The sequence below is a fragment of the Pinus tabuliformis genome, chromosome 1_1, assembly GCF_031772625.1.
Source record: "Pinus tabuliformis cultivar Carrire ecotype Pingquan chromosome 1_1, CPIR1, whole genome shotgun sequence".
Taxonomy (NCBI): Eukaryota; Viridiplantae; Streptophyta; class Pinopsida; order Pinales; family Pinaceae; genus Pinus; species Pinus tabuliformis.
In genome coordinates, this window is record NC_142297.1 from 544,095,778 (window position 1) to 544,167,866 (window position 72,089).

The following is a 72,089-nucleotide window of genomic DNA, read 5'->3' on the forward strand; positions in this document are numbered from 1 at the left end:
AGAATGGCATGGACCCATGTTCTGTGAATGTATTGATCTGGAACTGCATCCATTGGTCTTTCAGGAAAAGTGCATAGCATTTGGATGGCAGTCTACATTGAAATGCCTCCATGGAGAGGCTTGCCATTGTGGCCAATTGAGTCTCCTTCTCTTGTAATTTCTTCCTCAACCATTTGGTTTTTGCCTGCAACTGTGCTCTCATGGTGTATTCTTTATTCCTCAACTCACTCAATTCCTTGCCCATTTTTCTAATTTTTCCTTCCATAAGGCCCACATCTTCCACTTTCTTAGATTTGGCAATATGCATCCACCTATGTGTCCTTCCTCTCTCTACTTCAAGCTCAAAGAAGAGAGGGACTGCAAATTTCTGTGGGATCACTCTGCCTCCTTCAATGAACTTGTAATAGGAGCTCAAATTGGGTTGTGGACTAGGCTCTTGAAGTTCTGGAAAATATTTCTCAAATGTTCTTGGAGAATCTGCCCCCTCCTGTACCTGTTGTGTTGCCTCTATGCCTTCTTTCTGCCCCTTTTTCTCTTCCTGTAGCATTTTCTGCCTTTCTTATAGCATTGCCCGTGTTTCCTGTAGCGGGAATTTTATGTGACAGGTGCCTTGGGATGCTTAGAGGAGGTTTCCCTAGTGACAGGCTTCCTTACATAAGTTATGGGAGTCTTTGAGATGGCTCCAAGAGGTGTGGCTTCCTCAACCTTCCTTTCAATATGTTCCATCTCTTCTCCCTTGTTGAGTGATTCTTCAATCAGAATAGTGGTCTTTGTTGGTGTTTGAGGTTTCACTTGTCTAATCCTACTGTTTTTCCTTGTTTTGAAATACAGGGGATTTTGCCTCTGCCTTTTCTTCTTGGATTTGATGGGTGTGCTCAAGGCATCCAGGGCAGCAATTGCCTCCTTTTCAGTGGGTTCAGGAGACAACCTTTTCTTCTCTAGAGACATCTCCCCTTCTTCTTCCTTTTGTTCTTCCTCCACCTCTTCCTTTTTCTGTGGTTCTTCCTCTGTTTTCTTTGCCTCTTCCTTTCCTCCATCTTCTACTTTTGCCTCTTCTTTTTCTGATTCTTCCTCTTCTTCTCCTTCCTCTTCTTCTCCTTCCTCTTCTCCTCCTTCTTCTTTGACACTTGATGTTGGGTTCTCACCAAGTGAAAAGACTTGGGTCTCAAGGAAGGCTTCTCTGTCCATATCTTTGAATGTGGACCAGAGGACAGGAACTCTTGACTTACTCAAAGCATCCTCCACTATTAGCTTTATGAGACCATGGTGTGCTAATTGTTGTTGCTTTCCCTCTTTCACCTTTTGGCTCATGTCCATGATGGACTGTAGGAGAAAATAAGGCACATTGATTCTTTGGTCTATGGGCAATCTAGCTCGAAATCTCAGTTCATGGAGCAATCTGAACTAGTACCCATAGAATACACTCAGTCTTCCTTCACAAGATATGAACATAAGGATGTGATAGGCTCCCTCATCCCAGGGAAAGGGAAGGCTCTCCATTCTGACTCCATTTTTGTCTTCAATTGTTTTCTCATCATTGGTGAAGAAATTCTTCTTAGCAAGGGCACTACTAGACTTGTCTTGTTTTCTCCATTGTACCCCTAGGGTAAGGGTTGCCACCTTGCTAATCAGCTCAGGAGTGATGGTAATGGATAATCCCCTCACTATAGTGGTAGCACTTTCTCTTGCTTGATGGTTTAGGGCCATGGAAAACTCATAAGTGATCTCATCATTATATCCTTTTAACATCTCAAAGAAACCTAACCAATGATGCCTCCTGACGATGTCTACTACAGGGGAATGAAGGTGAATAATCCTTGTATCTGTATTCTCCTTCTTATTGAATCCCCCCCCCCCGCCACCCATCTTCTTCTTTGTTTTTAACTAAGTGTAGGAGGTTCCTTTTGGGACAACTTATATATGATTTCAGAGCAACTGAGAGGTAGAACTCTAGTCTATGACTGTAATTACTAAGACTCTTTATAGCCACAAATATTTTTACTTTTATAGCCCCAAAACTCTTTTTAATTCACATGATGATTGTAATTCATAAGGGAGTTCAGAGTGCACGAGTATGCAAATCATGGATAGAGAGAGAGAGAGAGAGACCACTTACTTCTTACTATAATGCTCGGTATACTGACAATTGAGGACCAAATCGACCCTAGGCCCTGTTCTTGCACCCTTGTAGGATTCCTGTAGCAGTTCTTGTGCCTCATGTAGCTTCATGTAGCTTCATGTAGCCTCTTGCACTCCATGTAGTTGTTTCCTATAGTTGCCTCCTATAGGATTGACAAAGTAGAGTTTGACTCTCTCGATAGCTTCCCAAGCCTGTCCCTACCTTCTTAATTTTGAAATGAGTAAAAAATGTAGGAAATTTTGGGTTTTATGCTATTTGTGGTCAAGGCTCAGAGCATTGTGTTGGTTGTCAATAGTACGAGTTTTCCTCATTTGGACCATTAGCCCACCTTGGGTGATCATTCTCATGTTCTTCATAATCATCACGCACTCCCTCCTAACTGATTTTGACCTCCCTCTTAACGGATTTCGATTGATGTGACACTTTTACATGGCATGTTGACTGATAGATTACTTTTTGTTCACGAGCTGAGGGTGGCAAAGTTAACTAACCACCTCTATCTTATGAAAAAAACGTTTCCTCGACATGTACACATTTTTCATTATTTCATACCTAAGGAGGAGCTTAGAAGTTACCGTACTTGGGCCTACCTGGTGCTTGATCAGTGCATGTTGGAGTGCTGGACTTCTGTGCTGCTGCTCAGGAAAGCACTTCCTTGTCTTTTTCCTGTGTACATTCTTTTTGCTCTTGTATAGTTGATTGTTTGTTGTTGCTCACGTGTGCAAGTGGTTAACTAATATCTCAAGTGTTGTTGTTGTTGTTTTGGATTCCTTCTTGGAAGAGAAAGTTACCCATGGATGATGGTATCATCTCCTCAATCCTGATGGCAAGAAAAACTAGGTTTCATGTTTATGGTATAGTGGCACAGGCTACTACAGGAGATCCTGTAGCAGCCCCTTTTTCTTCCTTTTCAAGGGTCTTTTTTATATTGGAGTGTTGGGAAGTAGTATAGGGGTTGGAGGATGATGGCAAAGGATCATGGGTGAGGATGGGTATGGTGGAAATGGAGGACATGTCCTCTGTCATTTTTTTAATTTTTGGATTTTTTTCTCTCTTGTTCGAATGAGACAGAGCTTAAGGTTGGTATGGGGAGATGGTGATTTTTTGAATCAGGGATGCATGGATTATGGGTGAGTGGTTGGATCAAGTGAATAGGCCCTAACCAACATAGGACAGGCCATGCATGATGTTTTCCTATCAAATTCCTTCCCCAGTAGAATTCCAGGACATCCTGCAGTGCTACAGGATCTTCTTGTAGCAATTACAGGACATCTTGTAGCAAACCAGAGAGTGCCTAAAAATGGGTTTTTGAGCCCCAAGGATGGATGAGAGTGGTAGGGACCTGGTAGAAATGTCTGTTATGGAGTGGATGGATGTAGAAATGGAATGGAATTTTAGCATGGTTCCCTTGAAGCTTTGCATTTTCCACTGCCTTCAAAACTTACAAAATCACGGAATTTATTAATGGACAAGTTGCTTCCCCTGTAGCTTTGCATTTTCCACTGTCTTCAAAACTTACAAAATCATAAAATTTATTAATGGGCAGGTTTTAGTCCCTTGTCATGGTATTCTCTTTTTTCTTTTTGATTTTTTTTTCTTCTTCTCTTTTTTGAGGGACACACATGCTGCCTCAGAAGAGGTTTTCAACCTGTCTCTCTTCCTTGGGTGCCTTAAGGGAGGTTTTCACCCAGGGATCTTTTATTTTTTTCTTTCTTCTTTTTTGTCACTCTTGGGCTACCTCGGGGAGGTTTTCAACCCAAGAGTTGGCCTGAGATGCCTCATGGAAGTTTTCATCTAGGCCTCTCTCTTTTTTTTTCTTTTTTTTCTTTTTTATTCCACAAACAAATACAATATTTAAGAATGGTGTGACTTGGAAGTTGGGAAACTTCCAATCACATTCACTTCCTTGCTAATGGTGTTGATGAACTCTTCCCTGGACAGAGGTTTTTTGTAAGCCTTCAATCTATATCCATTGGCAAGCAAGGGGATACCTTTCATTAATGGTCCATTGTCATGGCACTTCTCTATCAGGTATGGGCCTAACCACCTTGTCATCAATTTACCTTTGAAGTCCTAGACCCTAGACTCATATAGCAGATCCCAATCCCCTTCTTGAAAAACCTTGTCCTTAATGTTCTTTTCATGCCAAACCTTTCTCTATACTTGGATAACTTCAGTGTGTAGGAGGGACTGCATTCTGAATTCATCCAAACCATTCAGCTAGAGAAGCCTCTCATGATGTGCCTTTGTAACATCCAAATCTAGTTGTGTTTCCATCCTCAAGGTATTGTAAGCAAACTCAATGGAGAGCAGAGCCTTCTTTCCATAGACCAAGTCATAAGGAGTGAAACCAGTAGTTGTCTTCCAAGTTGTATTATAAACCCAAGTTTCCTCCACTAATTTGTCTGCCCAATCATTTCTGTTGTTGCTCACAACCTTGGTGAGGATGCCTTCTAATGCTCTATTGGTGACCTCTACTTTTCCATTGGCCTAAGGATGATAGGCAGTAGATTTTTTGTGCTTTATCCCATGTTGCCTTAACAAATTTTCGATCAGATGTGATGTGAATTGAGCTCCTTGATCAGTGACTATCTCTCTGGGGTACCCAAATTTGTAAAACACATTTTCCCTCAAGAACTCAACCACTTTCTCCTATGTTGCTACCTTGACAACCTTGGTCTGAGCCCACTTTATCAAATAATCAGTGCATACAATTATGTACTTTTTCTGCCTTGATGGTGGATCAATTGGTCCAATGAAACCCATGCCCCACTTGTCAAATGGCTCTAGATCCACCTAAGATTGCAAGGGAATTTCATCATTAGGAGTAGGTTTCCCCATCCTTTTACATAGATCACATCAAATGGTGTATCTTCTGGCATCTTGGTGAAGGGTGGTCCAGTAGTAGCCATCTTGTAGAACCTTGAAAGTTGTCCTCTTGGCAACAAAGTGACCTCCACAAGGCCCATTATGGTAGGATGAGAGGATGTCAAAGACTTCCTTTTCCCTAACACATCTCCTCAAAATTTGATTTGGTCCCAGTTTGAAGAGATTGCCCCCAATCCAAGTGAAAGGGGCATTCTTCCTCACAATTATGCTCTTCTCCCTCAGTGACATATTTGGAGGGAATTTTTTAGCAACTAGGTAATTGGTATGTTAGCAAGCCATCGAGAGAGAATTGAAATAGAAAATAGGTGTTCATCTAGCAACAAACATCCCTTCTTCACCTATCTTGTCAATGATAGTTAGATCAAATTGTTGCAATAGAAGCAACCATATAATAATTCTAGCATTCACATCAGGTTTGTTCATTAAGTACTTTATAGCAACATGGTCAATATGCACAAAGGTTTGATAACTAGTGATGTAGTGTCAGAATTTGTTCAAGGAATGGACAACAACTAGAAGTTCCTTCTCAGTCACAGTGTAATTCAATTCAGCCTTAGACAGATTTTTGCTAATGAAGTAAATGGCATAAGGAAACTTGTCATCTATATGTCCTAGAGTTGCTCCTACATCTTTGTCAAATGCATCAGCATGGATGTGGAAAGGAAGAGCCCAATTTGGGCCTCTAAGTATGGGTGTAGTAGTCAATTTGTCCTTCAAGATTTCTAGGGCCTCTTGGCAACTATCTAACCAGCAAAATTTAGAGTCCTTGGCCAACAATCCAAACAATGGTGAGGCTACTTTGCTGAAGTCTTTGATAAACCTCCTATAATATCCATCTAAGCCCAAGAAACTCCTAACATCCCTTTGCTTTTGAGGAGTAGGGACCCTTTTTATGATGGCAATTTTATTTGGGTCCACTTGTATTCCCTCTTGAGATATTGAATTCCCTAGGACAATCCATACATTCATAAAGAATTCACACTTCTTAGGACTAAGCTAGAGGTTCATTTCAATGCACTTCCTTATGACCTTCCCTAAGTTGGAGAGAGCCTCCAGGAAGTCACACCCATAGGAAGTGAAATCATCCATGTAGATCTCTACAGATTCATGAACTAGCTTAGCAAAGATGCTCAGAACTACCCTTTGAAAAGTGGCAGGGGCATTACATAATCCAAAAGGAAGGACTCTATAAGAAAAGATACCCCAAGGGCAGGTGAATGTAGTTTTATCTTGGTCCTCTAAGCTGATCTAGATCTTATTATAACCACTGAATCCATCTAGAAAAGATAATAATTTATTCCTTACAAGACCATCTAAGACTTTATCAATGAAAGGTAAAAGGAAATGGTATTTTTAGTGGTTTTGTTCAGCTCTTTGTAATCCACACAGATCCTCCACTTTCCATTCTTCTTTGGGACCAAAACAAGAGGGGACATCCACTCACTATCTGAGATGGGGTAAATGAACCTTGCATCCAACAATTTCTACAATTCTTCCTTTACTATGTCTTTGAGGGTTGGGCTCATTCTCCTATGAGGTTGGCACGCTGGTTTTCATCCTTTCTTGATGTAGATGTGGTGAGTACACATCGAAGGATGCAATCCCTTCATTTCCTTATAGCTCCAAGCAAAGGAATCTAAGTGTTCTCTCAGCATGTTACACAACTTTTCTTCTTGGCTGGCTGAGAGAGGGGTTGATATTCAAAGTTCTAGATGGATCAAATTCTACCATTTTGACATGAGTAGGACTTGGGTCCACTAGGAATAAATCAGTCCAAGGATTACCCTTAGATTCCTTCACCAGGTCATCAAGGGGTATGGTGTCGGGGGGCTATTTCTAGAGGATTTAGTCAATGAGGTCATCTTCATCAAGTTACCCCCCTCCTATGACAATATCTAAGGTACATATTGGATGGGATGTAGCATGATACACTTCATCTTCCTCCTCCTCTTCCAACCATAGGGGCAAGTCATGCTGAAGGGATCATTGAGCAAGAGGGTACAATACCAATTGTTAGCAAATGCCCATTCGTAATGGTCATGTTCCCAGCTTTGCAGCTTATGTAAGCATCAGTAGTGGATTTCCATGGTCTTCCAAGGATGAGATGGTAGCCATTGAATTTGGTCTTGGGCTGGAGAACTAGGAATTCAGCAAGATACTCACAGGAATCAATAGAGACCATTACATCCTCAACAACTCCCTTAGAAGCCACTGTGGACCTGTCTGCAAGTTGCAGCACTATTGTGGTATTTCTCAAAGATCCTTGGAGGTTTATTTTGAGCATGGTTTCCTTATTCATCACATTTATGGCAGCCCCAAGATCAATCAAGGTGTGGGGGACAATGATGCCATCAATGTGCACATCTACCACGAGACTTCCAAGATCTAGATACTTTGGGAAAATCACTCTCCCCAACATCAGATTAGACAATTGACCAATGACATTGATGGTAGGAATGTCTTTCTTTCTCCTCCTAGGATGTTTGAAGCATTTCTCTTTTATAAGCTTATTGGAGGAGTGGGATTTTCACACACAAGCTTTTTAATTCTCCCAAAAATTTAGTCTCTTCTCAGGTGTGTTGGTTAGGATGGATCAATCTTTCAAGAAAAGGAGGTGGATTGGCTTTAGTAACACTCTTTTCATTTTCCTCTTCAAGCTCCTCAAGTGAAGATGGAGGTTGGTTATCTGATATCACTCTTCCAGACCTGAGGTTAATTTCTTGAATCTCCATCGCATAGGCAGGGTAAAATTTCTCTCCACTATAGACTTGTTATGTCTGCTTGTTGTTTGGGTTCAGATTTGGTTGAGCAGACATCTGAAGTTGCTTGGGTGGAGCGGGATGAATGATTTGGGGTTTAGATTGAGGTGGAGACAGTAAAGCAGGAGGTTGGTTGAATTGAGGCCTCCAACCTTGTGATGTGGTATTCCACTGAGGATGTGGAGAATCAAATGGCTCAAATGGTTGATTGGCAGGTTGGGGAGGATACTAAGGTACATAAGACCAAGGATAAGGTGTGGAACATGAAGGGTGAGTAGGATAACACCAAGGGGGCAAGGATGCATTCTAATTGGGATGGTAATAGGAATAGGATGCACCCTGCATGCCCTGTTGGTATGGCCTAGGCCCTTGAGGCCTCCTTTGATTGATATAACAAAGTTGTTCAACCCCACCTTCAGCCCCTTGGTAAACATATTTCAATCTAGACAAAGAAGGACACTTATCTGTGGAATGGTTTTCCTCACAGACCAAGCAGACCTCTAAAAAAATTAATGGGCATTCATTTATGGGGTGCCTTCTAGTGCATTTAGAGAAAAAGATAGCTAAGGCTCTCGTTGCTTCCTATTATTTCCTCTTCATCTGCTTGGTGTCCATTTGCATAACAAAGGTGTGTATCATTTCACTTTTAAATTCCTCCAACATGTTTCCAATTTCACTCTTAATAGATGTGGTGGAGGAAGAGGAACTAGCCAAAGCTTGACTAGTCATGCCCTTCTTTCTAGCAGCCCTAGAATGGATTTTGAATACAGTGTTGATATCATTATAGGGTAGTTGATAAATGTCCCCTCCAAACAACATGTTTAGGGTTTCCAGTATGTCCTCCCTGATTCCTCTAAGAAGGACTAACTTGAGTGATTTAGGATCAAGGGTGCATCTGGCCCTTTTGTAACTGAGTTGGAACCTTTCCTCATAATCTTCCAGGGATTCATCAGATCCCAGGGTCATTCTAAAGATTTCCTCTTTGGTGTCCTTGGACCTACAATCATCCATGTACTTGTTGTTAAAGGATTGCTGCATTTGAGCCCATGTAGTGATGTTATCCCCAGGTAGACCCATAAACCAACGCAAGGCTACATCCTTGAGGGTGGGTGGGAACAACTTCAACTTCTGGTCATCATAGGTATAATCATAAGTTTTGTAGATGACAGCAAACTCAAACCAGAAGGTATCAGGGTCCTCTGAGGTTAAGTCATGGAAGTGAGGAAGGGAAGAGGGGCTTATATTTTTCATCCTAGTATCTCCATTAGTCTCTCTAATGGGAAAAGCAACCACATTTATGCTTTCAACCTCATTTGTATTTTCAGCCATTGTGTAAGTGTGTGGAATGGTCTCTTCTTCCTCTTCCCAAATAGGCTCTTCAAAGATCTCAGGTTGATCACCTAAGGGGTCCTCTAACTCCCCTGCAGTCAGAGAAGGAAGTTGACAGTCACCAAAGAAGAGGGAAGGTTGATTGTTTGATGGTGTGGGGGTATTTGGCAAGAATTTCCCTAAAGTATCTCTACTCCTACGAGGCATGAAAGAAAGAAATATATATATATATATATATATATATATATATATATATATATATATATATATTGAGTTTTTTCAAAACCATATGCAAGACAGAAAGGAAAGAAAGAGTAACATCTATCTAGTAAATGCAAAATAGAAAGAAAAAACATAAAATACATCTACCTAGACACCTCCCCATCAATGGTGCAAAAAAAGTGATGAGCCTCAGTAATGCACCAAGGACGCTGCAACTCCTAGAGCTACCAACTTTAATTTATCAACCTGAGGTTTCGTACAAACTTGGAGGTGACAGTGCTATATACACAGTAGATGCATCATTCTACTCATGTCAGTCTCAACTAGGTCACTTGAACATTAGGGTTCCAGACCATTCCTCTATTGAGCTAAAAGGAGTTTGACTACTGAAAGCAGGAATGTAAAGGCTAGTTTTAGTGTAGAGTAAGTAAATGATTGTCAATTCAGGAAATGAAAGCTACCAACTTGTAATGCTATGAAATGACACAAATCATCTATCTATGAAATGACACAAATCACTTGCAGAAAGGAAATTACGATAATCTTGCACTTGATCACCTAACTATCAGGGTTGCTTGAAAATAGAAGACTACTCTACCATTTCATAATTCAAACATGCATGCATTAACTATCTCATTCACACTTGCAGAATAGATAAATTTCTAGTTGCTAGATTTAGAAATAAAATGGCTAATGTTATCTGATCTTACAGGGAGGAAAGGAGTGAAAAGACTGGCCTAGGTGGAACTTATGGTCATTGGATCCAAGCTAAGGGGTTAAACTACTCCTAAACTAGTCTAGACTATCATTGCAGGTCAAAAAAGGGTCAAAACAAGCTGCTACATGATGTTGCTATAGGATGTCCTAAACTGCTACAGGATACCCTAAATAGCTATAGGAAGTTGGCTAAGAGGTTCTGGAGTGAAAGAATGGTGAGATGAAGTGTTGGAAAGGTATATGCAGTGTGAAAGGTGTGGGGAAGGCAGACATAACCTATGGCCAAACCCAGAATTCCAACAAGGTCGAATTCAACTAAGACAACTTGCTCACAGTGGCTGAAAGATAGAGATTCAGAATATGGGTTGGCATGCATCAACAGAAGGTAGAGAAGACCTAGATGGAGTTCGTTGGAGGAGACCCTTCCTACAGATCAACAACCCTACAATTACACATATTCCTCTTTTCATTTTCAAATCATTACATATCAATGTGGAAAAGATGAATTGAATTTGGAAAATCTGATATAATTATTGCTAAGAACTGGATTTATGAAAGGAACTACCTTCTAAGCTACATCGTTCCTAAGAATCAGAATAAAAACTATAAATCTTTCCAATAAATCATAAACAACTATCTAATCTAATGCTACAACTTGACTTATGCAATTGACAAGAAATAAGCTAGGGGTCACTGTCACAAACTTTTTGAAGTATTTTACTCTATTTCACTACAACAACTAATCTATCCTTTAAGCTAATGGAAGCATGAATAAACCAACAAACTCATCAATCTTTTAAGTTAAAAAGAGACATGAATAAATTGCAGAAAATAATAAACATTCTAACCGAAGAATATACATACAAGAGAAGAACTTTTTCTGCTACGGTTAGGCCCTAACCCAAGAGCTTCAGCCCTCTGAGTCAACTCAGTGCTGGATCAAAATAGAATTTCTCATTATTATTCAAAAAGTGTCAAATACATCATAACATAATATTCAAAATGTGTTGCAGCTAAAATGGCCTCTTTGGCTATCAAAATTTTGAATCCTAATGAGTCCCTTATTTTTCTTATTTATACAAAAATGGAGCTACCAACATCTCCCTAGAAAATAGGGATACTTGGCTCCCTAACTCGAATATAGGTGAGTCTAACTCTTCCTTCATTTGCGTTGGCTTGGCTACCAATGAACTAGACATGCTTGGCTGCAAGTGAACCCTAGATGATGAGATAGAGTGGGAGATCTTCCACTGATTGGAGGAGTTAAGGAGGGAGACCACCTCCTAGAATCTCTCTTTATTTTCTACTCTAAGTTCCTGCACCCAAATCAACTCAAAATTGCTCCAATTCCTGCATTTAACACACATTAGGACACATGACATAGCAACACATCTTTATTCCTCACATTAAGCATAATATAACAAAATATGTGGATAAATGTGAGAAAAGACAATTTAATAAGTTGGAGAATGGAATTGTGGCCCATATAGTTTACCTATTGATAAGCCTCGTCACTCTTATCTTTGGGTATATGTATATAAACTGGACAGCAAAATATTCTCAAATGACCAATCTGAAGTTTATATCCAATAAATGCTTCTTTAGGAGTCTTGTCTTCCAAAATTCGATGAGGACTTCTATTTTGAATGTAAATAGTTGTCATCAATGTTTCACTCTATAGAAACATAGGTAAGTCTTAATCATGCATCATTTCCTTAACATATTCTTCAATGGTTCTATTCTTTGTTAGGTCCCTATATTACTAGTGTAAACCCTTATTGTTATTAGTGCAACCTCCTTATTATATTGTTGTGCCCATGTAGTCCCCATATTGTTATTATTGTGCCCCATATAAGCCCACTATTGTTATTGTTGTGCCCTTACATTATTATTATTATTATGTCAGCTCTAATTATACTAAGACCCCTTAAACTCCTATATATAGAAGGGAAGTCTTGTCATTTGTATCATCCAAGAATTGTTCATTTGTGTAAAGTAAAAGAGGTTGTCCCCTCGAAGAGGGTGAATTATTAGAGGTTTATATTATTTTTTTCTATCTTTTCGTGAGTTGGTTTCATAACATTTGGTATCAGAGCTTTGGATTCTAGGGTTTCCCTGCTCCAAACAGGTCATCGTGGAATTTTCGCTATAACTTTTTTTCTGCGACGTTTCAAAAGCTAAACAAAAAACCCACTGGAAAAAAAATCGTTCTAAACCTCGGGTCTGAATTTCAGATCTTGTATCGCTATATTTTTGGAGATATGATCTAAGGAAGTTAGGGTTTTTGAAAGCTCCAAAATTCCATCTCAAACATGCCATCGTAGAATTTTTGCTATAATTTGTTTTCTACGAAGGTTCAGACTCTGAAATTAAAATCCATTTGAACCGAAACCATGGTGAAGCTCGGGCCCGAATTTCAGATCTTGTTTCACTATATTTTCGGAGATATAGTCCAAGACATTTAGGGTTTCTGCAGGCTCCTGAATTACATCCCAAACAGGTGACCTGGGGAAAATCATCATAACTTTCTCTCTGAGCATCAGATTGAAATTTCATAAGAATCTACATAAAGAGGACGGACTAGAATTTTCTGTGTATTGTTTTCAGGTCTGAAGGTCGAAACAGTGACACATGGCACTTCGTACAAGTTCACTCTACTGAAAAAGTATATAAGCAGGTTGTTGGAGAGGTAAATCCCCTCTACGGATAGAGGCGATCCCTACTAGCCCAGCAGGGGTCTAGCAACAATCACACAATGCTGCTACGCATGTTCCTAATTACAATTAAACAAGAGGTAAAGAGCACCTACTTGGATTCCTGCGCTGTCGTTTGACGAAGAGATGTTGCCTTCGCTCCTTCGCTTCAGCTGGTCACAATCCTCCGCGATCTCCGCGAATAGATACCTGCACACACGAAGAGAAAGCAAACGCAAGCGTAAAATCTAGTAAAAGCAACCATACATCAGTCAGAAAAGATGTAATTCACATTTAACCATTGCATAGACAAACGAGAATGGAACAATAATAGCAGTCATCTATTATTAATCAGAATAGAGAAGAGTACAACCAAATGTTCTGACGTCGGTAACCTTCTCAGGAGGGGCCAGTCAGCATGTATCTCAAGCATTCACCTTTGAGGATGATTCTCCCAAGACAAACAACTCTCTCTCTCACACAAATGTCACAAAACAACCTTCCCTAAGCAATCAATCACTTCCACACCTAGCACACCAAACCTATAGCAGCAATCTGAGCACTACAAGCTCTGTACAATCCAAGCTATTCCAAGCTAAGTCTAACTATCAAAAACTAGCTGCCCATGGTAATGGTGAGAGTTTATATAGGAGAAGGAGTCTCCTATAAGGGTGGAAGGATGAGCTTATCTTCAAGGGAAGTTGTTGCAAAGGGTCGAACAGACATGCCATAGGAGGAAATCGATATTCACAAAGCTAACAACCAAGCCTGGAGTGATCTGGAAGGCTGGTTGTTTGAACAAATTCGCCCAAACTGGATCAGCGCGGATTATGAGGATACTGCCGCGCTGTCGGCGCATCTCAATAACTGGGACAGTCATGTCAGCGCGGAAGCACACGGGAAAGGCGCGCTGTAGGCCATCGCGGAAAAGTGATGTTCTTCCGCACTGGCAGCGCATAGCATACACTACAAGGCGCCTGTCATCGCGGTTATTTTAGGAACAGACGCGCTGATGAACAAAACTTTGGAAAAATGGGTTTTTAACCAGTTCAGGGAGCAAGAACTTAGCGATTGTGAATTCTGGGCACAGCAGGGTGACTGACAGGAAGGCAGTGAGAAATTACTGTGTAACAGATGCCCCCTAAAGCATGAAGACCGAGAGAGTGGGAGGAGTGAAATGCTTTACAACACACGCCGAACTGGAACGCCACCAGGAAGGACCGAAAAACCCTGACAATCAAGTACATGCAGTCTAGGCATGGGCGCAGCCACCCAGTTAAGGAGACCAAGAGACTGATAAGGTATGGGCGCAGCCATCCATGAAGACTCAGGTATGGGCGCAGCCATCCATCAATGAGTCATGTAATGATTATCCACAAAATCGTAGCCTGGACCATAACAGACAAGGATCCAGGGTCTTGCGCTCCATCTCGACCCGAACAAAGTACAAGTCCAAGCATGTGAATACATAAGTTGAAGTCGAACATGCGTGAACATCGTCTGATTACCAGTCAATGATGAAAACTGTTAACAGACGCGAGAGGTACCACCAATAATGACAATGGTCCTCAAGCTACTATAGGTACAATCTGTGGCGTGCGAATCAATGAGCTGGAGTCGAACACCCACGGAATCATTCGATCAAAGGCCAATGATGCAAGCCTTGCATCGAACACGAAGAACCTGCCATTGAGGCATGCAGGCTCCAAGGCACCTGAAGGGAGTCTCTAAGTCACCTTCCCGAATAATGAGCTGAAGTCGACAGGAAGTGACCTTGATCGAAGGTGGGCCATAATGATTCCCACATCATCGACGCGAGACAGAGGAAAAAAAAAAAAAATTTGATTTGTGTGAGATAGCAGATGAGGTTGTATTATTGCAGAGGTCAACTTCTCTTGAACATATCGGCGGCACTGTAGCGGGTTTGGCAGTATTTGACATCAAATGAGCAGAGGGTATAGTGATGATGGCAATGGGCAGATGAGAGGTCGAATAAGATAACCCAAACCCACGGAGGCCAGTGAAAAACAAGATGAGATGGTCCCACCCAGACACGAAGCAGAAGAGTGCCATGTTCAAGAGCGACATACTGCCGACACGACTATGATTACAGTTCCATTTTCCCCACCATTTCTGGCAGGTACCCCAGTTATTTTTGGATGACAAGCTTGACGGGGATAGCATATGCTCGAAGAGTGTCATTTCGACAATATCTGATGTCATCAAGTGTTTAACGAGCCTGACAAAGGAAAAACTCGGCGTCTTTTCTTGTTTAGAGAGCCTGAAAAGACAGCAGAAAAGAAGACTCCAGGGGGGTCCTTTTTCGTACAGTTGTGTCTCTCGAGCCCGAAAAAGTGTAAAACAATGCTCGAAAGAACCGCCCGACCATTACGATCGAGGAGTACTTTTCGTAAATAGTGCTTTTGACCCAAAAAAGTAAAAAAGCGGTCGAAAACACGTCGTTTTAGAGCCGATAACGAGTTCGAAACGACAAAAACCCGGCAATCTTTTTAGTTTAAACGGTCGAAAAAAGAGCTTTAAAGGCGACCGCCTCTCATTTCTTTAACGAGTCGAGAGGGGGACTCGGCAATCTTTTCATCTTTAAACGGTCAGAAAAGAGCTGAAAGCAGACCTCCATTTTTATTCTCTTTAACGAGTCAAAAAGGGAAAAATACTCGGCAATCTTTTCACATTTTACGAGTCAGAAAAGAGCTTAAAGGCGACTCGTCCTAGAGGAACGAGTGGTATAAAGGGTAGCAACTGGTTCCGGTAATGGTGGAACTGTTCAAAACATGTAATGGTTAAGAGACTGGCTAATAAAACCACTCATCGTTGCGGTTCCTCAGGAAAGGATAAACAACCAAGTGAGAGCATATGATCGGCCAAAGAGATGGTAGCAATGGAATGAAACAACCAAGGCTCATCTAGCAGAATTCAGCGGATAAAAATGGCAATCACGAGATGTAAATCGGGTATGGGTTCATTTTTTACACAAGCTTGAACCGTGGAGAACTCTGCTCGGATTCGGTTTCATGTTTACACAAGCTTGAAACGAAAAACTATGCTTGTTATAAGTTCGCATGCCCCCAGCATAATGATGCAAATCGAGGTACATGCCCCCCAAGCTTCATTGCATTCGACAAAGTGGATGGAATGAAGGTTCACTTTCGAGATCTTGGAAAGACTCGACTGGGATTTGACGAGATTTTAATCAAAGACTCGATCTGAAAAGGGAGTTGTTTCATTTTTTTTAATGAGATTGACACAGTAAAAGAACTATCCTCATAACCCTTGTTGCATTTTTTAACGAGGTCGCCACAAGATCAAAACTATCCTCGGACACCTAGTTGCATTTTTTAAGGAGCTTGACACAAGATCAGGAACTATGCTCCACTCCTTGTTTCGTTTCTTAACGAGGTCGACACAAGATCAGAACTATCCTCGGGACTGATCCAGTTTCATTTTTTAAGGAGCTTGACACAAGAAAGGAACTATGCTCTGACCAAGCCTAGTTTCATTTTTTAGGGAGCTTGACATAGGAAAGTGAACTATGCTCCGCCTGAACTTCATCATAATGAACAGGAAGTCGGGGCTTCCAAGAGTGGCGTTCCCGGTGGGAGGTCAATATCTCGAAAGTCAGGACCCAATGCCCCCAGGACACTATGCACGACGGCGACATTGCTGGATACGGGCACGGGATGGGTGGCCACGTAGTTGATTTGCGGTGAGGCCGATGCAACTTGTGGATGAAAACCAGGAGGGAAAGACGGATGTGCGGGAGGGGCTTGTGGACGAACGAACGACAATTGATCGAATGTCACGATTCTTCCGTCGTGTGGAAAGCAGATCACACGGAAAAGTGAAGAAACAAGGGCTCCCATGGCATACACATAATCACGACCAAGGAGAAGACTGAAGTCTAAAGAACCTTGGGTAACTGAGACGTCTATATAGACAGTCTTGCCCCATAAAGTAATAGGAAACTTCGGGAGGATCCCTAATGGCTGACTCGTTCCTCCATCAAACGCGGTGAGATGCGGCGCGACAGGTACGAGCGATGGGGAACCCAAAGCTCGCCACGTAGTAACGGGCATGAGACTAACCGATGCTCCTTCGTCTAACACAGTGCCGGGCAGCGCCTTATTGCAAGCATAGGCGGTGACCCAGAAAGGCACATGGGACGGAAGGGGAGGGGCAGTCAAACGACTCCAATCAAAGGAGATGACCGAACTACTTGGTGGGGGAATCATATGGTTGCCCCCCTGCTCGGAAAGAGCCGAATCTAAATTTTCCGGAAAGGTTTCAGGAGAACCTTTATCAAGCTCAGGAGAATCCAAGGAGACGAGAAGAACATGAGAACTTTGCTCTTCCGAAACAGAGTGGTTGAGAGGAGGTGAACTCGAGTCAACACCCTTTCCGACCAACGGCGGGTCTGGAACAGGCTGGGAACAGCCGGGTTCGGGAAGAGGGGACTGGACAATAGGAGAATCTGAAGCGATCTCTTTGTGAATAGGGGCGCGATCTTCAGTTGTAGAAAGGCGTTGATAACCAGCGGGAAATGGATTCGGAGGAGCAGCAAGACTTTCCAACACAGCAGAGGCTTTATCCATGAGTGGACAAAGGTGAAGGGGATGTTTGCCTTCACAAAGTCGACAGGGGATTCGAAACTTCCCTTTCTCCTTACCATTCCCAACTGATGAGGTAGCATCGCCATGATCATTAGTGGACGATGAAGGGCGGGCCGGATCGTGAGACCATACTTCTAGTACCCTGGGAATGCCACGACAATCTCGAAGCAGATGGTCCTCCCTGCATAATCGACAAGGAAACTTAACCTTCCGCGGAGGAGCAGAAGGTGACCCGACTTCATGTGTACTAGAGTGGATAGCTGGACTTGAGGGGGGGACTGTGTGTGTAGGCTCTCCCTTAGGGGACTTCTTCTTCTTGGTCTTCCTCTTCTTCTTCTTAGCCACCTGGTTACTCACATCGAGAATTTCACCAGGCGAAGTACAAGAGGACGACGTAGAAGTAGGCGTCGAGGGGGAGAGATCCACCTTAGGATCAACATGATGTCGTTCAGGTGGAGGGACTGATGGACTAACAGCCGATACGGTAGGGACCAAAGAGGTTGAAAACAACCACACAGGCAACCCGACAGTTAACCCTGGTAGGGACAACGTCGCCATATACGGAGCACCAACATTCCCAAGAGGAGGGAATTGTCCTGGATTCCCATCAGATGGGGAACCTGGGTTAGTGAATCCCGGAAAAGTTGCCATAGCAAACGAAACCTACTCAAGCTAACGCACACGAGATCTAATCAGGTGATGTTATCGTGGCCAAATTAATTTTAAAACACAAGAACCAAACTTGACCTTTTCATGTTTCAGGAGTCGAGAAAAGGACGAAAAGATGACTCCAGTCTCCTTCGAATGTTTAATGAGCACGAAGTGACAAGACGCTCACAGGCACCTTTTCGTTTAGGGAGTCCGAAAAGGATCAAAAGTGACTGCTCTGGAATTCTAGGTAGAGGGTGTGCCAAACTTTTCGCAAAACCACAGAATACTTTTTAGGGTACGGGTGGTCAATCTTCGTGAATGCTATGTTCACTTCATTGCGAATCGTAGGGCGGCCGACTCGGCTTCCTAAGGATAAAGGATAAGAGCCTAGTGGGGTCTCCCTATATACGCGACGGTACGTGGGAGCGCAGTCCGTGTTAGACCACTATCGAGTCACAGAAGGAGGAATCACCCAACCTAATGTGAAACAACAGTGACTATGTTTAAAGACGCCGGAACACGTCTCTAACCTAGACCTCTAGATATTTGCGTTTAGTTCCAATGCGTTTTTAGATTCATTTGGTTCATTTTACAGTTGATCTTGAGATTAAGTTTCGATTTCAAGCTCTATCGTATGTTCGCTCACAATTACTTAGATGCAATCTATATGCCAAAGAATTTCGTTTTGTTCGATGAATTCTAGCTACGAGAGGGCAAGAAATTTTTTGATCAAACAAGACAAGTGCAAGCAAACAAGCAGCTTAATGCAACTAAAGCGAGGAAAGGAAACTTTTCTTTTGAAAATGCAAATCAACGAAATGTTCTTTTCCTTTTCAATTTTTTAAAGCAAAGCTACTAGTTTGATTTCTTCCAATGGCACAAAGCATCTAAATGAATTTGGAGGAACCAGAACACCAAGCAAATCACTTAATGAAAGCACACAAAGTTCCCAAAACATCCAACGAAGGCTTCCAAATCAAAAGGAAAACTAAGTTCCGCACGAGCTATGTGATCTAAGCTCGGCAAGATAAGCAAGGATTGCAAGCAAGGAGGAAGCAAATTTGAACTGATCGATCCAAACAATCGTAATCTATGCTTGGTAGTGAAGAAATCGAATCAACATAAAAAAGGTGGTTCAATAATCGACACTAAAAATCAACCAGCAACAAGCAGTGAAAAAGCCTCAAGCAAATCAATAAGAGGGTTGTGGATGAATGTTGAATAGACAAGTAACCCAAGCAAACGGTTTCTCGATGAAACTTCTAAAGGGCTAGGTCACATGGTCTAAAAACACAAGAGTCACTCGAATGAAATCAAAGAGAGAGCATCCCTTAACCAAAAAGCAATCAAAACAAGCTAATGAGGGACAAGAAACCACAGGGGATAAGAAAGATTGATGAATTCAGGAGATAAAGTTATAAAAACAACTTTTCAGGAGTCAGCGCAAGTTTTACACTAAAAACCCATGTCAGCACAAATTTTACACAGACCACCCGAGCTGTCAGCGCGACTTTTGCCCAAAAAACCGAGCTGATCTCAGAAAAACACAGTCGTCGTGGAATTAAGCTAGAAACCCAAGGTCAGCGCGGGTAGAAAGCTAGCAAGTGGCGCTGACATCGCGACTATACACGTCTTTTCCGCGCTGATCCGATTTTCCAGGATCGTCGCGACTGTTAGGCGTATTTACGCGATGAACAGGATGTTGCAAAAGGGTGAGCGCGATGTCAGCGCGACTGTTAAAATTAAATCCGCGATGGAGCTCAAAAATAGTGACAGGCAAATCAAAACTCCCAAATCAAAACAGCCAATCTTTCAATCAAACAGGGGCATCTCCCAGATCAACCCAGGAAACGCAAAAGACTGATAATTAATCCCCAATTTCAAAAAGAGAGCAATCAAATTCAAACACAAGAGTGGACACAAGAGACAAAAGGCTGATCCCCAGCGGAGTCGCCAAATTGTTGGAGAGGTAAATCCCCTCTACGGATAGAGGCGATCCCTACTAGCCCAGCAGGGGTCTAGCAACAATCACACAATGTTGCTACGCATGTTCCTAATTACAATTAAACAAGAGGTAAAGAGCACCTACTTGGATTCCTGCGCTGTCGTTTGACGAAGAGATGTTGCCTTCGCTCCTTCGCTTCAGCTGGTCACAATCCTCCGCGATCTCCGCGAATAGATACCTGCACACACGAAGAGAAAGCAAACGCAAGCGTGAAATCTAGTAAAAGCAACCATACATCAGTCAGAAAAGATGTAATTCACATTTAACCATTGCATAGACAAACGAGAATGGAACAATAATAGCAGTCATCTATTATTAATCAGAATAGAGAAGAGTACAACCAAATGTTCTGACGTCGGTAACCTTCTCAGGAGGGGCCAGTCAGCGTGTATCTCAAGCATTCACCTTTAAGGATGATTCTCCCAAGACAAACAACTCTCTCTCTCACACAAATGTCACAAAACAACCTTCCCTAAGCAATCAATCACTTCCACACCTAGCACACCAAACCTATAGCAGCAATCTGAGCACTACAAGCTCTGTACAATCCAAGCTATTCCAAGCTAAGTCTAACTATCAAAAACTAGCTGCCCATGGTAATGGTGAGAGTTTATATAGGAGAAGGAGTCTCCTATAAGGGTGGAAGGATGAGCTTATCTTCAAGGGAAGTTGTTGCAAAGGGTCGAACAGACATGCCATAGGAGGAAATCGATATTCACAAAGCTAACAACCAAGCCTGGAGTGATCTGGAAGGCTGGTTGTTTGAACAAATTCGCCCAAACTGGATCAGCGCGGATTATGAGGATACTGCCGCGCTGTCGGCGCATCTCAATAACTGGGACAGTCATGTCAGCGCGGAAGCACACGGGAAAGGCGCGCTGTAGGCCATCGCGGAAAAGTGATGTTCTTCCGCGCTGGCAGCGCACAGCATACACTACAAGGCGCCTGTCATCGCGGTTATTTTAGGAACAGACGCGCTGATGAACAAAACTTTGGAAAAATGGGTTTTTAACCAGTTCAGGGAGCAAGAACTTAGCGATTGTGAATTCTGGGCACAGCAGGGTGACTGACAGGATGGCAGTGAGAAATTACTGTGTAACACAGGTCATCTTGGGAGATTGGGCATAAGTCTTTCTTGGAGAATCCAATTTTGATAAGACTGATGGCATTGGAAAGAGGACGCAGAGGGCTACTGCAGCTCGCAATTTCAAATCTTGGAGATCCGCACTTACATAGTTACAGTGATTTCAAGATCAAGCTCCTAAAAATCAAGAAAAGGCGATATGAGGAAGTTTGATGGCAAGGATCCAGTAAATTGGATACTACAAATGGAACAATATTTTAATTTACATGATGTACAACTATTACAAAAGGTACATATTGCATCTTTATATTTAGAATCGAGTCAATTTTTATGGTATAAAGGGCTTCGTTCTAGTAAACCACTTGTCACTTGGTCAATTTTCACGGATGAAATGATAGCACATTATGAGGATACAAAGAGAAACACCTTCTTTAGCCAATTTCTAAATCTCAAACAAAAGGGTTCAATGGCAGAACACATTGAGGGCTTCCAAAAATTGAATATAAGGGTAAATGATATTCCAAAGAAGCAAATGATTGATGTCTTCATAGGGACTTTAAAGGATAACATTCAACATGAGGTTCGTCTTTGGGAACCAGATTCATTGGAGAAGGCATTCAGGTTGGCAAGAAAATTTGAAAGCGGAATTATGGAAACAAGGAATCCTACCACTCAAAAATATAAACATGGAAGTGTTTTTGCACCTAGCATTCTACAACCTACAAGGTTTACACCAAAAAAATTGGAAGAAAAAAGAGAAAAGGGCTTTGTTACATTTGTGATAGCAAATACACTAATGGTCATAAGTGTGCTGAGAAGAAATTATTTTACATAGATTTTGAAGAGAAAGAAGAAAAGGATCAAGAAACATCAAAGGAAGAGGATATACACCTGGAACCAACCCCAAAGAAAGAAGAAATGAATCAGACCATATCTTGTAAAGCATTGGCAAGAATTACCACTCCTCAAACTCTCAAGATAGAAGGACATATCAAGAATAAAAATGTTCAAGAAGTGAAGGATCACATTGAGCATCAAGAAATGAATCCGACCATATCTTGTAATGCATTGGCAGAAATTACCACTCCTCAAACTCTCAAGATAAGAGGACATATTAAGAAGAAAAAGGTTCAAGCAGTGAAATATCACATTGAGCATCAACAACAAGTTCTCTAAATTTTAAAGGATAATGCCACTTTGGTGCGGAATCGAATGAAACAACAAGTAGATCAACATCGCAGTGAAAGAAGTTTTCATGTAGGCAATTGGGTATTTTTACGATTACATCCATACAAACAAATGCCCCTCAAGCAAGCTAATTATGAGAAGGAAATGTTGGCAACACTACATGCACTTAACAAATGGCAACCTTACCTAATGGGAAGACACTTCAAGGTAAAAATGGATCATGATAGTCTTAAATACTTTTTAAAACAAATATTATCTTCAGAAGAACAAAAAAATGGGTCACAAATATGTTGGGTTATGAATTTGAAATCATCTACAAAAAAGGCAAGAAAAATGTTGTTGCAAATGCACTCTCAAGAAAGGATGTGGATGTGGAAGTATTTTTTTGTGTTATTTCTATTATCCAACCAGATTGGATAAACGAAGCAAGGGAGGAATGGAAGAATGACGAAGAAGTGTGGCCACTCATTCAAAAGTTGTAGAAGATCCCAGTTCAAATGATATTTCCAAAACTTGACGAGGAAGGAAAAATCATATTGGAACCTGAAGAAGTCATAGAAACAAGAAATCGATAGCTACGAAATCGATCAATTTCAGAGTATCTCATCAAGTGGAAGAACTTACCCGTTGAAGATTCCACATGGGAGGATAAGAATTTTATATGAAATCAACGATAACTACTCAAACATTAAGGACAACACTTTTTGAAAGAGATGGGCATGTTAGGTTCCTATACTACTACTGTAAACCATTATTGTTATTAGTGCAACCCCCTTATTATATTGTTGTGCCCATATAGTCCCCATATTGTTATTATTGTGCCCCATACAAGGCCACTATTGTTATTGTTGTGCCCTTACATTATTATTGTTATGTTGGCTTTGATTATATTATGACCCCTTAGACTCCTATATATAGAAAGGAGGTCTTGCCATTTGTATCATCCAAGAATTGTTCATTTGTGTAATTTAAAGGAGGTTGCCCCCTCGAAGAGGTTGAAATCTAGGGCGTTTATCTTTCTTTTCTATCTTTTTGTGAGTTGGTTTCATAACATTCTTTCTTTCAGCAACTCCATTTTTTTGTGGATTATAAGGAACTATCAACTCCCTCTTAATCTCAACTTCTTTACAAAAGGAAATGAGCTCCTTGGAAGTATATTCACCTCCATTCTTAGATCTAAGGATCTTGATTTTCTTTCCCTTCAAGTTTTCCACTTCAGCCTTAAAATTCTTGAAATGTGTCAAAGACTTCATCATTTGTCTTCATGAAGTAAATCCAAGTCTTGCAAGAGAAGTCATCAATAAAGGTTAGATATTATAAGGAGCTTCCAAGGGATTTCACTAGCATTGGACCACATGCATCAGAATGGACTAGATCCAAAATTTTGTTATTTGGAAAGGGCTTCTTGACATTCTTCCCAAGCGCACATCCTTTTACAAACTTCTTCATGTTCTACCTACAAATATGTAACACTTGAAACCATTTGTTTTAAAGCAGGCAAAGCTATATGGTGAAGGTGTACATATCTTCTATGCCAAAGTTCCCATGGATGATGTCATTATGTACTAATTCTTGAGCAATTTTTTTCAAGAGTATGTACAATCGTCCTTCTGTTAATTTTGGCAACTAGGGAGAAATTCCCTAGCCCACATTTGGTTTCAATTGGTTGGAGGGAAAAATATTTATTTGAAAATTGTATAGGTCAGCTTCAAATAGGTTCATGTCAGCATCCTCCAAGGGTCATGACCCTTCGTCAACAATAAATATCTATAAATACCCAATTGGGTTTGTCACAAAAAGAGAAATCCGTATGGAATTTTGGTTCTAAGATCCTCGACTATCTTTCTCTCTGTAATTTTTGCAAGGGTTTCGCATCTCTCCATGGCTCAGGGTTTCACATCTCTCTTTGGCACAGGCACTCGTATCTCCTATTGACACAAGACTCTGGGATGACTGTAATGTCATGTGATATTGTTCCCTTTGTATATTTTTGATCTCGCTCCTTGTGCAGCAAGGCTTTGATCTGCAACAAGACTATGATCTTGCTCTTCTACAAATCTATGATTTCGCTCTTCCACAGGACTATGACTCACATTTTGTTTCACTATAAGCTTTCTAATTGACATACATAGCTTTTCTCTTATGATCATGCTCTCTATTTCACTGCAGTGTCATATGGCTTTGTTCCTATAATAAATTTGACCTTGTCACTCTGGTTTGGTCTCATTATGTTTGTTAGGATCTTGCTCTGGACTTCTGTCACTCATGCTAGAGGACTCTATACTCTCAGTTTCACATCTTTGTTCTATGATCACAGTCTCGCATCTTTGTTCTATGATCTCACACAGTGTTATGCTCCTCTACAATCTTATTGGCATTAATACACAGTGTTATGGTTAGTCTCACATCAGTGACATATGTATGTGAGTCTCGGCTTAGTTTTTAGGCACAATGGTCTCGACACAACTGTGTAGTACGATCTTGACACAACTATGTATGTTATGGTCCCACTCCAACTATTGTATATATATGAACAAAGTCTCAAACAACAATATATGTATGGCATCACAGTTCATCGATATGAGGCATTGTTGATATCAGTTGTATGTATGACATAATAAGGCATCGATTCAAAGTTCTAGTATTACATTAATTCACATCACAATCTCTACATAGGATCTATGCAATACAACTGGCAGAAATACTCACAATTTTATTTGGCATTATCTTCATAAAGTTATATATATGGCATCCTATGCATCTCAGTATTGGTATGGCATCTCTACTCTATAATTATGGCATCTTTGCGCTTGGTATTGATAATCAGATCAAATGTATAGCTTCTCCGTGACCTATGTATGGCTCCTTCAGTGTGTGTGTGTGTAATTGGTAAGGCCTTGTATGCAAAGCAATATTAGCAGGATGTATGGCATCATTGTAGTTCAGAGCAGTGGTGACTCTATTGATAGTATGACAAGTTAGTGATGATAGTTTTGTGTGTTCACAAATAGAGTTGTGAACAAGACATGTATAGGCCCTAGGTAGCCTAATGATATTTGTACCTTGTACCTCTCTGCTGAAATTTCAATGACAATCTAATAAAAGAAAAGGAATTTGGATGGGTTTTGCCCTCGTCTCTGACCAAAATCTTAGTGTCCTTTGTGCATGCTTTTCTTATATTGTTCCTTCATGTTTTGTTTCAATGTTGAAGTTATTGTTCTTTCTATATAATTGTTGATAATGTTAAAGGGGTGAATGTCATAAAAATGATGAAATGCAATTATCTAAAGCAAAGAACAATGTAGCCCTAATAAAAATTAACACCTTCACAAACTCCAATTACTCTAGCAGAATCTATACACAAGATCCCTTATGCCATACAAGAACTTTTCCATCAACAAATGCTGCTTTATCTCCCTTATCTTCCAAGCGCAAAATGGAAACCAAATTCTTTTTCAAACCTAGTACATATAGGATGTTACTAAGATGAACATTTTCACTTGATTCCAGCAAAATGGATGTTTTCCCAATGCCTTTGACTGCATAATTCTTGTTGTCTACATGCTCTACTTTTTTAGATGATCTTCTTTCCATTAAACTTGTGAGGTTGTCACGATCTCCCATTATTGATAATCATATCAGATGTATGGCTTCTTTGTGACCTATGTATTGCTCCTTCAGCATATATATATATATATATATATATATATATGGCCTCGTATGCAAGGTAGTATTAGCAAGATGTATGGCATCATTGTAGTTCAGAGCAGTGGTGGATCTACTGATAGTATGACAAGTTAGTGATGACAATGTTGTGTGTTCACAAATAGAGTTGTGAACAACCATGTATAGGCCCTAGCTAGCTTGATGATATTTGTACCTTGTACCACTATGTTGAAATTTCAATGACAACCTAATAAAAGAAGAAGAATTTGGATGGGATTTTCCCCTGTGAGGTTTTGCCCTGGTCCCTGACCAAAATCTCGATGCCCTTTGTGCATGCTTTTCTTCTATTGTTCCTTCATGTTTTGTTGCAATGTTGAAGTTATTGTTCTTTCTATATAATTGCTAATAATTTAAAGGGGTGAATGTCATAAAAATGATGAAATGCAATTATCTAAAGCAAAAAACAATGTAGCCCTAAGAAAAATTAACACCTTCACAAACTCCAATTACTCTAGACGAATCTATACAATATCCCTTATGCCATACAAGAACTTTGCCATCAACAAATGCTACTATATCTCCCTTATCTTCCAAGCGCAAAATGGAAACCAAATTCTTTTTCAAACCTAGTACATATAGGATGTTTCTAAGATTAACGTTTTCACTTGAATTCTAGCTCAATGGATGTTTTCCTAATGCCTTTGACTGCATAATTGTTGTTGTCTCCAAGCGCTACTTTTTTAGATGATCTTCTTTCCATTAAACTTGTGAGGTTGTCACGATCCCCCACCATGTGTCTTGAGGCACCACTATCTACTAGCCACAAACCATTATTATCTGCAATAGAACCTACGAAAGCAGAAAAGTAAAAGAAATATTTGGTACCTGAATCTTCAGCCTTAGGTTTTTTTGGTAGTTCATTAATGTCTATTGTAGTAGCATGTTGTTTTCCTTTTCTCTTTTTATCATTCGATCTTTTAGGACAATTGCTTCTATAGTGACCTAATTTTTTCTAATGATAACATTGAACCTTTGACATATTACTCTTCCCTTGAGGAACATGTATTTTACCTTCAAGTCTTCTTTGGCATTCAAATTTCTTTTTTCCACCAACCTTCTTGAAACGCGTTGTATATGCTTGAGAGACACCTTCTCCAAATCTCTCAATCTTTCCTTTTGACATGAGCCTAGATTATTCTTGAGTACAAGCAGTCCATAGTTCTTCAAACTGTGGAACTTATTTCTTGACATATATACCTGATGCAAATGAGTCCCACGAATTCAATAGACCATTAAGTGCTATAGTCACTAGTTCTTTTTTAGAAATAACCTGTTCAATTGCTTGAATTTGATCTCTTAATCGAGAAATTCTCATGAAATATGAGGCTATGGTGTCATTTATTGTCATTCTAACATCATGAAGTTCATTCTTCAAACCCATTGCTTGATCAGTGTTATTCACAGTATATAATCCAATTAGGGCATCATACATTTTCTTTGAATATTTAAGACTTGCAACATAAGGAATCAAATGATCTTTGATAGAGCCTACAATGATGCTCATAGTTGTGATGTCATCATTCTCATATTTCCTTTTTTGTTCAGTATCTGAATATTCAATGACCTCGCCTTTCACAATACCTAAGAGATCATTCTTTTCAAGAATGAGATCAATCATTGTCTTTCAAACCCTGAAATTTGTAGCTCCTTCAAATGTGTTCTCAGACTTCATGAAGGAACCCATCATCATAGATAAGCAAATAGATTGTAGATATAGGTCTTCTTCAAAAGTGATCTTTTATCAAAAATTGCTTCAAGAGTGATCCCAATGTTCCTTTCATCGCCAAAGTTCTAATTCCATGTTTATTTTTCAAGCGCAATAAATACAGGCACAAATTTCTCAAATGCTAATAATTACTTCTAATAATATAGATCTTCTTTTAGTAACTCCAATTTATCATTAAGAAATTACACTTCATAAATTCAACTATAAAAGCATAAGGACAGTAGAGATCATAATGCACAAAGAGGAACACAAGATTTACCCTAGGAAAACCCTAGAAACCTTTTCCTTAGAGAAATTCTTCAGTTCAACAAGAGATACATCTAATGTTGCTAGTCAACTATGGGGTCAAATAGACCAACAAGCTATGGTCAAACCTAGTCAAGCAGTCTTCTAGTCAAGTCAAGTTATGTCAAACTTCTTCCCTTCAAACTTTGACCCTCTTTAATCTGCCTAGGATGAATTTTGGCCTCCCAAAATATGCCTAGAAACTCAACTTGTCTAGAAACTCAGCCTGCCCAGAAACTCACGTGTACGAAGTCAAGATTGAGAGAGATAGATGCTAGAAATTAATTTTTCTTTCTTGTCCTTCTTCGTCCTTCTTATCCTTCACTTGGATGCCTATAAATTTTTTTGTCTTGTGTGATGTCGAATGATGCCTTAAGGAGGAGGTCGAATGCTCTTTATATAGAGATCTACTTAACTGAATGAGTGTGTTGTTATTTTTGTAGCATCAGATAGGTGTTTTAGTCTCAACTTTGGTCAGAGAGGCTAAGAAACACAAGATCTCCAAAACCCAAAAAAGGTTTTGGGAGAAAACACCCAAAAACAACGCAATTAAACTAATTGATCAATAATTAAAAAATGCCTAAGTCTAACTTAGAAAAAACGATTAATTAAAGGGAATTAATTGAGATAAGTGAGAATGCTCTAAAAACTCACATGATTGAATCTGAGATGATCTGAGTCGTTGATAGAGATCTAATCATGGTCATTGGTTCACCAACGAGAGATTATAAGAGCATGATGTTGGGATGGAGACAGACACATCGAGTGGGTGAATGGTTTAGGCAAATCGAATTTCCCAGAGTGCAAAGATTCAGTCGGGAAGAGAATTTGAGCCAGAAGATCAGTAGCAGAGGCAGAGGAGCAAAAGTAGTATTTTCAGTGGAGGTTTCCAATGTCAAAAGACTCTGCGAGAGGATGTCGAGTTATTCCATAGGAAGTTGCACAGGGACTACGCAAGCAACCTCAAAGGGCAATTCGATTTGGCTGGGGAGGAGGTTGATTTAGTAGTCGGAGGTCGGGATAATTTTTCTGAGGGCTAGAGAATCACTTCCAGCGACAACAGGCAAGCATGGCATCTTGATCAGAGGCAGATTTAGGCATTGCGAGTTACAAGTTGTGCAACATTTGCGCAAGGGTCTTGGATAGCTAGCTCAAGTGGTCAGGTTGTTGTCAGATTGCTTGTGGAGAAGGGAAAAAATGCCTAAATAAACTTGTCAATGATTTCTTTGGAGAGGATTGGTCGTTTGGCATCCAAATCGTACTCAATTTTTTTGTTGTTGAAGAACAATAATAAAACTCTCATATGTTGCACTGGTTTTCCCACATTGGGTTTTGCGAGAGACATTTGTCCAAAAATAATGGTGTCATTTTTATTGTGTGTGTGCTTTATTTTCTCAATTCTTGTTTTATTTTCCGCAGTATTTTATTGTGGAGAAATTATGTGTGATTTATTCATTATTTTGTCGTAACAAAATAAACTACATAATTAATCAATTAGAAGAATAAATTCTAGTTGCTACAAATCAAGGAATTTTTACATGTGTCTCTTCATTGGGTCCAACTTGAATTGAGAAAGGGCCGACTTAGACTAATTTGAAGCAAAAAATTCAAAATTCAAATTTCAAATTTCAAAATTCTAACATGTCTTATAATAATTCTTTCAAGGGCTAATGAATAAAAATGACATGAAAAACATGTCTAATAATTACAATATACAATTCAAAGGCTAAAAATATAAATTATGAGGGCCAACCATAACTACAAAATTCAACCACTCTAAAGATTGTTGGGAGATAAAGAGGATTCAGCTACCTCTGTCCACAATGTGAATCGAAAAGATGAAATGCAACTCATCATTGTCTGACTCCCAAGGCATAAGCACGATACTCTGGCCAAAATAGTTGCATCGATCTCGAAGCAAAGGTGAAGCTTTGCAATGAAGTGTTGTAATCTAGCCAAAATGGCTGCATCGATCTTGAAGCAATGGTGAACCTTTGCAATGAAGTGGAAATATATCTGTCCCCAATGTGAATCGAAGAGATGAAATGCAACTCATGATTGTCTAACTCCCAAGGCAGAAGCACTATACTCTGGCCAAAATAGTTGCATCGATCTTGAAGCAAAGGTGAAGCTTTGCAATGAAGTGTTGTAATCTAGCCAAAATGGCTGCATCGATCTTGAAGCAATGGTGAAGCTTTGCAATGAAGTGGAAATATGTCTAAAATTTTTCCAAAAGGCTATGGAATAAAATTGGATTCTACCTTCCTTTACACTCTTATAGAATCCATTTAGCAAAACTCTCATGTTATAAAGGGTGTATTTATTTGAGCAAAATCACTCAAGACTTGTACATGGCTTCACCTACACTCTCATGCTATAAAGGGTGTATTTATTTCATCAAAATCACTTAAGACTTGTACTTGTACATGGCTTCACCTATACTTATTGGGAGGGTTTTTGAAACCAGGTCTCCACATTAATAGAGACCAATCACCACTCTGTTTATGCAACACCACACTCCTGTGTGAGTAACTTCACCTAAATTTGCAAAACTGCCATGGCGAAAAAAAGTAAATAATATTAGAGATTAAGGAGGGGTCGTAGAATCAGAAAGGATCATGATCCTTCTCTTGAACCGTTCAAAGTTGAAGGGATGTATAACAAATACCCTTAATAAAATATTACTTAAGCCTTTCAATTTTGATCACTGCTTTTGCTTTTGATGACAAATTTTTTCACACGTTATACCCACCTATTTGACAAGTTCTGTTTGTTCTCCCCATCCTCAGATATTGCAGAATAACATTAAATGCATAAATCGATCCCTCCAGTAGTATTCAAATAAACAGGGGCATCCAATTAATCCTTACGGTCCTTGTTTCTCACCCACAGCGTAGAATCTGGTATTCCAGGATAGAAAGACATCAACTATAAGCTGCATGAATAGAGCTCAACCAATCTATAATCCAAATCCAAAAAACAATTACAGTACAATACGGAATATTCCAAAGGGCAACATTATACACATTCAAGCCAACTACCTACCATTTTGGAGCTATTGATGTGCATATCAGATTTGATTTTGCAGAAATAACAGAAATATTAGAAACATGCCATCCTGATGCTGCCTAGCTTATGATGTTATGTAATATTAATTGACCAGTGGAATTAATTGTTAGAATCAGGATTGCTGTTAAATCAAAACCCACAGATCATAGTTAGGATTCACAAGAGGCGGTTAGTCCATGTCGTGAAATATATGGGGAACATTGAACCCAATGTCCAACAATCTCCCAGCACGAGGCAGATGAGTTTCAAATACCGCTTGTTGGAATCACGATTGCCGTTAGACCAAAACCTGCAGGCATTAGTCTCCACTACAGTCGCCAGAGTTAAAATCCACATAAGAGGTGGTTAGTCCAGGTCACAAAACACACAGAGAAAGCTGAACCCAATGTCCAACCGTAATAAAATTTAAAGTTTACAGTAATGAGTTGCAAATACATCTGTACAAGAACTGTAAAAGAAATAAAAAATACATGGAAAGTGCCAAAACTTACCAAACCTGAGTGAGACCAAAAGAAAATTGGGTGACGGTTCAAAGGACAGGGAAGAAGCCCAGGACCAACAAAGTTGTCAGCGGTCAGCTCTTGTAATATCCAAGGATTAGAAATGTGCAGTAAGATTCCCGCCGTCCACTGCAGTCTGTCCTGTAGTCTAAGCTGCCTTACCGCCCTAGTATTGGAGTTTCTTTGTTATGTCTTCTTCGATTTGAAACTGGCTGGAAGCAAGTGGTCTATGACACGTGATTCTAGTATTCTGTGCCATTTCAAGCCATGACTCTCCCAATTTTGTGCAGCGACACATCAAGTTAGCCAGTGGAATGCAATTCATTCTATGTTTCTGATGGACTCCATCATGACCAATTGTATGCTTCTGGCTCATCACATTTAGCCTCACCAATAATCCCATAAGAACAATGTCCATCCTTGAAAGGTTGGAAATGTTTCGCATTTCTAAGGATAGTTTCTCATCTAAAGATAATGGAAATGAACAGTAGCAGTGGGAATCAATGTTACACAAGCATACTAGTACCTTGGGTACACGTTCCAGACAAGGACAACGCTTTGTGGACGTGGGGTACTTCCCAGCCATACTGGAAAACATACCCATCCCTTAATCTCACATCCCAAATGCTCACGTGTACTCCTTGATGTGAGAGACATCCGTGTGTACCCTGCCCTCGAGACTAACATGCACCCAGGAAAAAATAAGAAAATTTAACCTAAGCTTGCCCGTCCTTTCCTAATGGGTTCAATCAACCCTCCTACCATCTATCAAACGATTCATATTCGTCATACTATTTAGTATTTAGTGATGTTTGGTGTTGTGGTTTAGTTGGGTGTTTGTTTTATGGTTTTTATTATCGTAGCTATATTAGAAAATGAATATGATTATGGAAAAAATATGTAACAAAAAGTTCCAATACGGAACTAACTATATATTTTATAGAGACTAAGATGTGCATTTTTTCTAAATTTTAGAATGAATTTCAACCTGGACCACATAATAAAACAGGAAAAATATTTCATTCCTTAAAATTTGACAATTCAGTGTGTATTTATAGGTTTTTTCTTTTGAAGTTTTTAATAATATTTTTAGGTTCTTATTTTTTAATGAGTAACCAGGTATCAAAGACATGAAGTATATTAGCAAAGAGTCAAAAATATATTGACCATGTTGTATTTGTAATGTATGGAAAACATTTTAGTTTAATTGTTTTATATTTAGTTTTTTTTTATATTTTGTAGTTAATTTTGCTGAAAATTCAATAGAGATTTGTTTGATCGTAAGTCAATTTTACTGAATATTTAGTAGGGATTTGTTTGAATTGTTTAATATGTACAATCCAAATCCTGTAAAGGTTTTTCAGAGTCTTAAAACCATTTATGCATTTAAAAAATATAATGTAAACAATGAAAATTACATCTCACAAAGAATTGTATCATCAAATTCCAGCAAAAAAAAACAGAACATAAAACAGATATGCTGTGACCTGTCAAAAATACACTAGAAATTTGTGGCCACTACATCTGAGTATTGCTACCATGGTTTTCATTGTTCAAACTTCAATGTCCATGGTTTTCATTGTTCAAACTTCAATGTCCAATCATGATATTTAGTTTAACATTGAAATTTTAATGATTAGTATATTCTTATATATTTGGGGCAGGATACATAGTGTTCAAAATCCCCGCCGAACCCTGGTGTACCCTGAAATTTGGGGGAAGTCTCCAACCATACTGGTAATGCGTCCCAATGTCCTTGTATCCCCGTGTACTGGCAACTTGGCCTAACAAAGGTGGTAATCACCACATGCTTGCATTTCTTATAACCCGAACAACTACTCCAGAGCATGTGTTGAGAAACCCAAATGCAATTTCCAGGTTCTGTAGTCGAAATCTCTTGCACATGGATATGGATCTTTGGCGAAAAGACCAAAGTGGTGTTTTCAGCAAAATGTCCACTGTCATTAGTTTTGTTGTCATCTCAACAGCTGCAGACTAGACTTTGGTGTTTTCAGCAAAATGTTCACTGTCATTAGTTTTGTTGTCATCTCAATAGCTGCATTCTAGACTTGCTACGGTGTAGGAAAGATTCATTCCTGAAGTGGCAACGACTTATTACTGCAAATCAGTCACTGCATTTTTTCGTCCGGCGCATAGCCTGCCACCTTCATCTGCAGAGACAATATCTCTGATGCTGCATAAATTTCATCCCTCTGTGCTTACGATTCATCTCCTACAAAGAAAGTATATACCTGTTTATTCACTTCAATCCAACTACACCCAGGCCTCTTTTTCACCTTTCTGACTTTCATCATCTTCCACACGTTTTCACTGTCATCCCATTTACCAGCTGCCGAATATATGTTTGAAAGCGCCACATAAGGTGTGTTATTTTTATGATCCAACTCAAAAAGTTGTTTGGCGGCATGCTCTCCCAGCTCTATATTGTTATGGATGGCGCAAGCACCTAGCAAACAACCCCAAACACTAGCATCAGGATTGATTGGCATTCTGTTAATGAAATCATGTGCCTCATCAAGGCGGCCAGCACGGCCAAAAAGATCAACCATGCTGCTATAGTGCTCCATCGTAGGTGTGATGTGATAAAATTTACTCATGGAACCAAAGTATCTCAAACCCCTGTCCACAAGACCGGCATGGCGGCAAGCGGACAAAACAGCAACAAATGTCACATGGTTTGGATTCACATCACTGTGTTGCATCTGTTCAAAGAGCACAATGGCTTTCTTTCCACAGCCATGCATAGCATATCCTGCAATCATTGCATTCCATGAGACCACATCTCGTTGAGGCAGGTTGTCAAACACATCACGTGCATTCTCTATGCTCCCACATTTTGCATACATATCTATGAGGGCGTTCGCCACAAAGACATGGGACTCGAGTCCACTCCTGACTATTTCTTCATGTATCTCAATGCCCTGCTCAAGAGCTGCCAAATCACCACATGCTGGGAGAACACTTGCAAAAGCATTCGAATCTGGCTTAATGCCTTCCACTTGCATTTCCCGGAAAAACCTCAGTGATTCCTCCCCAAACCCATTCTGTGCATATCCTGCAATCATTGCAGTCCATGAGACCAAGTCTTTCTTGGGCATCTTCAGAAAGAGTTCCAGGGCCTCATCAATTTGTCCAAGCTGTGAATATCCTGAAATCATAGATGTCCATGACACAGTGTTCCGGTGACACATTTTGTCAAACACATCCCTTGCCTTGTCAATTTTCCCACACTTCGCATACAAATCCACAAGCGCGCTCTCGACAACCACATCACTTTGTATTCCACTCCTAATTATCGCATCATGGATCTCTATCCCCTCTTCCAATGCTTCTAAATTAGCACACCCCTGCAGCACACTGGCAAATGTCCGCAAGTTCGGTTTCACACCCTCAGGCCTCATTCGCCGATACAACTTCAGGGCATCCTCAGCCTGCCCGTTCTGGGTATACCCTGCAATCATCGCCGTCCAGGATACCACACTTCTTTCCGGCATCCTTTCAAACAGATCTAGGGCTTCACTCAAATGGCCATTCTGTGCATATCCACCAATCATGACATTCCATGAGACCACGTCTCGTTGAGGCATTTTATCAAACAGCTCGCGTGCATTCTCAACAAACCCACATTTACCATACATATCTATTAGCCCATTACCCACAAAGACATCGGTTTCAAACCCACCTCTGATAACTTCTTCATGAACATCCATGAGAGTCTTCAAGTCCTTACATGCAGAAAGAATGCCCGAAAATGTGAACTGATTGGGCTGGATTCCTGTTCTCTGCATTTCATAAAACAGTGTCAGTGCCTGATCACAGAGCCCATTCTTCGCATAGGCTGCAATCATAACAGTAAATACAACTACATTCTGTTTGGACATCTGGTCTAAAACCCTGCGAGCATCTGTCAAATTCCCGCATTTCGCATACATGCTCACAAGCTTGTTATTCCCCTGGGACTTAATCCCGGCTTGAATCATGTGGGAATGAATGAGTTTGCCTTCTGCAAGGGATTTTCTGTTCAGGCAATCCTTCAGAGCCTCTTTCAATCTGCCCTGCTGGCAGAGAGTTGTCACCGATGGTTTGTGGGTGTTGCGGTGTGTTCTGAGGGTACTATATTTCATGTGTATATTCTTATGGTGGAGCATTTTACCCTTCAGCTGGGATACCCTTTTTTTCTTTACTCCAAGATACCTTGATGATTGCGCCATTTACATTTCTCTTCCTTCTTCTGCTACTCCGCTCGTAGTTTAACATGGTATGCTCTGTGTACATATTATTCTCAAATTCCCGCATTTCGCATACATGCTCACAAGCTTGTTATTCCCCTGGGACTTAATCCCGGCTTGAATCATGTGGGGATGAATGAGTTTGACTTCTGCAAGGGATTTTCTGTTCAGGCAATCCTTCAGAGCCTCTTTCAATCTGCCCTGCTGGCAGAGAGTTGTCACCGATAGTTTGTGGGTGTTGCGGTCTGTTCTGAGAGTGCTATATTTCATATGTATATTCTTATGGTAGAGCTATGGTTCCAGCTGGGATACCCTTTTTTTCTTTACTCCAAGATACCTTGGTGACTGCGCCATTTACATTTCTCTTCCTTCTTCTGCTACTCCGCTCGTAGTTTAACATGTTGTGCTCTGTGTACATATTGTTCTCAGCGTGCAAAGGCCAAAAGCCCTCTATTATTTTGTGACTAGTGCATTAGAGTACCACAGTTAAAAGGTTAGTGACAGACAGGGAAGCTGGAGACCACATTTAGCTCTCCGGAGATCAATTATAATCGGTGGTTGTCAAACGGTCATTTGTTAAGTTCATTAGGTTTTGAATTTAGTAAACTGAATATACTTCATTCATAATAAGTATCAAAACACTACAAACATTTCATTTAGTTAAAAAAAATTTGGGAGAGAATTAAGATTTTATTGCTTCAAAAATTCATTAACAAAAATAGCATTGTTCATGTAATGTCTTGTCTCAATATCTTTTTAAGGAAACTAGATTTGTTAATTGTTAATTAGAATTCTGGTAATACAAAATAAAAACATTTGATGTTGAGAAAATACTAACAATTACCATATATTGGACTATATAAATAAAGAAAACCATTGCTAGGAGACATAGCATAACATTAAAACTCTGAAGAAGTAACTAGGGCTAGGTCTTAAGCGTATGTACTAGTTGGAGCAAGAGGTTTTAGGCCACAATGAAGATGATTTTCAAGATGAGCTAGCAAGGCATCCAAACTAGCAAGACAAGAGCGCTAATAACATTACACCCGCTTGATTTTGTTCATTGGAAGAGATTATCTTATTGTGGTCTTAATGCTTCTCCTTCAAGACTTTGCCCATAAATGTTTTCATCTGCCAATGAAGGGTGATGGAGTTCATACACTCGCTCCATCTTCCCCAAGTATGACCAAGGTTAGGAACCCAATTGGCTACCTCGACTTGGATTTCTAAATCAAAATAAGCATGTTTTTCATTGGCGGTTAGGGCTTCAAGTTGGCGAGTTTCCTCACAAATTTCAAGGGGAGTGGCAAAATGGAAGATGGCGTCCTAGATTTGAGCTTGGGCATGTGGCTTGCCCTAAGGGCCTCTACCCCCAACCCCTTGGCGGACTGCACATTCTATGTTGGGGCATATTGCACCAAAATAGAAGTATCCAAGCATGATGGCTTAGCCACAACAACCAAAGACTCAAAGGAATGAGACTAAAAAAAAAACTAGGGGACTCTAAGATCCCAAGGCAAATAAGGCCAACAACCAAAGGGGGACAAATGAAAATGAATGGCAAATAAAAGACTCCTAACATGGTCTAATGCTCGTCGAAAGGCAACATAATTTAGGTTGCTTCCCAACCCAGTTGAGTTCAAAAAAAAAAGCAAACAAATACCCACCAGCTAGACTTAAAACTATAGAATGCAATTATTGAACCAAAAGAGTAGAACCATACCCGGAATTGACCAGTCCTCCAAGTCTAGATCGAAGGGGTCATGAGTGTTGGAGAAAGGTTAATGGCATAGGCTCCTGTAGCAATCAGCACCAGTGTTGATGTCAGAGTCCCGGAATTTGTGACCCCTACATGCCCAAATCATATCTCCAAACCGTTTTTCAACTGGCAGTCTCGACGTCAAGATCCTTCACACCCAAAATTCAAGTCACCTTGCATGCAGGCATAGGTCAATTCATTTCTAGAGCTAAAGGCCAACGTCCAAGCCAAATAGAAATCGCATCAACTATGCCATATCTTTGCAAATTTTATGTCCAACGTAAACCTTCCTCTGTCAGACACCCAAGGGAAGTGTCCCACCCATAATAGGGGAGAAACCCAAACATACCAAAAAAGTCGGAGAGCAAGTTCTCTCCTCTCAAAGTGGTTGAGCGTAGTAAGGACTGGCATAATAATGAAGATTAGTGTGTGTAGTTCGCATGTGTGTTGCATGGGGAGGGTTGGCCATGCTGCCCCTTACCCTCTTAAAGGTTATGGGGGGTGTGGGCTCCCCCTCCCAACCTCTAACATTCCATTTTCTAGCACCTCAATCGGAAGTTCATCTTGCTCAAATTTAAAAGAAAAATAACAAAGTTATAACTTTATTCTAAATTAATGTTATTACTATTATTAAATAATAATAAAATAATATATAAGTTAATGTATATTCATTTTAAAAAGCATGGGACAAGATTCTTTACCATAGAGATTTACCCCCATTTTACTAAATTGATTCTTAATGTGTAAATAGGCTTTGCCACAATACCATGAGTCAATGTCATGGTTTATCAATACCACATGCCCAAAAAACCATAACTCACTTCATATGATACTTGTTCATATGATATTTTTTTAATTAATCAATTTAGTTAAATTGGCATAGATCCATCTTAACTTAGGATCTACCAAGTGCCTAGAGGGATCAAATATTTCAAGATGCGGACCTTTTTTTGAGTGCAAAACTAAAGGAAAGGTTTGAACCTCAATAGATTTGATTTCTCACAGTTCTTGGTAGATCAGGAGTTAAGATAGATCTACATTGGTTTTGAACAACACACTAATAAAAATTGTAACTATAAGAAATTTTTAATTTTCGCTTTTTTATATAATATATAGAAATATTTTTTTATTAATTCTCTCCCTCTCTCCACACACACACACATTAAATTTTTTTGTGTACTTTGAATTAGAAAGAACTCTAGTAAATAACTCAGATAAATAACATATTTACCATCAGTTAGTTCCCGCCATAATTTAAAAAAACTTTTGCATAAAAAATGGATAAGAATAAGATGTAAATATATATATTTTAGATCTTAGACTTTTGTGATCCATATTGATAATAAGTGATTAATCTGAAAGACAAACTTATTATATATATATTTACGAGGAGTTACTTCCCATCGTTATTTATGTTTTCCTTAGTACTTATGTAGGAGTAGAACTATAAATGTGAGAGCATGATTTCCAACTTGAGTGGCATGGACTAGGTGCCCTACAACACTTTTTAATGGAATAAGAACTATCTCTCTCTCATATTAAAATATTTTATTCAACATTCCCATTTAAAAAAAAAAAAAAAACATTTTAGTTATTATTATGATGATGATGATGATTAATGTCCACCGAGCCCTGAGGTCTATAGGACCTTAAGAAAGAAGAGATAAATTGAGTTTTTTTATATTTTATTTCCATGATCGAAGAGGAAGGAAAGAAGTGTTGATCACTATAGTTTTGTTGACTGAACAAGTCAAGAAGGTTGGTAGTGTGGCATATGTTTAGAAAATGGGAATGGATGTGCATAAGAGCCAAGCAATCCAAGAAAGAGAAAAAAAAAAAAAAAAAAATCATCTTCAACCCTCTTAGTATCGCACAATTGACAGATTCTTTCATCCCATGGTGTTTTTGGGATATATCAACACTTAGTTTCACTTTGAAGCTCATGGGAGTTAGTCCTTATATTTGCAATGTGCATCTTCTTCTTAGCACTGGTCAAGGCAGAGAGATAATTTTGGTTACCGAGAGTGGGGTTGATCACCTCCTTATAATACCTTAGCTTCTTTTCCCCTTTAGCTCCTTATCATCCCACAATTTGGCCTTAAATTTGGAAGTAATAGTATTTTTAATATTATCTTTATTCTCCAAGATGATCTCCTCCTTTAACCCCCAATAGTCGAGCCAAGACTAGGCATCCTTGTGCCAACCACACTTGAGCCAGAGGTGGGGGTTTTGGCTAGAGTTAGAAGCAATTTTGGGGAACCTCTTGGTTTCCATGTTGTAAAGTTTCTTCTTATACATCAAATAGTGAAACATAGTCATGTTTTCAATGGGGGAAAGGCTAGCTTCAGTCAAAAGGATAGGATAGGGAGTATTACTTTTAATCTTGAGGTTGTAGGTTATAAATTGCTTTTAGATTAGCTTGATCTTCCTCCACAATACAACAACCCCAAACCTCACATCCATACAGAATGGAATAAATAACACATCTTCCTCCCAATGGAAAGTGAATATATAAGAAAAATTTTAATTTTAATTTTTTTCTCCATATAAATTTGATATAAAATTATGTTTTTCATAACTGATAATAAAATATTTTTGTTTTAAATGTTACATGTCAACTGGACATAGAATGAATTACACATCATTATTTTTCACATGTGATTTGTCAACTCTATATTAAGTAATAAAAGAATTACAAATCTCTCTCATACTAAAAAGTAAATTAATTTTTTTATTTTCAATTACTTTATCTCTCTAAATAAAGTTTCATGTAAAATTAAGGTAGGAGTTGAAATATTTTATTTCTGGCCGACATTCTTTTTGTTATTAATATTTGTTAATTTGTTAATATAAGTGTTATTTTATTATTTTTAAATGTAACGTTATGTGACAACATCTCCTTCATATTGGGTTGTAAAACACCACTTAGCACAAAGAGTAAAAAAAGGCATAACTACTTTGGAGATAAATGTCAACTTTTGATTTGTGTATATTACTATGAATATTCTAGAATATTCCACAGAGGTTAAATCTCTACCATCCACCTAATAATTATTGATAATTAAATTAAAATTTTGGAAGCCCTATTCTAAAATAAACATGCCTAGTATAATTATTTATTTATTAAAATGGTTAAGATTCATTCCATTCACTGCATCCCACTCTCCTCCAACTTTTTTTTTCAATAAGAAAAACAGTACATTGCTATTCAAAAGAGAAATCAAAGGATGCATATAGAAAAACAAAACAGAATTAGGAAGCCAAAAGCTTCACACAGGTATTTGTAAAGTACATGGGAAAATATAGCCAAGACCTTGTGGATCTTACAGTAGCAATTTCTGCTATAAAACAGACAGCCCAAAAATCACCAATACAAAATAACAACTATTCATGATAACTCCAACATAGTACTGAAACTTACTAGCAACAGTATCTGAAAGGAAAATAACATGTCTTTAAGGAAGAAAACAAAACCAGTCAAAAACTTTTACTAAGTTAACCTACAAAGACAAAAGACAAAAAAAAAAAAAAAAAAATCCTACATAAACACTAAGTTAGATTAATGTCAGATAGTGTAGAGGAAAACTACCTCTTTCTACCATATTTGTGGATTGCCATTCTTTACAGAAAATAATTCACGAAGTCGATGTGAGAGATTTTTTGGTTAAAGAGTCTACCCTTGAATTCCAAATCCTGTAAATCTATTGGAAAGAAAGTGAGTGGAACCTTTCCTTTATTTCCAATAACCTGTATTGCAAGTATACAGGTTGAGTACCTATAAAGAACACCTGCCAGTTAGTCATTATACTATGCACATAGAGTCCCCATAGACTTGTAAATGGATTATCTTTTTTTTAATAGCAAAAGCAAGGAGAGTCCAGCATGCAATGAGTTCATCTTTAGTACTTGTGTCATGTTGTAGGTTAATCCATATTTGATAAGACTTACTTCCAGGGAGTCTGATGAGGGCACCCCCACCACACACACCTCCTTGAGAGGCTCCATTCAAAAAATCTACTAAATAGTTCAGCTCATGAATGGAAAGCTAAACAAGCAGGGAGCATTAGGGAGGTCTTAGCCTAAAATACTCCTTGAAAAAACTAATACTCCTAGGAACTACCACCTCCAAGTTTGTAGATTGGTTTTCAAAAATATATTTGTTCCTCATTCTCCTTTAAACCCAAGTTATAAAGACAGGAAGATTCTTGTGACTACCCATATAAGAGTCATAGTATCGAAGATAGTTTTCAAAGGAAATAAAATAAGCCGAAACATGTAGGTCAAGAATCTATAGAGTGTTTTTCCAAACTTCCTTTGTAATTGAGCAACGAATAAAGAGATGGTCAATTGTTTCAACATCAGACTTGAAAATACAACGAATATTCAGACCGAAGAAGCCTCTTTTCAGTAGGTTATCCGAGGTGAGGATTCTATTCTCCAACAAGAGCCATCCAAAACATCTTAGTTTTTGCTAAAGTTTCTAATTCCATAATTTTGTATGCCACCAAACGCTATACTCCGAAGGAGATGAGATTAAAGAGTTATAAAGTTCTCTAGTTGTAACTTGCCCATTAGTAGTATTCCATCTCCAAACAAGGGAATCTCCCCACCCCCCACCTAGGAAAATACAATTTAAATAAAGGCATCTAATAAAATTATCCCATTCCAGCGCAAAAATCCCAGAGAGGTTGAGATCACCAAATTCAACCAATAACCAGTTGAATGATTACTATGCTCAAGATTTTTTTGTGACTCACCATGAGAATTCCTTTTATATAAAGTAAATTGATCAACTCAAAAGAAATAAGGTAATAATCAGTACCTCCAATCAAAGGATTTTGTCCAAGAAGAATTGAATTCCCATTCCCTATCTTCCTGGAAACCTAAGAGGATAGCCCTAAGGAGTCCACGAGGCATTTCCAAATGATTGATCCTTTCTGGGAGGTAATAGGATTGGAATGTCTAAGCCATGCAGTGATAGATATGTTCTTTAAATACTTAGCCATTATAATGTGTTGCCACTAGCCAAAGCCATTTATATCTCTTCATAGACTCTTCATAAAGGGAGTAGATCCAAACATAAACATATTCTTGAAGCCCCATCACCCTAGGATTTAAGTTGGGATAAAGAATCCCACCTAACCAGATGTACTCCTTCTTTCCCCCTTTTGTCAATCCACATAAAACTAAACATTTTATGCCTTAATTTAATAATGATATATTTAGGAATTTTTGAAAGTGACATCTAATAAACAAGGATACTTTGTAAAATTGACTTAACTAGGATCGTCCTACCCCCTAGGGAGAGCCACTTAAAACACCAATTACTCTCAATCCAATTTTCTCAATAGTTATGAGGATTTAACTAATTCGCTATTGCTAAAAATGCATATGCACGATATAGCATCATAATTGAAAAAAATAGGGCTTTTCAAAAATAAATTGTTCAAAAAGATCTAAATTTCCAAAAAAATAATTGTGTATTGGATTCTTCTATTTTTCACAAATAAGTAATATAAAAACTCTTTTGTACATATTCCAAAGAACTAATCTAAAATCAAAATTGTTCCGCAAAATATAGCTAAAAATTAAAGTTAAAATGGAGGGATTTTTGTTATAAGCTTAATGTTTCTTTTCTTAAAATGATTTGGGTTCTCATTCCATGAATTCCATCTCCACATCTCCAAGAGCTTCTTATGCTAATTATTTTCTTCTACACTTTCAGAAGTAAAACTAGTTAACATTTTAGAAAAAGAAATTGGATGATGTAAGATACTTGCCAAACCTACCACAAATTGATATACCATGCTACACTTTACTTCTAACTTCTCAATTTGCCTCTTTTTCTAAGTCGCAGTCTCCAAAATCCCCACGTGTTTGTTTGAGCTTAATCTTGAGAGTAAAGTTTGTTTGTTAAGTTGTCTCATTGGTTTAGATCAAGTGGTTGGGATAATGTCTTTTTATCCCCTCCACCTGGTTTCAATTCCCTTTGTGGCGTCTCTACCAATCATAAATTATTAGTAAACATGTTGTAAGTTATTGGTAAATCTAACTTGTCGATTGTTGGATATACTCATGGTGTTATAGTAGCAACAAGTAGGCTTAATCCTAGACCTCACCTAAATTACTCCAACACGTTATCGATTCACCATGATTTAAAAATAAATAAATAAATTGTTTGTTAAATTGGATGTGGTTATTTGTTTGTTTATCAATAGCCTCTAGTGCCTCCTTAAGAATCGATAAAGTTTCATAACCTCACAAGAGAATCAATTATCAAGTAAATTGTGCTCCACCCTTCTTTGAATCTTTTAAACTCCTCCAGCATATAAATTCAAGTCAATGTCAGTCCCAATATATTGAGGTATCCAAAGCCTAATCAATGCATTTGCTCCAACAAAAAAACCTTATGTCCAACACAATATATGGATGGCACCCACAATGAAGATTGATTCTTCCTTGGGTTATTCGTAGCACATGATTAATTGAAGGAAACTAACCAAGTGACACTATGGATTAATGTTATCTCCATCCTTCATTTTATTACCAAACCATATATGAGCCTACTCTTCCATTGAATTTTATACTTATGATAGTACCTTGATGCTCAAAGGCATTAAAAGGCATCCCTTCCTATTCAAAATTATCTACCATTTAGCCTTAATTGAATGCTCATTGTGAACTTTGACTTAAACATCAATACATCATACAGCGTACTACTAAATAAGTAATATGAAAGTCCCACCTTTGTCCTTATAATTCCAACCTCCAAACTAAAAGCCTCCTTAGCAAAGAGGTTTATTTGATGATTTTGAATCCTCGACATATGATGGAGCTCAACAATATCATATGTATTTTCCTCCTTATATATTCTAAGAATACACACTATCATTTTTTAGTCCTTCAACATAATCAAGAAACACATGTGTGTGATTGTGTTTGATGAGTCTCTTATAACCAAAAGCTTTCTATTCCACTTGAAACAAGAATTTTGAACCCCTTATAAAAAGGCATTACTTGATTATTTTTGTTGCTTCATCTAAACCCCATTCATAACTTGTTTTAGGTTGTCCCTTGATATAGTATATGATCCCTATATCCCACTCACCCACCTCAGATCTCTTAAACTTGCCACCATATTAAATTATTTATTTATTAATATAAAACTATAAAATAATATCTTGAAATCTATGTTATTGTTATTGTTGTTGGCATCCAAAAGCACTTTCTACATCCCTATATGAAGGAGATGTGTAATTTGTAATTAAAGTGAACATGATATATCATATTTTAAAATAATATTAAAATATTTAATTAAAATTTATTTCAATGTAAATTTTAAATAGAAAATCAAAATATATGTTAACACGTATATGAGGAAAGAAATCAACCTCCCTTTAAGTTCAATTGTTAGAGTGAGGTTGATGTTACTAAAACAATTCAAAAGTATACTAACTCAAGAGTTCAAAACGCTCAAAGTCAATACAACAATATCATGTCACTAGTGGAGATTTGAACATGGGTGGGAAAGATAATAACCATTCCGCCCAACCACTTAAGATAGTCCCAATTCACACACACACACACACACACACATGATGATGTTGATGATTAACATCCATTAAAATTATAAATGCTCTTTCAAACCTTTAAAAGATGAGGCGTTACCTAGATCCCTTTAAAATCTTATTTTTTATTCAAAAATCATTAAGAGAAACATTCGAAGATTGCTATAGTTTTAATAGTCAGAGGTTAGAAATATCAATATTGTAACAAATATTTTGAAATGAAGTTATAATTTGGGTGTATGCAAGACACTTTATAAGAAAGTTTCATTTCTCTTCAACCATATTAGTGTCACAAAGTTGATAGATTCTTGCATCCCTTAATGTTTTGGGGATTACCCAACACCTAGTTTCTCTATGAATCTTGTGAGAGATCATTTATATTTTGCAATGTTGATTTTCTTCTTTATGCTAATCATAGCATAAAACTACTCTTGGTCTTCTAGACTAGGGTTGACCACTTCCTTGTAATATATTAGCTTCATTTTGATTTTTTAATGCTTTATTGCACCACAAATTTTCTTTAAGTTTAGATGTAATAATGAATTTAATATTATTGTTATTTGCAAGATATCGTCCAATGACTTAGCCAAGACATGGCATCTTGATTACATCCTTACATGAGCCACTTGTGGTTATGGTTACAATTGGAAGTAATTTTAGGGATCATCTTGTCATCCATATTGTTTATCTTGTTCTTGTACATTAAGTACCTAACCATAGTTGTGCACTCCATGGAGGAGGTTTTAGCTTCTACTAAGAGGATAGATAAGGTTTGTTGCTAAGATTATAAGATATAAAATTATTTTAGATTTGTTTTATCCTTTTTCGAGAATCTCTAGAGATATTGCATCCCTAGACTTTACATCCATATAAGATAACAAGAGTGACAAGAGTAGAAAAAATTATTTTTTTTCTTATCCCATAGCAAAAGATCTAATTTAAACTCATTTTCAAACCCATAATAACTTGTCCACCCCCCTTATCCTTTTTTCAGTACTAGAGTTTCAACTAGGCTTATGATGAATATTGATTCCAAGATATTTGTATAAAGGAACCTCCTCCAAACTATTATTATCATATATAAAAATGTCATAACTGATCTTATGGATTTGATCATCATAACCTTTGTTTTGTGTGTGTTCACAATCATGCCCATACTAGAACAAAAGTCATTTATAACTGGTAGATTGTACACAAATAATTGGAAACAAATTTCAAAAGTAATATGTATTTGAATAATATTATATTAATTGTTTAAATGTATATATTTTAATATGTTTTCCAAAAAATTGTAGGAACAATGGAGATGGGCAGAGCAGCAGCTAGGGTTTTTCCATTATTGGGTGATCTATGCTTAGATTGTGTGGATTTCTTTGCAAATATCTGCGATGATCTGATAAATGACAAATCTTAGTTTTTTAGTGATGAAGACAATTTATTTTTCATGAATGGTTATCGGGAAAGCAAGCACTTCTTCAGTTTCATATAGTTCCATTTTGAAATCTGGATCTGGGCTCCCAGGAGTTCATGAAGTTCCTTCTCTCAATGTTCCTTTGGATGTGAAAGCTTTTAGCTATGAGAAGTTTTTTTCAAAGCAAGGTTTGGTTAGCGGGTTTAATGGATTTTTGGTCATGGGTGACAAATCTACATAAATGTATTTCTAAGACATGGAAACCTCTTTTAACGGATGATCTAAATATTTATCTCATGGATCAGAGTTTTTTCGTTGTTATTTTCGACAATATTAAGGAAAAGAAGACCATTTGCAAATTCGGGTTGTGGTTCTAGGGTAGTGTCAGTCTTTTAATGTGACCCTAGTCTCCCACCCTTGATCTGGTAATGGCATCAATCTCCATAGCTCTAGTTTGGGTAAGGATTTCGAACCTACCCTTGCATCGTTGGAATCTCCAATCATTATCCTCTTTTGGGAATGCTCTAGGAATGTTTTATTGCTACAACCTAAATACATAATATTATTATAAAACTACTTATGCTCGAATTTGTGTGGAAATGGACTTCAATAAGGGCTTTCCTACTAAGATCGATTTGACGGCCCCAAATTATGTTTGGGTCCAAAATCTCAACTACAAAAATGTTTCATTCTAGTGTAGAGTGTGTTATGAAACGAGGCATTTAGTAAAAAAATGCCCCAAGCATCAAAGCAACAAAGATAAAAAAAAATAATGAAGGTTTAATTGGTGGGAAGGAGCTTAAGGTAATCACTATATAGTATACAAAGAGGAAGAGTCTCGAGACAAGAAAGAACTAGAAGATAAATTGGAAATTGATACTGCCAAAGAAAATGCATCAGAGGCAAGAAAAGTCAATCAGGAAAAATCACATGCCAGTGAAGATTCTCTATGTTGATTTTGGTTAGCATAGGATGTGCTCTAGATCTGAAATTTTGTGAAGGGGCTAGAAAACATTAGATCTCCAAAACCCAGAAATCGTTTGGAGAAATTCCATCTGGATGAGGAGTTATTAAAATAATTAATATTTTTAATGGGTTCTTAAGTCTAAACTTAGGAAAATAAAAATATTAATGGGTATTAATAAGAATATGGGTGAGAAAATTCTAAGTGACGAGGATCAATTATGGGTGAGAAAATTCTAAGTGACAGGAAAAGTATAAGAGGAGGCTTGAGGGTTAGTTGGAGATACACTTGAGAGATCAGTCAGTTTGATTTTTCTAGGGTGAGGTTTGCTAAGAAAATCGAACAAGTGATCTGTTGAAGCAGAGGGGCAGGGATAGTTGAGGTTGGAGGATACTCTTCGGGACCTTGAATACATAGCAAAGAGAGGTAGAGAGACGTCATAGGAGGTAGTGAGACCCAGGGAGACTGACACTAGGCTAGGAAGGCCCACGCGTTTCCAGCGATGGGGTAGAGCCACCCTCCATTAGAAATCTGAATTCAGCCGAGGAGCAGCAGGATCAACCGAGAAGGCTGACATCAAAGCTCCAGGAGGAAGAGGAGGAAATTCAGTGTTGATGCAGTGTCCCAGTGTGCTTCGCACAGACCCATGCAGCTACTGTAAAGGGGCAGCACAGTTGTAGCCGAAGACAGTTAGTCTAGTTCTCGGAATGGAGAGATTTTTCCAGGTGAAGTGAGGTAATATCACTTAGGTTTCTGCCAGTATATTTTTATCTCTGTAATTGGATAGTCGAGAGGGCATCCAGAGTTGTATTCAGAACTACTGCTTCATAATAGAAAACCCTCAAAATTGTTGCACCGTTTTTCCTGCATTGTGTTTTTCCTAGGACGTTTGTCCAAAAATAACAGTGTCCCTTGTATGTTTGTCTCATTCTATTTTCAATTCATGATCTATATGTATGTGTAGTCTACAATAGTGTTTTCATCATTGTTTAAATAATTAAATAACTTGTTGAATGTAAAAACAAGTAGGAGATGAAAAACCAATGATTGCAGTAGGATTTCTGATGTGTAGATTCAGAAATTTTCACATGGTATCACAGAATTGTAGATCATAGGATATTGAAAACATCAGCCAGGAGATCCAGAAAATCTACTACAGAGAGGTAGTTGTCCCTAGTGAAAACATTGTTCTAGAGCCAAAGACGCAAGGGGAGAGTGATGCAGTGCAAAAGAGGTGATGCAGAGGCTCACGTAGTGCCTACGTCAGCACTCTAAGCAAGATGAGAGTGACGCAGTAGCTGGGAGGAGCCCACGCAGTAACTATGTCAGCTGTCTAGGCCAGCTCAGAAGTAGAGAGGAGTACATCAGGTTGACGCAGATCCACATCATATTTCTAGACCATGAAGGAGTGACGCAGTGATCAGGAGGAGTTGATCTAGCTCACGCAGTGATTGCGTAGAGCCAGAGGAGCTCAAATTCTTTAGTTTTCGGGGATGGGGGAGCTGAGTAGATTCAATCAGTGGAGCTGGTGGGACGTTGTTGTTGTTGGTGCAAAATAGTGTTTGTGGAGACAAATTTGAGGTAGAGGGAGTTACTGCCTTGATAGATTTCTAGCCAAAGAAATCTAGATTTGGATTACTGAGCAGCAGCAAAGGAGGATTGAAGAGGAGTGATTCGAAATTTGGCAAAAGGTTTTTCGCGAAAGAAATCAAAATTCAGAGGGAGCTTGTTCCTTGGAGGATTTCGAGTGACATAGAAATCCAGATCCGAGTTTTGTTGCGGTAGCAGCGAAAGAGGGAGAAGAGAACGAGTTCAATAGTTTTCGTGGTAGAGATGGCAACGACATCTCGAGGAGGAAGGTGGGGTGATTAAGAGCAGTAGTTCGAAAGAGTTACAAAAAGGGGAGGATCCTTGAGGTGCCCAAACTCTTGGATCACATATGGTTATGGGGGCCCTTAATGATAGTAGCATAATGACGAGAGTTAGTTGTGCGAGGGATGATGGAGTGACAGTGGCAAAGCTAGAGTGCCAAATTTTGAAGCAGCGCAGTGGAGGTTGCAGAAGTGAGAGAGGCATAGAGAAGATTGCAGCAGCGCAGTAGCAGCAAACAGTCAACACAGATTAGCAACAGAGGTAGTTTTAGCATCATGAGGCATCGAGACTTACCAGCATGTCATTTTTTGGGTGAAGTTTCAGTTGCTTACTTCTCAGCAACTGATTTGCAATGCAAAAGTTAGTAGTGGCAGTGCTATGGGCAGCATGAGGTAGCATTTTGAGAGGGAGTTGTAGTACAGATGTAGAAGCATCAGTGGCAGAGTCATGGGCAGTATTACAGGAAGTAGCAGTGCAGTGGATGAAGGGAAGCAGGGCAAGCATCAACAGCACAGAGGACCGATGCAGTGGATCAGTGTAGTACTTATGTTGAGAAGTGTTACTAGAGAACATTCCTCGCTAGGAGGGAGTGTTGATTTTGGGTAGCATCGGATGTGCTCTAGCTCTGAAATTTTTTGGAGGGGCTAGAGCACATGAGATCTCCAAAACCTAAAAATCGTTTGGAGAAATTCCACCCGGATGAGAAGTTATTAAAATAATTAATATTTTTAATGGATTCCTAAGTCTAAACTTAGGAAAATAAAAATATTAATGGGTAATAATAAGAATATGGGTGAGAAAATTCTAAGTGGCGAGGATCAAGTATGTTTTAATATTAGACGTTGATTAGGGACTTAATCTCAGTCGTTTATTCATCAACAGGAAAAGTATAATAGGAGGCTTGAGGGTCAGTTGGAGATACACTTGAGAGATCAGTGAGTTTGATTTTTCTAGGGCGAGGTTTGCTGAGAAAAGCAAACAAGCGATCTGTTGCAGCAGAGGGGCAGGGATAGTTGAGGTTGGAGGATATTCTCCAGGACCTCGAATACATAGCAGAGAGAGGCAGAGAGATGCCAGAGGAGGCAGCACAGACCCAGGGAGACTAACATTGGGCCAGGAAGGGCCCACACATTTCTAATGCTGGGGTAGAGCCACCCTCTAGCAAAAATCTTAATTCAGCCGAGGAGCAGTAGGATCAGCCGAGAAGGCTGATGTCAGAGATCCAGGAGGTAGAGGAGACATTGCAGTGCTGACATAGTGTCCCAGTGTGCTCCACACAAGCCCACACAGCTACTGTGAAGGGGCAGCGCAGTGGTATCTGGGGACAGTCAGTCCAGTTGCCGAAATGGAGAGATTTTTCTAGGTGAAGTGAGGTAATCTCACTTAGGTTTCTACCAATATATTTTTATCTCTATAACTGGATAGTCGAGAGGGAATATAGAGTTGTATTCATAACTACTGCTTAATAATAGAAAACTCTAAGAGTTGTTGCACCGACTTTCCTGCATTGAGTTTTTCTGGGGACGTTTGTCCAAAAATAACGGTGTCCCTTGTGTGTTTGTCTCATTCTATTTTCATTTCATGATCTGTATGTATTTGTAGTATGCAATAGTGTTTTCATCATTTTTTAAATAATTAAATAACTTGTTGAATGTAAAAACAAGTAGGAGATGAAAAACTAGTGATTGGAGTAGGATTTCTGATGTGTAGATTCAGAAATTTTCACACTTTGGACTCAGGGAAAGTGGAAAAGCAACAAACCCTAATGGAAAATGGATCGCCTCTGGAAGCCACAAGGAATAATGTTGGAAAGGCAACTTCTTGGGCAAATTAGGGAGATGAGGAAGAATTCAAGAAAAACAACATGCATTTGTTGAAGAATGGCCCATCAAAATCTGCAGAAAACATGGATTGGACTCAATTTGGGAAGAAAGGAAAAAGTATTTCTCCAAGAAAATCAAGAATTCAGACTAAATCAAAACAAAAATAGTGAATAATGGAATGTAAATGTGTTTGGATATTGGGGGTTTTTTGGAAAAAATTAGTTGGAAAGGGACTTAATTATTTGTGTCATCGGGAACTCGCCAAAGGATTTGGATTGATCCTCCATGGTTAGTTTCAAACCTGCAAGGAAGATAAGAATATGTAAATGTTATGGCCTTGTAATCCGTATTTTTTTAATAATACGATTCTCTATCCGTTTCATTTAGAAAAAATAAAAGTTAAAAGTTAAAGTTGTTCATATGTAAATTAGTTAACAAAGTATGTTATTGTTAACGGTGCTGGACCTGCCAACATTCAGGGGAACTCCCCGATATGAAGTCCCAATCAAACCTCACATTTTTTAGTATAGGAGTCCCATCTGATATAATGGCTCGGTTTCCAAATACTTAAAGATTTTCCTTGGCTCTAGCTGTGAGCACAAGAGAGTGATGCAATGGTATCTTTGAAAAGAAAGGTGAGTGTGCCTCGTGAGTGTGCAATGTAACTGTATCTGGGTCCTCTTACTGTGAAATGGGGTAGAAAAGTGAGCCTCTAAGTGAGAGCTAATAGTACCACCCAGGAAGAGACACACATGAACCAGAAGGACCTGTCCAACATCCAATGGAATAGTCCATGGTGGATGTGACAGTCATTACAACCAATGAATAGGGGAAGATCAGTCTAACATCCAGTGGAGTAGTCCACAGAAGATGTGATGGTTTTTATAACCTATAAGCAAAGAAAGGTTTGTCTAGTATCCCGTGGAATATTCCACAAGGATAAGACGGAAATAACAACCATTAGAACACATTCCCAACAAGATAAGCACTAAAATAACTTAAATATTTCAATTATCTTAGTAGATGTGAAAGAGGTAATTAATAAAAATTTCCAGGACACATATTTACATTGTACATCAGTAGCCCCAGTAGTGGGATTTTGGAGCCACTCCTTGCTCCTCAAAGAACTAGCTTATCTCTCTGATACCTTGTGAGAGGAACCAAGGTGAAAAGTTTGTTTCTCATACAATGAGGATGTATATATAACCAAGGGGTGATGCTTACCCCATGTGAATCTTTGACTACCCTCATGACTGTTCAACTTCCTATGACTTTTCAACTTATATGAGTCTTCATATTCATGTGTGTCCATTGGACTTCCACTTTACAATACATTGGATTTTCAATATACATGGCCCACAATAGTGATGTGGCATATGAAAAATAATGACATGACTTGACATGGCACTGCTGACATGTACTGGCTTGATGATGTGGCAATGTCAATCCATTATTGTTGATGAGTGATGGATGTGTTCTTGGATATGCTTTCTCTTCTCCTTCGCATAGCTTGATGATGCGGTGTCTTCAATGATCTTTGGTCTTGGAAGATGGTTGCACACTTTTGTTCCTTTTGCTTGCTCTTGGTAGGCCCATTCATTCGTTCAGCTGCAAGTGAGCCTTTGTGCATGCTTCATCCTTCTTTACCTTCTTCATCACCTCATTGTGACTTGACAATGTACTTGTTCCTGAAATTCACCCATGATAGGTTGACATCAATCCGAAAACTCCCTAGTCCTAGATGATGCATTATTATCCATGAACTGAGCCCAGGAACAGTGACAGGCTAGGAGAGAGGGCCCATTAACTACCCATTGCGTAGTTCCAGGTTACAGGGAGAGGGGTTGATCACTGAGACTGCACAGAGCGTAGCCTTGGCTTGACTTAGGAACTTTTGAGCACAACCCTTACTAGGGAGAAGAATTGTGCAGTGGCCACTGAGATTCAGGATTGCACAGTTCAAGCAGATAGTGGTTGACGAGAGATGAGACCCTAGGAGAAATATATGCGCAATTTTCAGAGGCAAGGGGGATTGGGTAGTAAAGAGACTTGAAGGACAAAGTTGCATTGTTCTTGAGGTCAGTGAGCTCTAGCTGAGGGAGTAAATTGGAGGACACTTTTGTGTAGTTCTGGAGGCCAAAGGAGGTTTGGTTATCTATCCATCACAGGGTTCCAAAAAGCAAGTGGAAAATCTTGGGGGACTGATAGTGCAAAGTGCGCAGTTCAAGTCAAATTGGGAGGAACTGCTGTGAAATTCTAGGGGTCAAGGAAAACTGTTGAGCTCTAGAATTGTGTAGTACAACTTCCCTGGAGGAGATTGATTGCACATTGCGTAATTCCAAATAGCAAGGTCACAACATTGAGGGCTGAGACCGTGTAGTGCGCAGTTCAGTCAGGGTCTGGTGAGGCTAAGTTGCCCAGTCAAGAGGAATTTCGGAAAAATGGCTAAGTGTAGGAGGAAGATAGACTTGTGATGAACTTGACTTGTGATCATACACTTAGCATACTTCGACAACATGACAACATAGACCACCGGAGCAACAAGAAATAATTTCCCTCTATGTGATTGTCTCATAACAAGAAGCGACTAGTGCGACACTTGAGATGGACTTTAGGACAATCGTGATGACACTTGTGCGACAGTGCTGAAAAATTTGTGTATGAATGAAAAATATGTTTACATATCTAGGACAACTCGTATACACAAAGACCAACCTTCGAAATTGCCAGAAAATGTCCGCAAGCATGGACAAATGGCCAAATATACCAAAAGACAATAGCTAATCCAATAAGCAAAAGGGGTCAAAGGACATTAGGAAAGATCATGAAATGAGCTTCAGTGTTTGCAAAAATCAAGGGAAAGACCAAGGAAGGCTCTGAAATTTGAGTGCAAGCCAAAAATTTTGAGGATGTTGCAATCGCTACAACACTTGGTGACACACTGGTTGAATTCCAGCTTCTTTGTCTTGGTTAATTTCTTCTTTACGGGGCCTTGGTCCTTCAGGGAGTATTGATTCATTGTGCATATTACTTTGGATTCCCCACTTACCCCATGGGCAAACATGGTCCCCTCTATACCTTCTCAGTTGAACACAACATAAGATTTAGCATAATCACTGTGTTTTGAATTGGGAAAGGTAGTTTAGCTCGTGAGCTTAAGATTTTCAAAGTATAGCTTTTCATCTTTGTTGTTGCTTCGCTACCAGTAGGCCTGGATAGTACCCCAATGGAGTCACATAAGAAAACAAACATTTCTCCACTACTAGTGAGCCTGGAAAGTACCACGGTGGAGTTTCTTGCTTCACCTCTCTACACATGAAACCTTTCTCTTCTTTCTCCTTTATTTATTTATTTAAAGAGAACTGTGCATCGACACTTATTTATTTTGGGGCAAAAGAGGGATCTTGACTTATTGAGAGTATGAGAGGTTGTTCCTTCAAAGAAGCATATAAAAACTTCTTATTTAGGTTTGCTCGTTTATATTTTTCCCCTTCTCCATTTCTACTAGTTGGATAGGCTTGAAAACACCAAAGCAAAAACTGAGTATAGGCATGAAGTTTCCAGACTGGACACAGGTTCATGGTTGGACCAAAACTCTCCTTATGGACGGATCATATTTTCCGTCAGGATTTCATTGGCTAAAAGATGCAACTAACACGAGGAAGACGGACAGAGGACTAGCCAAGTGCTACACTGTCACAAGACTCTTTGAACTTCAACCACACACACACTTGGAATCCACAACACAGTAAGGCACAACACTTATTTACATGACAAAACAACACAAAACTAAAGCAAAGACATAAACAACAAACAACAAAAGACTATGTACATAGTGCGGGGCGCAACCCCAAATATTCATTGAAAATATTGTTTTAAGTCTTGGCCATTGACAAGGAGAGAGTCAATCTTCTCGTCAAGTGATTGAAGACGATACGTGTGTTGGCCAAGATTTTCGTGGACTGTGTAAGGACCAATCCACAAGGACTAAAACTTAGTGTGTTTTCCTTTGTCCTCATGGGATTTGTCCCACTTTAAGACTAAGTCACCCACACTAAATTTATTCTTCCTGCAGACTTTCTATCAAACCATCTCTTGATATGACTTTGGTGAAGTGAAATTTTTTCTTTTGCTTTCAGCCTTTCTTCTTGTAGCTTGTGCAAAGTGTCCATCCTACATTGAACTAGAATACATGGCTTGACTTGGGATTCTTGGGACAATTGGAGAGCAGGAAAGTAGATGTTCAGCGGGAGGATGGATTATTTTCCATACATCAGGATGTAAGGGGAGGTGTTCAGAGAAGGCTTAGGCATGACTCGGTTAGCCCATTGTTAGTGTCGGTATCTTCATGCCTCCATAAGTGATGAAATTCTCTTGTTGCATTGCATGTTAGGTGTCTCATCCGATCAGCGGTGTTCCATTATGGTCATGGATCATCTGATGGTAGTGGCATATTATAGATTTCCCCTCATGTTCTTTACCTGCTGACCCATTTTCATACATCTAGATCATCTACAGTCATTTTTTGTCTTTAAATCTACAAAAGTCATTGTTTGGGTTTTAGGTCTCATTAGGTCTAGGGTTTCATCAATAAGGTCTTGAAAACGCTCAGTAATGGTCAGCAAGTGCATGAGGAGGTCAAATAAAGTCTCAGCAGCAATAATTTCAATAATCACATGCTCAATGATTGATTTTTCCTCAAAACCCTATTTTGAGGAAAAACAAAGTTTTTATATGTTTCATGTAATATATTTCATGTAATTTCATTTTTTCATATGTAATAATCTCAGAAGCAGCCCTGGTCACTTTGCCAAGCCTCTGTTACTTCAGTTCCTGCAAAAGAAACAAAATTCCAAAGTATTTAGTCCATCAAAGGCAAAAATAAAGCAAACTACCCAAAACAGAGTTTCAAAAAACAAGTGAAAATCAAACATTAGCAAAGTAGGTTTTCATAAGTCAAAAATTAAAATCATTGCTATATAAAGTATATTCATATCAAAGAAGGTTCATTTCTATCCAAAGGAGAAGAAAGTAAGTGAAATTTGCGTTTTCAAAGCCAGAGGAGTGATTTTGCAGTCAAAGGGTGAAAACTTGCAGGTGTGGCACACCTAGGTTAGAGCGCGGCGCATCCATCCAGCGCGGTGCACCAGGCAGTAATTGACAATGTATTTCTATAACGAGCACAACGCACCAAGGCAATGCGGCGCACCTGTGAGGTGGCACAGTGCACAGGTTTCCAAAGCCCGAAATCGCTCATATATTCCTCCAAAGGCTCTCAAATTGTAAATTCCTCATCTTACAAGTAAGTGGATACCCCCTCATGGCCAACGAATGAGTTTGTCTTAGTGTTTATGGTGATTCAATAGGGAAATATTGAAACCCTAGCTCCTTGCATTGCTTGTTAAAAGACACTGCCTAGGGTTTACAAATTGCATTTTTGCTGCTAAATTTCACCCCTACCATTTTCACTCCCTCACCCCCTCACTTCATTCTCTCCCTCCCATTTCATTCATATTTACCTATTCCCTATTCCCTATACCCCTAAAAATACTAACCCTAATCCCTACTTTCACTTATCCCAAACCCTAATTGCTATCCCTAAACCCTAACTATCATTCCCTAAACCCTTTCATTTCCCAAAAAACCTACAAACGGCATCCCCAACCCCTCATACATAGTCCCCTCACAGTCCCTCATCAATTCATATATTTGGCAGCAAATTCCTATTATCCATTAAAATATCTTCATACTCATCTAAGAAAACTCAAGCATTGGCAAACATGGAGTCAGATTCTTCTTATGACAGAAATGAGGAAATAATCAGTGACTCTTCCAAAGAAATTCATGCACCAAGGAGACCTCACAAGAATGGGAAACATAACCGGGAGGAGCCTGCTTCACTTGCCGAGCTGTTGGCCTACCCTCTTGCTGTCACATGCTTTCATCATCAATCTTGTTTCCAATTTTGTGAGATGGTGGCAAGAGTTAAATACCATCATGAGCTTGCCTGACTGTTTGTACTCCATCTTCACAATGGTCAAGTCAATTTGGCAGGTGTGACATTCACCTTGACACCTGAGACTATATCTCAAGCAACCGGTATTCCAAATGTTGGTGAGCAATGGAATAAGGGGCATCTAGTAGACAGGGAACATTATGAGCCTTATATCAAGGCTGGTTTTCAGAGGCATATTAGTAGAGTTTTCCCTTTCAGGTACCGTCATGACACATATGCACCCTTGATGAAACTCATAATTAAATATTTCAGCTGTGAGGGCAGATTTTTTCACCTATATTCCTACCACATCAGATTGTTAATGCACTTCACTAGGGTGAGAATGATGAAACCCCCTATTTTATTTGCCAGAATATTGAGAATATGACCACCTTGGTTCAATGGAAGCCTCCTCATCAGTAGTATAATAGAATCTATCACTTTGCACTAATCAAGATTGTGATTTTTCATCAACTTAGTCTATTGAATGTTTCATGGGAGGATTTCATTGCACATGAGGTCTTTACAGGTCCACAAGTTCCCCCATCAGTTTTTCATGAGGCAGGAAAGCCTTCACATCAGCAAGAGGTGCATGAGACACAAACCACTAGTGTGCCAGTGTTTGTTACATATCAAAAAGGCACTAGGAGATTGTTTGTAGCAGCAAAACAAGTACTATCTCCACCCAAGGCGGAAGGGGTCTCATTTCCTTCAATAGAAAAGCAGGTATAGGACAAGGGTAAGCAACCATTACATGATGAGGGGCCTTCAGGAGGACAAGAGACGGATTTCATTCTTATTCAGGATGATGACACCGATTTGGGCTCCCAAAGCTCAAAGCTCAAGGAGATCATTCAGGAACAGCAAGCTGACATTCATGATTTGTCTCTAAATCTAGAAAGAGCCAAGTGGATAATCAAATATCTTGATCATAGGAACAAACAGCTAGAGGATCAGCAAATCATCATGGCGCTTCAAAACATACGAGAAAACCGGTAAGCTGTTAAGAGGAGGAAAATCAAGTTGACACCGCTTGAACAAGAAATTGATGTTGATCATGAATCTTGGCTTGAGAGGGTAAATATGCACTTGGAAAAGATGCTAGAGAAGGCCAACAAAGAGACAAAGATGTTGAGGCACATGGCGTACCACTACTTGGCGAGAAACAAGGTGTGCAAAGCAAGAATCAGGATTTTGAAGGCCAAGTTGAAGAAAACATCGAGGAAGCGAAAAGAGCAAGATAGACTCTAGATCTTGGTTGAGGCTTCCTTACCCCAACACAGCACTTGATGAAGGAAACTCAGCCCAAATTTCAAGAAATTTTGGAAAATTTTTGCAAATTTTGAATTTTTGGCCTAAAACACAGGTTTTTTTGCCTGGTGCGCCATGCCACCTGGCGCGTGATTTTGCTAGAGACCTCATTTTGAGTAAAACTCAGCATTTTTGGATTCCTCATGGAAAAATATGAATTCCCTCACATGGCCAAGAAATATTTACAAGTATTGAGCTTCCAAAAGAGTCAAAAACACCCCAAAAATGACCTATCTGCCCCTTTTTGGCCACACGGGAAGCAGTGTTGGGAGAACTCATTTTTGGAGGGGAAAATGGAGACCAAATTCATAAATTCCACGTGTTCTGGATAATAGACAGGTAGACCTTTCCAACAAGCCCACTTGGAGCAAATTTGGTGCATGGAAAGGCCCCCAAAATCAGCTCCAAAGTAGCACGGCGCACAAGGACAGGAGCGCGGCGCACAAGGACAGGGGTGCGGCGCACAGGATGAAATTTTGTCATTTTGGTCCAAAAACTCTGTTTTTTCGCCTAGTTTCTTCACAGTTTGACTTTTCTCTTTCTAATAGTCAAACTCATGGTGTAATTTGATGTGACTTGATGTATTTTGATGTAAATAGGTTAAATTTTCACTCATAGAGGTAGATTCATCCATGGAAAGGTAGTTTGCAACTGAATGAATCAATTTCCTAGTTTCTAGAGGCAAGTTGTTCCATTGCCTACTTTTTAGTTCTTAGTTTAGATCTTGTTGAAACAGCTCCTAAACTTATGAACTCAACCCCTAAAGGCTAGGATGAGTTGTTTGTTGCCTATATCTACTAGATTTTCAGTCATTGGCAAAGGTTGGACTTTTGTGAAAGCTTTGAGCAGCGTTGTACATTCATCTCTGCAGTTTAGCAAAGGAATAGACCAGGGTTTGTAGCACTTTGTGGTATTCTTATGGCATCTTGATTTGGTATTGTGTTTCCTTCTGTAATTGCAATTTTACATGTGTTTTATGTATGCCATTATCTCTCTTTGTTCATCTTAACTAAATGAAACAAGGATAAAGGTAGAATCCATTTAATTGCAATGCTCTGCCTAGGGTTTTGTTTAGTTATTTATGTTTTCAGCTATTTGAACAGGATCCCTGACACTTTCATGCCCTCTTCAACTCCTCACCAGTCTAAAAGATCTCCATCTAACTCAATTTGAATTACTAAGTCATTTGCCTACCACCTCCGCCCTGTATTCCAAAATCCATCCGACAAACCAAAGCTCAAAATCGAGATAAACATCCCAACATACCATGGAATCCAGAAAAAGGCAAGGCTAGGCTGAAAACCATTGTCATAACCTAGCAAAACCGTGCCATTGACAATAAGATAACCATACACCAACATTCAAAGCCATGCATGTCCAAACCAACTAGGAAATCACACATGCAAAAGGCTACCTGCAAGTATTCCTGCTAAAGCTTCTTGATCCTGCTTGTCCTTCCTTGATCCTTGCTTTCCTTCCTTTCCCTTTGCTTGCTTTTCCTTCCTTGATCCAAACTAGAGTGCTCCAAGAAAACTCTAAGTGACCAAGAGTGAGAGAGAGAGAGAATAATGAGAGAGCTCCAAACCTGAACTGACAAAATGGTACACTAACCAAGTTTGAGTCAAGAGCTTTCCAACTGATCCTCAGAAGGATTTTTATTAATGAGGCCTCCATTTTCTTCATTTTCCATCATTTTCCTTCAATTTCCTCCTCACATACGACCTTTGACCTTTCACCTTACTTTTCTCCTAATTTCCTTTATTTTCATAAATAAATGTGCCAAAAATGCCTTTTAATGCCTTTTCCGTAGCCTTTGCCAATTTCCTTAGCCAAAACATGTATTTAGTGATGCCCACTAGGATATCTTTGTCCAATATTCAACTTGGAATATGTTTCCCTTAACCGTAGTCTTATTTTGCCTTTATTAACTTTTATTACATGAACTTTTCACCAGGGTTGTTACAGAACCCTCCCCCTTGGGGAACACAATCCTCAATGTTAAACCACACCAAGACCTCGACAAAAACTGCTAAAAAATAAACATACTACCCATGGAGTTTTATAACTTAGCTCGTTATAGTATTTACAATGAAAGACTTTCTCAAAAGAAAAACATCATGTCAACATATCGCATACTGGAGCTTTATAACACAGCTCATTACAGTGTTTACAATAACCACATATGCACATTTGCTAAACCAGCAAATAAAAGGATACGATGCTCGTATCAATCAACAAGGGAATCCAAAGGATCACACCTCCACCCTCAAAGTAATACCAGGATTCACCTCCTTCCCAAGAAGTCTAGAATCCATTGTCACAGTCAAAGCTGCATCCAATATCTAGCACTATAATCCTGCACCACTTGTCCCCTCGGCGAACAGTTACAGACTCATTGTTCCAACGCACACTCCCAATGTGCATCTGGTTCCATCTGGCAATGCTAATGACCAAAATCAAATATATCTGCGGCCTTCCGTTCTCTGCTACATAGTCCCTTAGGAAATTTGGTCACACCCCTTCCATGCAGTCACTCACCTTCCAAGTTCCCCAGAATCCCCTAAACCGGGCAATCCATCCCTTGGAAAGGCTTCCTTGCATCAGAAGATACAAAACCAAGGCATATCCCTGCCTCAAAGCCATCATATCGGTCATAGCATGCTCATGGCAATCAATGGACACTATTGGGTACCAATGTCCCACAATGGCCCTGCTCTTGGAGTACTCTACCAACATATTGTTGCATGTTCCAATTTCTTTTTTTGTTGCTTCCAATTATTGCAATCAATTTCAGCCACCCAACCGATCATGTTTCATGCATTCTTGTTCCAAGAACATAACTTCCATTATATTCAAAATAAATTGAAATAACCTCAAATCATACCTCATTGGTAGCTCGTCAATAAGGTATACTTGCAATCTTGTTTATTTCCTGTCACAACAAGTCAAACTAGCATCTTTGAAAAAAGCATCATGTATAAACATATCACATCGGGTTAGCTCAAAACACAACCATCATAGATCAACATCATAAATCACATGTAACCATCACAACCAGAATGATAGATCACATGTAATCATCATAGACCGAAATCATAAATCACATGCATAATAAAATTGAAATAAATGTTGATACTTATCCTTTTATTAATCCTTAGCTTCTACCTTTGTCTTTATGTCCTACGAACTCTGGATTGGTTGCCACACCTGACAAACACCTAGTGCCTTCTCCTCAACCATGTGCATATACACATAGTGTGCTTCACACACATACAACCACACACATCATACAGCACCATGCAATACATGCACCTAGTACTACGCACCTTCAACACAACATGTATGACATGTGCACAATACCACACGTACACTAGTACTATATGTACAAAGCATCACATGGACAACGTGTGCACAACATCAAATCTACATGGAACCACTTGCACAATGTGTACATAACGCCATATGTACACTACACCATTGTACAATGTGTACAATACCACATGTACACAGTATCACACGCATGACATGTATGCGACATCACATGTACACAACACTATATGCACGACGCGTACACAACACCACCTGCACACAACACCACTTGTACAACATGTACACAGCACCACCTGCACACAACACCACTTGTACAATCATCCACACAACACCATATGTACATAGCGCCACATGTGCAACATGCACACAACACCACATGTACATAGCACTACATATCCAACATGTACATAACATCATTTGTACACAACACCGCATATCCAACATGCACAGTGCACCATATGCACACAACACCACATATACATAATACACATAGTACAATATGTACATAGCACGTCATATCCAGCATCTACATGCACATAACATCACGTGCACAACAATAATAGCACACATCCAAAACCACACTGTCTCTGCCAAGCAATCTTGCTTCCAGTGTCTTATCCATCCTTTTCCTAGCATGTCGCAGACCACACTCCTTTCATTTCCTTGTTATATCTCTCAGTATAACCTATCAATAACATATATATAATATAGTCACGTAATATCAACTCATAACCATATGATACTGAGCTTGTATATTTGTCATGACTACTCTTCTCAATTGATTCCTCGTAAGACCAGGAACCTTCATGCCATTCGCCTGCGTAAGCAATCATTCCTCCACAAGGATGATTCTTGATGACCCTGTCAAGCAGTGACATATATACATACATACATACATATATAATCATTAGCAAAAAAAAATCATCATTATGCCAGACAATGACATACATACATACATGTATACATATATAAACATCAACATAATCATGATGATAACATAATTATCATATAACATAAGGTCTAGGTTAAGATAACCTCCCTTATTCATGCACAACATTAAGAACAATCGTTCCCAACATAGCCAAGGCATCCGACACCTCAAATCCATTTACTTTACCTTTTCTAATTACCTTTCACATGTTTGTAGTGCCATCATCTGTTTATCACTATGGGCCAACCAATCCAATCGATTGTCATAGTTTTACATTCTGTTGCACTTACTCATGCACAGAGCTTCATCTCATTCTAACATTACCTATTGGGTACCACACAGCTCTCCCCAAGCTCCATCAACTTCTTCCTCTCCCAACCAATTCCCAAGACACAAATTGTAAAAGGCAAGAACAAGAAGAAAACACGAGAAAACCATGAAAACCAATAACAACATGACACAGCAATAAATTGGCATAGCTATGCACCAGACGTATGCAAAATCATAAAATCAAGCACAAGCAAATCACAAAAGACCAAAATCACAAGACTAGCAAAAGACAGCATGACTCAATCCCCATAGTTCCCAAGGGAAGTTCAACCTGGGCCTTCTTCAATATTTCATGGCATCCTCTTTTACCATGCAATCCCCTGCATCATACTGCCATAAACACATAATTTTTAATGCATAAATAAAAATAAAAATACACTACTTACCATAGCTTGATGTGCCACGCACCTTGTAACCGAACACATCCACGCCATCTCTCAATGGACTCTAATTCCCTTGACAGATCCACCTGTGACTAGAGACTAGCTAATATACTTTTCAAGTACATGTTCATGAATCTAGCACATATCCACATAATGTTAAACAGAATCAAGGTTAAGAATACTTTCCTATATGCAAAGCACTCATTCATTTGGAATTAGGGTTTCTAAACATATTCAAATGAATTTCTTCTCCACTTTCTTCCTTTTACCTCTTTACTTTGTTTGAATCGAGGCTTACTATGTATTGTCACATCACCTAACTGTTAGTCATATAAACACATCAAGTGTTACCTTGTCACACTAATACCTAGTATATTCCCCGGAACTGCACACACATGTCAACCACATGTTCCAAATATCAAGAAAACCATATATCAATTTGAAATCAACCTTTACAAACAATCATGTCATAATCCATAGTCAACTCATATTCATTAGACATAATGCTACAACTGTGAACTACATTCAAGTAGATATCAATTGTCTCAACACATATGTATTAGTACAATAATATAAAACAAAATCATTTGAACACATACTCATATTATGCAATTTATCAAACATTCAACCAACTTGCAACATACCATGTTAAATAAGTTAACTAGATGACATAATCAACCAGTCAAGCACCAAATATATGACATAACAAAATGTGTACCTTACTGTATGTTAGGGGAGGCTATCTTTCCTGCACAATCAAGCTAGTTAGCATGTTATAACTTCTCAACACATCAGCTTAAACATAAATAAGATCATGATATCCATAACAATCACTAACTAACATGTTCACATCCTAACTCATAAACAATTACCATTTATGCATAGAAATCATAGCAATCATATATGTACGATCGGTCTAGATTAGTACCACGCGATGCAACACAATAAGTCGACTCATACCTGAATTTCATAACCCTAACCATTTGCATAGGCCAATCCAACTTACTGTGATACATATAACATCAACGTATAAATTATATAACCCTAATCATCAAGTTAACTATCATAATGATTAGGTAATACGACTTGATGATTAGTTAACTTGATAGTTAGTAATCATCAAGTTAACTATAACCTTCTTGACTATCTGACACATGTGCATATAACCACACTAATCAACTAACATTCATCATGAATGTGTTGGCATTATGACACAGGTTCAGCGCTATGACATAGGTGTTGTCCTTGATGGCAACTCACTCAAATGACAGATCACAGTTTAGGCTCTCAAAATGAAAGAAAAAGAAAGATATACGCAGGTTCCTCTTAACCAAGTCGCGTATACACGCGGGTTCAACGATCAAAAGGCGCGTATACGTATGCACACACTTTCATGCACGGAAAAGCACGTACATGTAGGAAAACTTATTTTTAGTCCATGGTATTTAGTCCTTGGTATTTGGACCTATGGCTTTGGTCCATGGTATCTCGTCCGATGTGTTGAACCCAGGTATTGGGTCCATAGTATTGGTTCTAAGTGGTTTTGGACTGTGATATTGAGTAAGGCCTAAGACTATAAAAGGGGAAGGAGATCATTAGGCAAATTGATTCACTCAAGTATTGAATATCTTATGAAGAGCAAGATCTAGAATACTGGTCATTGGGTTATGGTGCATAACTGGATCTGAACCAAGGAGGAACCTGAGCACTAGAAGAAGGATAAGTTCTATTGAAGGGTCAAGATCTTAAGGCTTGAAGAGAAGTATGTTTGTGTGATTTTTTATTTGTTATATTTGGCGCATAACTTGATCTATAAATCTGATAATCTGGGTATAACTGATGTATGAATATTTGAAAAGGGTAAATTATATTTTATAGATATGTATGCAGGTTCGGCATTTCAAAGGCACATATACATGCAGGTTAGGAAATTCAAAGAAGCATATACGCAGGTTTGACTTAATACAAAAGCGTATGCACGCACGTTTCACATATTGAATTAGTGTACATCTCACAAAATATGTTTTAGCTACTTCTGTTTATTGTTGCAGTGTTCAGGGTTGAGAATTGGTGTCTGGTTACTGTTACTGTTTTCTGGTTATAACATTCAGAGAAGTGATTGTTTGAATCAGTTTTTGGTTGGCGAAAACGAGATTGGTTGATGCAGATATATTTGATATTTGATTGATGTCATTGATGGATCCAGTCTGAAAAATTATGAAACGTGGTCCTTAGAAGAAGGAGAAGGTTGTAGCCTTCTGTAGGTCAGCACCTATGTACTAGTACAAGAGCAAAGGGCATTGTAGCTCCCTTCCAGGAGAAGCTAGAGAACGAGAGAAGGTAGTAGCCTTCTGCAGGTAGAAGCCTGCGTACTGGTATAAGACTGCACCAGTACATAAATATTGTAAAAAGAAGTTTCTTATTAAAATAAGATAAAGACAACTTGCAATAGGTGGTTTTCATCCACATTGGGTTTCCACCTGATATCTTGTGTCCATGTGTGTGATGATCTGTTCTATTTTACTGCACCTGTTTATTGTTCTTATGGTGAATGAAGTTTTGATGCACTGATTAAAGATCAACATTTAATGAATCATAAGTTTACTGATATACGCTGGTTGCTTTAGACACAGTAGCGTATATACGCAATTTCCCATAATTGAAGTAGCATATAAAAATCTGATTGTGAAATGAAAAATAATTGATTTGATAATACTGATTCACCCCCCCTCTCAGTATTATTTCCAACAATTGGTATCAGAGCGAGTCCTTCAGAAGAAGCTTGATTGCTTGGAGGAAGATCTATCATCATGAGCAACTACGAAAAAGAGGCATCTATCAGGCCACCAATCTTTGATGGGAGCAACTTCGTCTACTGGAAGGTAAGAATCACAACCCATCTTCAATCTCTTGGTACAGAAGTTTGGGATGTCGTGGAAGCAGGGTACACATTCCCATCAGCAACTCCTACAGATACGGCTGGTAAGAAGTAGTGTGAAACAAATGAAAAGGCTGTCAATACTCTATTAGCGAGTTTATCTCAATCAGAATTCATCAAGGTTATGCAGCTCAAAACCGCAAAAGAAATATGGGACAAGATCATTCTAAGCTATGAAGGAGATGATCAGGTAAAACGTGCAAAACTACAATCTCTCATAATTCAATATGAAAATCTCAGAATGCACAATGATGAGATTGTTAATCGTATGAAAAACTTGGGTGAAGAAATAAAAGAAGTTACTTTGGTTGAAAAGGTTCTAAGATCTTTGTCTTCTAAGTTTGAATCAAAAGTTTCTGCCATAGAAGAAAAGCAGAATCTACAGAGCATTACCATGTCACAGCTGCACAGAATCCTAACTGCTTTTGAAATGAGAAAAGGGGGACCATCAGATAGGAGAGAAGCCGCATTCAAAGCTTCAGGAAAAGGAGATTACAATGAGTTAGGACATATGTCAGAAGGAGAGGAAGAATCAAACTTTGTCAAGAACCTTCAACGGGGTTCTGGAAGATTCAGAGGTAAGTTTCCTTTCAAATGATTTGCCTGTGGAAGAGTCGGTCACTATGTAGCCAAGTGTCCTCATAAAGATAAGCTTGACAAAGGTGAGGAACCAGTTAAATGGAACAGAAAACAGAATGTAAGTAAGAAGAGCTATTATACACATGAAGACAGTGATGGATTTTCAATTAGTGATGAAGATGAACAATGTAATGATTATAGACTTTTGATAGATTTTGAAGATGATGATTTCTTGGATGCTATAGATGAAGATGATCTCTATGAAGAATTTCTAAACTTAAAATCTATTTAGAAGAAAAGAGTATGATCATAGATACTCTAACATTCCAACTTGCTGAAAGGGAAAAACACAATGAAAAGTTAGAATGTGAAATTGTGGGACTTAGAAAAGATATTGAGAAAACAAAAGCTCTTAATCTAAGATTTTCTAAAGGATCTGAAACTTTAGGTGAGATTATCAAAGTGCAGCGTTCTCCTCTAATCAAGACAGGTCTTGGATATTCTGAAGAAGCATCTCAAGCATAGAAGCCATCCACCTCCAAAAGTTATCTAGATGTAGCAAGGAGAAGTGAACAGGCTGACAATCGACAACAAAGGCATAAAGCAGATCACCAGGTAAATCAAGGTCAATATACTTCAAGGTTGAACAGAGATCACCAAGTAAATCGGGGGCAATCTACTTCAAGGATGAACAAAAGTTACAACCAACCGCAGGTAAATCACTCTCAATTTGTCTATGGAAACTACAATCACCTGGACGGTAGGTTTGATAATTGCAGGAATTTCTTCAATGGCCAATGTTTCTCTTGTCATAAATTTGGACACAAAGTTTCTCAATGTGTTGCCTACAATACCATCATGACTAGAGAAGCACAAAATCAAAGGCTGGGATCATGAAAAGGACCTACAATAACTTTTATGCCCTTGAAAATGAAATAGAATGTTCTATTTGTAACAACTTCAGTCATGAAGATTATAAATGCAGGAGTAGGTTTTGGCAAACAACTCAGAAGGAGCAAGCTTCAATAAGTCCCAAAACATGGAGAAAGAAAGAACCGAAACCAGAAAGATGTGGTATAGCCTTATATGCGGAAGGACAAGAAAATTAGTGGTACATCGACAGTGGATGCTCGAAACATATGACAGGTGATAAAGAAAAACTTCAGTCATATAGTGCCTTAGAAAAGGAAAGGAAGGTCTCATTTGGAAATGACACCCCTGCACTCATAAAAGGTAAAGGTTATGTTCTTTTCAAAGAAAAGGTCAAAGCTGGAAATAGTTTCCCTCTATGTGATTGTCTCATAACAAGAAGCGACTAGTGCGACACTTGAGATGGACTTTAGGACAATCGTGATGACACTTGTGCGACAGTGCTGAAAACTTTGTGTATGAATGAAAAATATGTTTACATATCTAGGACAACTCATATACACAAAGACCAAACTTCGAAATCGCCAAAAAATGTCCGCAAGCATGGACAAATGGCCAAATATACCAAAAGACAATAGCTAATCCAATAAGAAAAAGGGGTGAAAGGACATTAGGAAAGATCATGAAATGAGCTTCAGTGTTTGCAAAAATCAAGGGAAAGACCAAGGAAGGCTCTGAAATTTGAGTGCAAGCCAAAAATTTTGAGGATGTTGCAATCGCTACAACACTTGGTGACACACTGTTGAATTACAGCTTCTTTGTCTTGGTTAATTTCTTCTTTACAGGGCCTTAGTCCTTCAGGGAGTATTGATTCATTGCGCATATTACTTTGGATTCCCCACTTACCCCATGGGAAAACATGGTCCCCTCTATACCTTCTCAGTTGAACACAACATAAGATTCAACATAATCACTGTGTTTTGAATTGGGAAAGGTAGTTTAGCTCGTGAGCTTAAGATTTTCAAAGTATAGCTTTTCATCTTTGTTGTTGCTTCACTACCAGTAGGCCTGGATAGTACCCCAATGGAGTCACATAAGAAAACAAACATTTCTCCACTACTAGCGAGCCTGGAAAGTACCACGGTGGAGTTTCTTGCTTCACCTCTCTACACATGAAACCTTTCTCTTCTTTCTCCTTTATTTATTTATTTAAAGAGAACTATGCATCGACACTTATTTATTTTGGGGCAAAAGAGGGATCTTGACTTATTGAGAGTAGGAGAGGTTGTTCCTTCAAAGAAGCATATAAAAACTTCTTATTTAGGTTTGCTCGTTTAGATTTTTCCCCTTCTCCATTTCTACTAGTTGGATAGGCTTGAAAACACCAAATCAAAAACTGAGTATAGGCATGAAGTTTCCAGACTGGGCACAGGTTCATGGTTGGACCAAAACTCTCCTTATGGACGGATCATATTTTCCGTCAGGATTTCATTGGCTAAAAGATGCAACTAACAAAAGGAAGACGGACAGAGGACTAGCCAAGTGCTACACTGTCACAAGACTCTTTGAACTTCAGCCACACACACACTTGGAATCCACAACACAGTAAGGCACGACACTTATTTACATGACAAAACAACACAAAACTAAAACAAAGACATAAACAACAAACAACAAAAGAATATGTACATAGTGCGGGGCGCAACCCAAAATATTCATTGAAAATATTGTTTTAAGTCTTGGCCATTGACAAAGAGAGAATCAATCTTCTCGTCAAGTGACTTAAGACGACATGTGTGTTGGCCAAGATTTTCGTGGACTGTGTAAGGACCAATCCACAAGGACTGAAACTTAGTGTGTTTTCCTTTGTGCTCATGGAATTTGTCCCACTTTAAGACTAAGTCACCCACACAGAATTTATTCTTCCTGCAGACTTTCTATCAAACCATCTCTTGATATGACTTTGCTGAAGTGAAATTTTTTCTTTTGCTTTCAGCCTTTCTTCTTGTAGCTTGTGCAAAGTGTCCATCCTACATTGAACTAGAATACATGGCTTGACTTGGGATTCTTGGGACAATTGGAGAGCAGGAAAGTAGATGTTCAGCGGGAGGATGGATTAGTTTCCATACATCAGGATGTAAGGGGAGGTGTTCAGAGAAGGCTTAGGCATGACTCGGTTAGCCCATTGTTAGTGTCGGTATCTTCATCCCTCCATAAGTAATAAAATTCTCTTCTTGCATTGCATGTTAGGTGTCTCATCCGATCAGCGGTGTTCCATTATGGTCATGGATCATCTGATGGTAGTGGCATATTATAGATTTTCCCTCATGTTCTTTACCTGCTGACCCATTTTCATACATCTAGATCATCTACAGTCATTTTTTGTCTTTAAATCTACAAAAGTCATTGTTAGGGTTTTAGGTCTCATTAGGTCTAGGGTTTCGTCAATAAGGTCTTGAAAACGCTCAATAATGGTCAGCAAGTGCATGAGGAGGTCAAATAAAGTCTCAGCAGCAATAATTTCAATAATCACATGCTCAGTGATTGATTTTTCCTCAAAACCCTATTTTGAGGAAAAACAAAGTTTTTATATGTTTCATGTAATAAATTTCATGTAATTTCATTTTTTCATATGTAATAATTTTAGAAGCAGCCCTGGTCACTTTGCCAAGCCTCTGCTACTTCAGTTCCTGCAAAAGAAACAAAATTCCAAAGTATTTAGTCCATCAAAGGCAAGAATAAAGCAAACTACCCAAAACAGAGTTTCAAAAAACAAGTGAAAATCAAACATTAGCAAAGTAGGTTTTCATAAGTCAAAAATTAAAATAATTGCTATATAAAGTATATTCATATCAAAGAAGGTTCATTTATATCCAAAGGAGAAGAAAGTAAGTGAAATTTGCATTTTCAAAGCCAAAGGAGTGATTTTGCAGTCAAAGGGTGAAAACTTGCAGGTGTGGCACACCTGGGTTAGAGCGCGGTGCATCCATCCAGCGCGGTGCACCGGGCAGTAATTGACAATGTATTTCTATAACGAGCACGACGCACCAAGGCAATGCGGCGCACCTGTGAGGTGGCGCAGTGCACAGGTTTCCAAATCCCGAAATCGCTCATATATTCCTCCAAAGGCTCTCAAATTGTAAATTCCTCATCTTACAAGTAAGTGGATACCCCCTCATGGCCAATGAATGAGTTTGTCTTAGTGTTTATGGTGATTCAATAGGGAAATATTGAAACCCTAGCTCCTTGCATTGCTTGTTAAAAGACATTGCCTAGGGTTTACAAATTGCATTTTTGCTGCTAAATTTCACCCCTACCATTTTCACTCCCTCACCCCCTCACTTCATTCTCTCCCTCCCATTTCATTCATATTTACCTATTCCCTATTCCCCATATCCCTAAAAATACTAACCCTAATCCCTAATTTCACTTATCCCAAACCCTAATTGCTATCCCTAAACCCTAACTATCATTCCCTAAACCCTTTCATTTCAACGACATCCCCAACCCCTCATACATAGTCCCCTCACAGTCCCTCATCAATTCATATATTTGGCAGCAAATTCCTATTGTCCACTAAAATATCTTCATACTCATCTAAGAAAACTCAAGCATTGGCAAACATGGAGTCAGATTCTCCTTATGACAAAAATGAGGAAATAATCAGTGACTCTTCCAAAGAAATTCATGCACCAAGGAGACCTCACAAGAATGGGAAACATAACCGGGAGGAGCCTACTTCACTTGTCGAGCTGTTGGCCTACCCTCTTGCTGTCACATGCTTCCATCATCAATCTTGTTTCCAATTTTGTGAGATGGTGGCAAGAGTTAAATACCATCATGAGCTTGCCCGACTGTTTGTACTCCATCTTCACAATGGTCAAGTCAATTTGGCAGGTGTGACATTCACCTTGACACCTGAGACTATATCTCAAGCAACCGGTATTCCAAATGTTGGTGAGCAATGGAATAAGGGGCAGCTGGTAGACAGGGAACATTATGAGCCTTATATCAAGGCTGGTTTTCAGAGGCATATTAGTAGAGTTTTCCCTTTCAGGTACCGTCAGGACACATATGCACCCTTGATGAAACTCATAATTAAATATTTCAGCTGTGAGGGCAGATTTTCTCACCTATATTCCTACCACATCAGATTGTTAATGC

The 72,089-nt window shown here is 38.9% G+C and overlaps 1 pseudogene; it reads right to left on the reverse strand.

The window, feature by feature from the left end:
- Positions 1–33,830: 33,830 nt before the first annotated feature.
- LOC149214253 (pentatricopeptide repeat-containing protein At2g13600 pseudogene) lies at positions 33,831–35,843 on the reverse strand (annotated as a pseudogene).
- Positions 35,844–72,089: the final 36,246 nt, after the last annotated feature.